Source organism: Amblyomma maculatum, chromosome 6, assembly GCF_055883805.1.
Source record: "Amblyomma maculatum isolate TAMU_Amacu chromosome 6, ASM5588380v1, whole genome shotgun sequence".
Lineage (NCBI taxonomy): Eukaryota > Metazoa > Arthropoda > Arachnida > Ixodida > Ixodidae > Amblyomma > Amblyomma maculatum.
The window spans coordinates 76,229,873-76,301,961 of record NC_139349.1 but is presented as its reverse complement, the minus strand read 5'-3'; the positions used below and the strand labels follow the sequence as shown (position 1 = coordinate 76,301,961).

The 72,089-nt window shown below is 45.4% G+C and overlaps 1 protein-coding gene across 2 annotated transcripts; it reads left to right on the top strand.

Moving 5' to 3' along the window:
* Positions 1-32,146: 32,146 nt before the first annotated feature.
* Positions 32,147-47,572, top strand: LOC146186030 (uncharacterized). 2 transcript variants are annotated; one of them, XM_084606960.1, is made up of 4 exons: positions 32,147-32,465; positions 34,792-34,855; positions 38,550-38,678; positions 47,416-47,546. In XM_084606960.1, the coding sequence occupies exons 1-3, from the start codon at positions 32,202-32,204 to the stop codon at positions 38,621-38,623; spliced, it is 402 nt and encodes a 133-aa protein (XP_084463086.1). In that variant the 5' UTR covers positions 32,147-32,201; the 3' UTR covers positions 38,624-38,678; positions 47,416-47,546. The 2 variants fall into 2 exon arrangements, with proteins under 2 accessions (XP_084463086.1, XP_084463085.1); XM_084606959.1 differs by having other exon boundaries at positions 32,150-32,465; positions 38,550-38,683; positions 47,416-47,572.
* The last annotated feature ends 24,517 nt before the right edge of the window (positions 47,573-72,089 follow it).

Below are 72,089 nucleotides of genomic sequence, written 5' to 3'. Positions count from 1 at the left end.
ACAAAAGAATTCATGGATACGGACCTAGCTCTGATTACCGGCTTTTCATTTCCTGAAGTATATTCCTAAGATTATTTTTATATGACATTAATTGTGAAATAAATAAAATAACATTTTTTCTTCATTCAATTTTTGCAACTTGCTGTGCACGACGCACCTAGCAATTTAGAATAGTCAATCTTCGGCGCCGCGTTTTTTATTTATGTTCATCATCTAACTTTCCTTCCATTCTCTTCTGTGTACGAGTTTGGGTGAGAACATAATGCAGTGAATTGTACCTTATTTAAATCTTGCTCTGAAGAAAAGTTTTTGAGCTCCGTCCCGTTAAGACTAAGCGGGCTTCGGTAACGTAGGCGTATCTGTTCGGTACGTTCCCAGGCTGGTTGGTTGGTTGGTTCATAGGAAGGGAAAGGCGCAGTATCTATCACACTTGCTCTGTGGACACCTGAACCGTGCCGTAAGGGAAGGGATGAAGGTGGGAGTGAAAGTATATAGAGAGAAAGGGGAGCCGTAATGGAGGGCTACGGAATAATTTCGACCACCTGGGGATCCTTAACGTGCGCTGACATCGCATGTTAAAGATCCCCAGGTGGACGAAATTACTCCGCATTTGCGAAAATTCGGTATATCTGCTGTCATCTTTCCCAGCTTAGTACTAGGGTAGGCAAAGCACGGCAATTACTTGCCTAATTAAACAGCTGTGGAGAACACAGGCACCCCGTCTCGCTGGAGCAGTGGTAATACACCCGACTACTGTGCTGGAGTACCCGGGTTCCATCCCGACCGCCGGCGGCTGAATTTCGATGGAGGCGAAACGAAGCGTCTATGTCACGTGCTATGTTAGCAAGGTGCCCAGGTGGCCGAAATTACTCTGTAGCCCTCCACTATGGCTCCTCTTTCTCTCTTTCACTCTGGGCTCCTTTCCTTCCCTTCAGGCGGTTCAAGCCCCCACAGAAACAAGTGTGACAGATACTGCGCCTTTCCCTTCCTCTGAACCAAATATATTATAATACAGGCAGATTGTAAGTAACTCTATAAATATACTGTGTTGTCGCCAAAGAATGTTTACCAAAGGAAGTCAGTAACAAGCATTTTTTTTGTTGTTGTCAAGGGACCATCGGTCGGCACTCCGTTTTATCTCTCAGCGAAATTTCAAATTATTTTGAGACTTTCTTATTGTATTTTGACAAAGGTTGCCTTCTGTCTGCAGGGCTCTGGTGATAAAGCTGCCTGGTTTTATTGGTCTTTTCATATATGGCTACTATTTAACGAAACCTACATTTGTTACTTTATTTTTCGTTATATGAATTACAATAATTTTTGTGGAGCTAGTCCATGCCCGAATCTTTGATATCACAGCTATCGCATTAAACACTTCTATAAAAACTCTTCCCTTTATTGCTCTACTTTACGAGAAAAACGTGAGTAGAGCGCAGCGGTATTTTTTTCCATCTACTTGATATACCATGGACTTTACCAAAGAGAGACGTTACCCATTCATGTATAATTATCAGCCACGTGCTGCGCTAGCGTGAACCCGAGGATGTCTCCCCTACTGTTGGTGAAAGCAGAGGCTCGAATCTTTTCACCAAACAGAACTGCACCCGGCATTACGAGTATTAGGTAGCGCGGGAGAGTGACCTTTGCAAATGGCGGTCTTCTCGCACGTCCGGGGCTGTACCAACTTCGTGCTGATTTTCCACCGCCAGCGGAAGATCGCCACTGCCACCGAAGGTATGCGAGGAGACTCAAGTCAGTGGGCGGAACTTCAAAGGTTAACGCGTGTTTTAATGATTGCACTATGCCAAATTAACTACATTTCCACAACCAGGGAACTGGGGATCGCGAACGCTATTTAAGGCGTAGAATTGTACCCACTAACGGCTCTCATCTCGTCTGAGTTCCTCCTGACTGGACATGTGAAACATTATGCATAAACTTCTGCCTTGCCAACTCTACCATGCTGCTCTCCGTCCTGTCTCCTCCTCTCGTCACGTTACTACGATGTCTAGGCCCCCGAACCCGATCCAATCAGCAGTAATTAAAGAACAATTTGCAATTAATACTCCTTCACTTGAAGGTATTTGAAATAACGCTTAAAGCAAAGACACGAGTATTTTATATATCCCTAAGCCTCACTATAAGGCACCTATGGATGTCCTGTAGCCATGGTGGACGGTATCCTAACGGACAACGGGAACTGAAAATTTACCACTTAAATGAATTTCCGCACTATTTAACAATCCGACAGCAAAGTCCATGTATGCATGCGAACGAAGATCCACATGGGGATCTTCACGGACGGGAGTCATTAACATTGGCGCGTCATACCCTTAAAGGTGGAGCATATGAGAGTCCACCATATTTTTGGAGAACCGTGCAGGAAGCGTAGAGCGCCGGCCCTCTGGGGAAGCGATGGTATTTCTTTCTTTTATTTTACTACGCGTGAAATGTTTTGTTTATTTTGTGCAAAATTCAGCTATTGATGCGTTTATCATGTTTCAAGGTAAAATGTTGCCAAGAAAGAACCTGGTGGTGGCGTCATTGTCAATATTTGAAGGAACTAGAAAATTGCACACTTTGCAATCTTCACCTGCTCTCGTTTGCTTGTTTCTTTTCCTTTTCCTTGAGGTCGGCCTTTTTCACACCACCAAAGGGAATTACTTCCCGGTTAATTTAGCCTCTGAAAACATCACCACTTGCTTCGTGCAGCAAAGCAGCTCTTCGCAGCTAAACCGACTGGGGATCACCTCGCATGTCGGCAGAATATAGGCCACCATTTCCTTCGTTCTTTCTAGTATTGTGCTGGAAAGGAAGCTAATATTTGTGGAGGCGATTAAATAAACTGAAATAATTAAATGGTCCGCAAAAGCAAAGCTGTGAGAGGAGTGAAAGCCTGGGAGTTTAAAAATGAGTGCCTTTTTATTTGACAGCAGCTATTTCAACGAATGACAAAGGTTTTAAATAAATAAATAAATGTAGCTGATCCCTTTCAATTTTTAAGTCACAAACCTTTATCCATGCTCCTGCGAGTCACATGAGTTTTTATTATCTAGAAGGAGGGGGGGGGGAGGGAGCAGGTATGGGACTTTGCAATTTTTATGTTTGTGGTTGTCCTTAATTGTCATTGCCGCTACCATCCATTGATGTCAAAGTTTTAAATAAATTTCCTGAGATTAATTCTATTTTTCGTCTGACCGCTAATTCGATGACGTGATTCTTAGTGCCTTCGTCTTTTCCTTCTTCAAGTATAGTCTTGTGGGATTCATTCTATGGTCACTACATCGCACCCTCCCGGCTTCCTCAACGTTTTGAACGATGACAGTTCGAGAGCCCAATAAGAATTACGTTGCGTGTTTAGACTCAGTATCCCGTCCCGTACTGCACTCCGAACCAGGACTAGCTGTTCCTCTCCTACGATGTTTTTTATCAAAGAGGTGCAGATTGCCTTTGTAGCCGCATGGCCATGCTTAAGTGGGTTCGAATGAGTACTTATTCTCTTAATAAAACCTTCATTGGGATTCCAGGAATACAATTAATTCTTTCTTTCCCTTAATGCCGTCTACGTTTATCATGCCGCTCAATAAACATTACGACTTCTCATTAGGCTTTATTTCGCTTGCTTTATCTAGAGAACTAATGACAGAACAGCGTTATTAGCCGAGCAGCAGAGATGAGCCTATACAGAAGTAAAGAAAGCCAGGATGACCTCCATTAATGCTGCACGTTTTATAGGGGCATTACGGAGGATTTTGAATAAGTCTTCTCCTTTTAAGGGTCGGATTCAAAATAAGAGCCAGCCATCCATTTCCTCTGTTCTTCCTTTTCACGAAAGGTGGTGAAATATGGGCCTTTACGCTCTCTATATAAGGGGTGCGAACTGTATACCCTGGACGGGGACTGGAATATTTAAAAGCCAACATTACGGCTTGTCGCCTCTCATCACCTATATTCACGTCTTTTTTTTTTTTTTCATAAGATGCGATCATTTGTACTTTATGGCTGCCGTATTACTTTATAGGTATGCTGCCTACGTATTTTCGTTTTTTTTTTCTCACGTGTCCGCATTGCTTCGGAGCCTTTAGTGCCTTGAGAATATTACTAATACATACATTGCACGCTCGCTAATGAGTGAACTACACCTCCACAGTCAAAGCGGAGAATCAAGAAAGAATCATCCACTGCCACTACCTGCGATTACCAATTTTTTTTTTTGCACTCTTTTTCCGTCGCAGTCGCAGTGTTGTCACTAATTCTACCGAATTCTCCTTGCTTAAACATAGGTGGCATCGGTACATCATAGATAAACTCGAAGCTTCGTGGCGTGTTCGTACTTAAAATGCGAACTGTAGCCCAATTGAATTAAATTTACACAGCACTTGCTTAAAAACATGCTATGCTATATGCTGAGAAGCATGATGCGTGCAGTGGCAAGAGTGAGTCGTTTTCAAGCCGCTGGTAACACGTATAAGCTATGAAGAAAATACATCAGCCGTGTAATCAATTGTTCAGGTATCGCAGCTATTCGCGGTGCGGTAGAAAGAATGAATATATAAAGCTTTATTAGCTAAACAAGTTCAAACTTGCCTGAAGCCAGCTTCTGCGCATATATGCCAATGACAGCCTGCGCCTGCCGATGCAGGTGAGAGCGCACGCTTACCTTTCCTTATTGCCTTTTTCAGCGCTCTCTTCTCTCCCTATTGCAGCACGCATAGGTCTTGAATAAATGTACTGCTATCAGTGGTGCCGCAGCTCAAGTAAATTGATTAGTAACCAAGCTACATTATATGCCAACAGCAAAAAAGTACTAGTTAGCATTGTAAGAAAATTGGAAGCTGGAGTACCTACCAGAAACTTTTCTGATTTTTTTGCGCCTACTCAGAAACATGCCTCGCCTATTTAAAACGCATATTGACTTAAATCAATAACTCCATTCTGTGGATTATGAATGAGCAAGGTATTGTTTGTCGTTAAGCGCCAGTGCACAGTACACATGATAAAACAAATCAAGACATACATAAAATAACATTAAAGCCTAGTCATTTCTTCAATTTACATAGTATGCAGGCGTTGGGCACTGAATTATGAAATACTTTGCTGCCAGCAGTAATAAAAATAAACTGCTTGTTCTGCTTCCTTCATATAAAGATATGGTCAACGAACTTCGAAGATTCTGCTTTTCTTTATTTGCTTCTCAATAGGATGTATTGTGTTAAATTGGGTCCATTTTACTTTTGCATAAAGTATATTTACTTTGACCTACAAATTTGCATAAGTTCGCAACCTGAACTGAAACCTTTAACCTGAAGGAAAATGCGTTTTTATGGTACATGGTTATCATGTTAGGCTGCACACAAAAAATTAAATCCCCGCAGGGGGCACCTGTTAAAGCAGGTGTTTGTGTGTTTTGTGCGACACCACGGACCCCGAGCACCCACGTTTAGCCGTGCGTGGCATCGTCGTGTCTGGGGAAAAGGGGATCCTGGTGGTTGAGCCGATGCCAAGTGTTTGGACCTTTAAGGCCCCTCGGCGGAGGCAACACACCACTTTGGCCCACGCTTCCCATAGACGGCACCTCCGGCCTGACCCGACCGGGGGAAATCGGCAGTCGCCTTTTCCTGTCCTCCCCTTCATCTTTTGCTTTCCTGTCCTCTTGCTTACAACTTTCCTGTCTCCTCCTCTTTTCTTGGATTTTTTCATTTTCCAGGCGGCAAGGGTTAACCTTGTGTGGCTAATCACCCTGCGTTACGCCATATTTGGTTATAGTCAGGGTGTAAGGCTGGCGTGGGCTGGACTTTCTCGGAAGCTCCCGTCCCGTCCCCTTGTTGGGCTCGGTGGTGGGCGGCTGCCACCCTGGCCGAACATCAACATTATTTTATGGCTTCTTTACTCTCACATGATCGATCCCGAAAAAGGGGTCGCACCGACGAAACCTCTAACTTCTTCCTGAAAAACTCAAACAGGTTCCCACGATTCCATGTATTACATAGTGACAACGCTGAGAAAACGGCTAGACAAATCTCACCTTTCATAGTGACCAAGACACTGACAGAAGTAATAGGTCAGGGTTACAACGTAATGGAACTTCCGAACGGAGACCTTCTGTTGGAAATCTTCTATAATCATCAACATGAAAAACTGTCCACATTAAAGTCTTTTGGAGAATTCCCAGTGACCATCAGTCCACACCGTTCTCTGAACACTGTCTGCGGAGTTATCTCTGACGATGACCTCAGATCCCTAACCGAAGAGGAACTTCTAGAAGGCCTCAAAGACCAAAACGTAACAGATGTTTACAGAATAAAAATGAGGCGTGATGACAAAGAGATTCCGACCAAGCACCTTGTCCTGACATTTGCACAAAGTATCCTCCCCGAATCAGTCGAAATAGGTTATGTGAAACTTCAACTCAGGAAATATATTCCAAATCCTCGCCGCTGTTTCAAGTGCCAACGCTATCCCAGACCTGCCGCGGCCAGCCGAGATGTGCAAAATGTGCTTCCCATGAACACGATTCCCAAAAATGTGAGGTTCAGACACATTTGTGTGCCAACTGTGAGGGTAGTCATCCTGCCTATTCACGCACATGCCCAATATGGAAGCAGGAAAAGGAAATCATTACCATCAAGGTCAAAGAAAACATAACTTTCCGGGAAGCACGAAATCGTGTTCTGTCAAAAAAACCGGCCTATTCTGTTGTGGCACAACAGGGCACTGAGCCACAACAGACTCTGGCACCTGCCCAGGTTTCACACAGTGAACCGGGAGCAGGGCCATCTGTGCCCTTGGTGGCTGCGGCCAGCGCTGCGCCACCACCAGAAAAACAGGCTGCACAGACCCCCAGGTCAGCCGGCCTCAAGGCCTCTCACCATGCGGTGAGGGGAAATACGAACGCACCTGTGCGGTCCGCACGGGCGTCCAGCGTGTCAGAAGACGCGATGGACACAATCCAAGGCAGTCCTGTGCCGTTGACGTCAGACGGACGGCGCAGCTCCTTGGATCGACAAAAACGAGAAAAGCCCCGAATCAGAGGGCCTGAAAACAAAACGTAACTTGCTTTACTCATTTAATACAAAATGGCTTTTTTACAATGGAACTGCAGAGGACTTTTAACTAATATAAATGACATAAAACACTTATTGGCCACTCACTCACCACTAGCCTTGTGTTTGCAAGAGACAAATTTAGGTCCCAAACATAAGAACATACTCAAAAACTATACAGTCTTCCGTCGCGACCGAGAGCAAGCTCTCAGGCTCTCAGGTGGCGTTGCCATAGTAGTAAAAAATGGAGTAGCAGTTCGAGAACACAAACTAAAAACTAAGTTTGAAGCTATAGCGGTAACCTTACAGGCTTTTAAAACTATAACTGTGTGCTGCATATACTTAGAGCCGCACCTTAAATTTAGTAGTTATGAATTAGAAGATCTTTTAAAGCAGCTTCCAGAGCCATTTTTAATAGTAGGAGATTTTGATGCACATTCCATCCTTTGGGGCAGTAGAAAAACAGATACGAGAGGTGAAATCATCGAGGATTGTATATTATGTAATAATATCTGTCTCCTTAACACCGGGAAACCAACCTACTGTTCATCTAGTTCAGGCAAAATGAGCTGTATTGATTTATCCCTCAGCTCACCATCAATTTTTACAGATTTTAAGTGGGACGTTTTAGATAATCCATACGGAAGGGATCACTTACCTATACTAATCAGCTTAACATCTTCACCACAAATCATCCCATCCAAGCCGTGACGCTGGAAGCTGCATTTAGCCGATTGGGCACTGTTCAGAGAAGGCCAGCCTAGAAAAAATTACTCCAGATAAATATAATATAGATGAACTAAACGATGCTTACACAAATTGTATCCTTACTGCAGCACATATAGCAATTCCTCAGTCCTCAGGAGTGGTGAAACAAAATCACAAAACCTGGTATTCAAAAGAATGTAAAAAAGCAAAAAAAGAACAAAACAAAGCATGGGGAATTTTTCGCAGATACCCAACACAGGACAATTTCGTCAAGTTTAAAAAAGCAAGAGTAAAAGCCCGCTACATCCGCCGCCGCGCCGAAAAAGCCTCCTGGCAGAACTATGTAACTTCTATAAACAGCTCAACAATATCAAAACAAATGTGGGAACAGGTTAGAAAGCTAAATGGCAGCTACTCTCCATTTACCATTCCCCTTCTAACAGCCCCCGGAGTACAGACAACTATACAAGAACAGGCCGACATTTTAGGTGAATACTTTTCTGAAGTTTCCAGTTCATCACACTACACTCAAACATTCCTAAAACACAAAAACACAGCAAAGAAACAAAAACTCCCTACAAGTAGTGGTACAAAAGAACCCTATAAAAGCTTAATTACACTACAAGAAATAAAAAATGTCCTAGCTGCCGGTAAACAAACTGCACCTGGTCCTGACCAAATTCACTACAAAATGCTCGCCCACTTATCCGAACCTGCCATAGAGGCACTATTAAATTTTTTTAACAAAATATGGGTCCTAGGAAAATTGCCAGAGGCGTGGAAAAAAGCTGTTGTCGTACCATTTTTAAAACCCGGAAAGGAGCCGACATCTCCTGGTAGTTATAGGCCCATTGCTCTCACCAGCTGTTTAGCGAAATCATTTGAAAGTGTTTTAAACATCAAACTAACTTTTGTTTTAGAATCTCATCAACTTTTAAACATTCATCAGTGCGGTTTTAAAAAAGGATCCTCAACAACTGATCATCTCGTGCGTCTTGAAAACACTATCAGAGAGGCTTTTATACACCGACAGCATTGCCTTGCCGTTTTCTTTGACCTTGAGGAAGCATATGATACAACTTGGAGGTATGGGATATTGCGTGACCTAGCAGATTTAGGCATATGTGGCAGAATGCTAAAGGTTTTAAGTGACTTTTTGTCACATCGGTCGTTTCAAGTACGTCTTGGGACCACTTTATCAAGAACCTTTCTGCAGGAGAATGGTGTGCCCCAAGGGTGCATTTTAAGCACCACACTTTTCGTTGTAAAAATGAATTTGATTAGTAAAGTAATGCCAAATTCCATAATGTATTCACTCTATGTGGATGACCTTCAAATAGCCTACACATCATGCAACATGTCCACATGTGAGAGACAGATCCAATTAACAATAAATAAGCTAACAAAATGGGCCAGTGAAAATGGGTGTAAATTTTCTTCCGCAGAAGACAGTGGCAGTTATGTTCTCGCTCAAACGAGGCATACAGCCCAATCCTACCTTACACCTAAATGAAATCAAATTGCCCATAAACAATAACCATAAATTCTTGGGCATTACTTTTGAAAAAAAACTCACTTTTCTCTCTCACATACAAGCACTAAAGAAGAAAGCCTCCAAATCCCTAAACATCCTAAAAGTCCTTTCACGCAAACATTGGGGATCTGATAGGGCATGCCTTTTGCATATATATCGCTCTGTTGTGCGCTCCTCCTTGGACTATGGAAGCATAGTTTATGGATCAGCTAGGCAATCATATTTAAAGAAATTAGACCCAGTGCATAACTTAAGCCTCCGCCTTGCGTGTGGTGCATACAGAACGTCTCCTGTGCATAGCCTCTACGTTGAAACTAACGAGCCTTCACTGAAAGATAGACGAGCTTTACTTACATGCGCATATGCCCTCAAAATAAGGACACAGAAAAAACACATCTGTTACCCGATTGTCACAACTTGCCCCTCCCGAACAATATTCTCAAATAAGCCTCAGACAACAAGACCATTGATAATGCGATTTGAAGACATTTGCCGTGAGCTCCATATTCTGGACACCTTGCCTGATATCGCTCAAGAAAATAGGCCCCTGGCCCCATGGTACAACTTTCCAATAGTCTGTGACCTCACTCTTGCACAGTTCAAAAAGGGCGAAACTCCTACAGAACATATATTACAAGAATATCGCTCACTAAAAGAGAAATACAGAAAATGCACGGAGTTTTACACGGATGGATCAAAAACTGCCTCCTATGTTGGCAGCGCTGTAGTGGATCCGAACTCCGAAAAAATTATTCGACTTCCTCAATGTGCATCAGTATTTGCAGCCGAGTGTTATGCTGTCCGGGCAGCTGTAGCAAAAATTGTGTACGAGGGCACTGAGGGCAGTGTTATCTATACAGATTCACTAAGTGTGCTCACAGCTCTAAACTCCAGAAATGCAGTCATGCCATTACTCGGTAACATAATACACGATGTAATAAAGATATCAGCCCAAGGACATAACATAATATTCTGTTGGCTCAAGCAGGCAGGAAAGAAATAGAGAAAGTAAACATACCTTATAAGGATTGCATAAAGTTAATTGAACGAAAACAAAAGGATATATGGCAGTCTATATGGAATAACCAAGAAAGTAATAAATTGCACCTCGTAAAGCCTATAATAGAAGAATGGAAAACAAGCACTCATCAGGAACGCTTCATGGAGGTTACAGTATGCCGTCTGCGTATCGGGCACACACATCTCACACATAATTTTTTACTAATGAAACAAGATAAGCCTACGTGTGGAGAATGCGGAGAAGTACTCACAGTCAACCACATCCTGATTACATGCCCAAAACTAGAGACACTACGGAGAAAGCATTTCACTATTTTTTATGATCGTGCCATCCCTTTCCATCCTAAATTACTTTTAGGAGAAAGAGCAATAATAAACTTATCATGTGTTATTAGTTTTTTAAAAGAAGCAGACGTTCTGAATAAACTGTAAACTTTAACGAACCTTCTTCTCTTTTCAAATAAGAACAGATTTTAACCTTGCTCTTGGCGCATGATAGCCTCAGTTAATTGCTTATGCGCCATAAAACCCCAATACAATACAATACAATACAAAAAAAATTAAATATTAACGACAGAAGATTGGACAGCTTGTCCAGTGGCTCCGCCGATAGACAATAATACCAGCAATTTCTGGTCCTCGGCTCTCGATCCTAGCGGCGAAATGTGTATGCTTATTATTGTACTTAGTGATCAATTTTAATTCAGTTCTAAAATTACACCACTATAATTTCTCCTTGATCAAAAACACAAATATTTAAAAATACAACCTTTCCCTTCTGCCTTACTTCGTTTCGGTGACTGCCTTCTTCCTTATATTCCCATATTCCTTATATTCATATTATTATATTGAAATATGTCATACCGAATCCTCAGGTCATAAACAGTTATCGTTGATGGTTAGCATCTACTGACCTTCAAGATGCAGCAGATATTCAAAAAGGGTCCTTTTTATAAGCTGTTCGGAAGAGATTGATTTATACGAAGGGAAAGGCGTGGTAACTGTCTCACTTGTTTTCTGTGGACACCTGAACCGCGCCGTAAGGGAAGGGAGGAAGGTGGGAGTGAAAGTTGTTAGAGAGAAGGAGGAGCCGTAGTGGAGGGCTTCGGAGTAATTTCGACCACCTGGGGATCCTTAACGTGCGCTGACACCGCACAGCACACGGACGCCTCTTCGTTTCGCCTCCATCGAAACGCAGCCGCCGAGATCGGGTTCGAACCCGGGTACTCCGGCACAGTAGTCGGGCGTCTTACCACTGCACCACCCCGGAGAAGCTCCTATTATCACGAAACTACAACAGCAAGTGCGACACATGCAACAAAGCTAGTTGTCTTTGTTAAAAGCTCTACAGTTGGCTAAAGCCCACTGACTGCAACACGCGTGTACTGCAGGGCCAGCACCGATGTTTACTGCACCCGAAACTCGACTGTGAGGTCGCCGTACGTCCCTGCTAGAGATGCTCACACGCCATGGAAGCGCAGAGAGCAACAAGGCAATGCACTTAGCGTCTTGGAATTTCTCGAAGAAACGTTCACCCCGAGGTGATGTTTTGGCAGGGAAGGATAAGCCTCTTGTCTTAAGACGGAAAGTAGTGGCGTCGCAGAGTTCGCGTGAGAGCCGCAGGGCCGTCGAACTGCCTCCCTTCCAAGAGCTTTTCCTAGGACCTAAAGAATGGTCTCTTTGTAAAGCTGCAGCAGCTACGCAAGCACTTCATATGAAGGGAGCGTTTGAAGGAAAAGCACCTCTGCCTATGCCGCATTCAAACTATTAAAGATGCGGTAACATTAAAATCTTCAGTCCAATTGCTGCTCACCGCGGACACTGAGCGTGTGCAGCCGTCAGTCTCTTCCACTGTCGCCGTCTCCGCTTGCGGGGATTTTCCACTACGGCAGAGACACGTGGCGTTGGTTCTGGGTCTATTACAGACGTGTAGTTTTCCATCGCGTCTATACACGATCAAGCGCTACTTGCAAATGATGCCGAACTCGTCATTGCACTCAGCCATGTCACGTGTACAGCACACCTGCCAGACTAGGCCTCCTCAGGAGGCGCCATGAAAGCACCATTCAGTGATTACGTAACAACTCTCTAAGTCAGCTGTGTTTAAGTGACGATGTGACGTCATCAGTGTCCATATCAATTGACTAAACCGGCCTTTTTTTTTTTGCGATGATATTTATATTGCTACCTCATTTATAAACATGGACCTTATGAAGGGAACATTGAGGTGCTTACCCTGCGTCTTTAACGGGAAAGACAGCTTCCGCGGCACTCATTTACGGCTAAAAGGCTCTTAGTCGTCCCCTTTTGTTTTTTTCTGTGTTTGCAACATGATGGCCTTAATTGCCTATGTGAGAAAGCCACAACAGAATTATTTTCTTCTTTCTTAATTCAGCATTTGCTTTCAGACGCGAAGTGCGAATTAGGTGACTATTCGAAATGTCTTAAAGATATGCAGAAGCATATCTTTAAGACATGCCTTTGGTCCTTTATGTCACCTATAGTTTTGATGACAGCAAATGCATAAAAATATGCTAAACTTGGAGGGTACATTTGTGTGACGTCAGGGTGCTATGACGGAGATAAGAATTTTTTTTCCAATTTCAGATGCCTTGTAAAAATAAGCGACGTCTGATCGGTGATCACGTATAGTCTTTTGATAATTATGCTTTGTTGTTTTTGCGCTTTTTGCCTGCCAACACAGCGTACGAACTGAAGCCTCAAATATGAAGCCGAGTTCTTAAACTGCTCTCGAACGCTTTTGGACACGCGAGCTAGAACATCTCACTAATGCGCTTATCCACTCTCGTTTCGCTTGCAGCCTTCCAGCCTCTTTAATCTCACGACAGATGGTCCCTATTCCGTAATACGGAGGACGCAGACCGCTGTTAGTCATCATCAGCATCATAATCCGGACTATATCCACTGCAGGGTGGAGGCCCCTCCCATTTTCCTCCAATTAACACGGTCCTGTGCTAGCTGCATCCACTTGACCCCTGCGAATTTCTTAATCTTATCCACGCACCTAATTTTCGCCTCCCCATTTCTACGCTTACCTTCCCTTGGAATCCAATTGGTTACTCTTAGAGATCATCGATTATCCTCTCTTCAAACTACATGTCCTGCTCATGCCCATTTCGTCTTCTTAATTTCGACTAAATGTAACTTGAGTTATTTCTCTGGCTCACTCTGCACGCTTCCTATCTCTTAATGTTACACCTACCATTTTTATTCCATGGCCCTCTGCGTTGTTAACTTAAGTAGAACCCTTTAGGTTAGCCTCCACGTTTCAGCCCCAGGTGAGTACAGGTAAGATGCAACTGTTGTATATTTTCCTCTCGAGCGATACCGGTAAGCTGCTAGTCAATCTGCGAGTGCTCACCAAATGCGCTCCATCATAATCTTATTCTCTTAGTTAATTCCCTTTCGTGATCCGGATCTGCAATTACTGCCTGTCCTATAAGAAGACATATTCGCTTACCACTTCCAGTGCTTCACTACCTATTTTAAACTGCTGGTCCTTCCCTAGGCTGTTGAATATTATCTTAGACTTCTGCATATTTATTTTGAGGCCTACCTTTCTCTCCTGTCTAGATCATTTATCATTAGTTGCAGTTGCGAATCGTAGGTTACCTAGATTTTCTCCATCGACCCTAATGCCTAACTGATCCCATTACTGTTAGTGCTTTTTTATTTAATTACTTTCTTTTATATGTTCCCAGTGAAGGGAGAGTCATTGCCTTGAAAACTTGGTCAGATGAATTGCTTTACTGCAGCAAAACCCAGTTGGTGAAACATTTGGTGCCTCTAAATCAATGAGACTAGTAGTAAAGCAACAGAGCGCCCGGGGGAGAAACTATAGACTGTCAGACTACAGGTGTCAGGAGTCGGCGTTACTCAAATTAACGTCCCGTATTTCATGTGACAAGCATTGTTCTGCCAAAAAGAAGAGCTTCGCACCGCGCCGTTGATATTGGGTATCGCGCACGTTTAGGTAGATAAATCTAAAGCCATGCAACGAGTCTGTACCAACATTACGTTTACAGTGAAGGAAACATGCGACGATTTTGTATTCTTGTCATGGTACACGTTCATTTCGTATTGGAGGATATAGTTCTCCCGTTCTCGGTGAATTATTGCTCATGCACTGGCAATGGCGCGTACGTTTCTAGAGTTCGTCCTCTCTTGGCGGACCTGCTCATTTCGTATTGTGTAATAACAAGCCGGGACTGGACATCGGAGCACGGTTCTCGCGTTTTGGCTGAATTAATTGCTCTTTTACTCCGGGCCGTGTGTTACCATTGCTTCAATTCATGGGGCTTCTGCGAGGGCAAGACTGACGAAAAACAATGTAAATGAGAATTTGTTGAGAGTGCTAGAGTGCGCGCACGTATGTGGCTCAGAGGCTCTAATTTTTCCTCCTTGCGCAAGAAGAAAAAGATACCTTGCGCAACTATCGGATACTAATGGCCCGTCCGCATCGCGCGCTCACTGCTTTCATTGTAAATACGAGGGCCTCTCCTCCCATTCACACCAAGAGCGCCTAGTGACGCTCTATCGCGTCAAGCTGGGCGCACGACGATTTACGCTCGGCTGCCGTCTTTCGCAACGTCGAAGTTGCCGGGTGAAAATGGGCCCCAATTTCAGGGTAAGCCGTAAATCAGGCTTTCGCAAAGTGGCACCTCCCGCACTTCCACCAAAAGTGGTGTATACTATATGCGACGTTGTTCTTCGTGCTCTGCAGAAAGCACGGCGATCCATATTACCTGGTTTCTTTCTTCTTTTTTTTTTCTTCACACTCTGTATCTCGGTTTCGGACGCCTGATGCCAATGGAGACATCGCCTGCTGCACGGAAAACCCTTGCGCCCAACCAGGAGAAAGCCTACCGTCATATCCAAGCCGATACCACTCAGCCCATCCTATCTTATTTACTCGAGATGCCCTAGGCTCAGAAAATAAGCTCGGCTTTATGACGTGTGGTCGTAGCCCAGGCACTGCACTATAGATAGCCGTTCTCCGGACATATCTCTCACGTCGTCACGTCACGGTGAACGGGCGGTCTCTGTCCCTAATTAATCTAAGTTTGCGAAGGGTGCCTTAGATGTGCGCCCGTCGCGTCGCTCCTTAGGCGTCATTCGGGGAAGCCGACTCGAAGAAGGGCTGAGCCTCCTCGCTATGTTGGCAAATAGATTCGCAATTTCTATTCGATGGCTGCATCTCACTAAAGTAGCGATCGAGCCCATCTCTGCTTTTCTCCTCCTCCTAATTCTCAGTGGTTTGACGGTGTTTGTGGCGAAATTCTGCTTTGCCGTTTTTTTTTGCACAAAGTATCGTGCTTGTGTATGTTGCGCCTAGCTTACACATATGTAGCGTCATATCCTACTACACTGCGAGCTGAATCATTTGGACGCTCTAATTCTCAGGATTTGATTCTGGCCATTCGCTTTCCTGTACCTCCCACACTGACGAGTTGGAAAATATGAAAGCTTACTTCGTTTCATCCTGGAATAAAATTGCAGTTTATTTTTTTAACGAAGCGATACAGTAAGCAAATCAGCAAGAGCAAATTAACTAATGACATCGATTTCACGAGAGTGTTTTGCACTATTATAAGCTGGGATCTCGATGGGTGGCCTCCGTAATGCAAGGCTAGAAGCTTTGCTAGACTAAGCCTGTATTTTCGAAGTCGAAGTTGCTAGTCACGCTTCTGATTCTGTGTCACGGTTCAGAGTCTGTGTCCACAAGTCTTGAAGGCAGGAAGTGTATTTCCCTTCTTAACGCGAGAGCTTTAGTACTACCTTCTGTAGCTTCGGCAAAAGTCGTGTACAATTGACCTTGAAAAAGCAGATCTTCGACGCCAGAGTCATGTGACTCTTACGTCATTCAGCCGCACCTGTGCCGGAGCCTGCTGCACAGCCGCTAGCGGCTTGCCGGGTCTGTCGCGCGATTACTACATAAATTCTTGGCTTGTGGGCTGTTTAACCTATAAGAAAAAAAATCGTCCTCCATCGGAAATCGAACTCCTGCCCCTCTGGTCACCAACCGAGTGCGCTAACCAACTCTCTACTCCACGCCGGGCACGGGAGTAAAATATCTAAAAGGAGTCGTGACATCGAATTTGGATTATACTCTGTTTATTGCATCTTATTACCTTATATCTCAAGCAAGTAAACCTGAAAGTTTAAGCTCCACAGGAGCTGCAGATATTTTTATAACTAATATTTTCATTTCTTCGTGAACAGCTTGTTGATCTGGCCGCTGGCGTAGCTTGTGACGACATAAAGTGACGCCGCGTCATTTGCTGCATGTTCTGTGCACTATCAGCGTCAACCGCGTACCAACAATTAACCGTCGTTGCGCAAAGCCGATGTGGAGAGCTAAACAGCACTCATGCCGCTAACCGCGGTTGCCGCAAACTGCTTTTCGATCTGCGTTAACGTCTTTAACCTAAGCAATAGCGGGGCACGTTTGCGCGGGATTCAGGAGCACGTCGGCGCCCCATGTACGAAAGCCGCATGATCTGGCCCACTCGAACAACACTGTATACTGAAAGCATGTCTCAAAAGCCACACATGAAATGCGCGTAGAGTGCCGTCCAATGGCGCTTTTGTACCAATCTTCGAGTATCACCCGACAGAACAGCAGCATATCTGTATGGTACGGCGCGCTGCATCGAGGCACCCAATACCCCGCCCCGTCTCATTATTTACACTGCTCGTTCCAAGGCCCAAGCCTGGCCCAAGCCGCATTATAAAAGTAGGAGATAAGCTCATGAGGCTTACAGCACAGGATGCCACAAGCTTACAGCAATGGCGCCGCCCGCGAGCGCGGCGGACGACGGGGCTCAGGCCCTCTGCTTCTCCCTAATCGTCGCTAGGCCTACATTGCTTAGCATCGAAGCCGCAGTGGACAGCACTTTGTAAATGATTCGTGAGACGTTTTAGTAAAAGGGCCACCTGATAATGAAATTTTCTTTTAATTCCATTGATTTGTAGTGAAGGAAATTATCATCATCGGCAACGCCTCAGCAGCGGAGCATACCAAGATACTTAGTTGGGCGAGTTGGTAAACATCCATTATTAATTTAAACAGCCTGTGTCTTCTTGTTCGCGCTGTTTATATTATTAATGGATTAGCAGCGGAGCTAGCGTACAAGAACGCGGCCCGGCACCGCACCGGAGGAAGGCTGTAAGCAAAAACTACCATCGTACGGCTCAACATTTAAAAAAAAAGAACATTTATTTTTTAAATTCCCTTTTCTGGGCCCTAAAATTATTACGAGAAAAACAAGTTTTAGCACGCTTTTCCGACATAGGCACAAGGGATCTGCCGTATCGCTGGCGCGGACGGATGCCGAAGGCTCGATGAGCGCGCCGTTGCGGCGGTGTCTACGGCGGTGGGGGCAGGGCTGCCACGGACGATGGTGGCGGTCGCACTGAAGGTGATGTGTGGGCAAGAACTCAATCGCACTTCACTGCAGTTCGTGTTCTGTTTTCAGAAACGTGCTGAGTACACTCATTGGGAGTCATGCTGGTCTTTGAGCAAGCGTGAACACTGCAGTGTATCAGCAGCTTATCGGTGACTCCACAGCAGCAGACGACGCGGAGTCAGTCTGTGACGTCACCAATCGTCTCAACATGGCGATCGCTGTCGGTGGGAGAAGCTTCGTTGTCTCAACTTTAGACACTTCATTTGAAATAGACTAAGTCTAGGGCTCTAAAATTTTGGGAAATAAAATAAAAAGGTCCATTATCATCTGCCAGACTACAAAACTCCCCGTCAGTCATGCCGTCTGTATACTTCTGACCTGAACTGACTGAGGGTAGATTCAGACCAAATAGGAGTGACCTCGCCGTTCAATTACTGTTTTAGGCACTAAGAACAAAAAAGTTAACAAAGGAATGTGACATAAGAAGAATAACTAATTAAGTAATAACAACAAGTTCAGAAAACTTTAAAAAGAAAAAGGGTGAAATTTGATACAAACAATTGTATTTGTAGACGACGGAATAGCAACAAAACAGAGAACGAGCTAATATTGAACTCGGCATAGAACTCGAAACGCTTTCTCCTTTTCGCCCATAGACTAAAGTGACCTCCTGAAAATTTTTATCTGCTTGTTGACTTGAAGATAGATGTTAGGGCGATTAGACATATTCATTATTTGTCTTACTGCTTCGCGGACGTCTTGAAGCGCAAAATGTAAAAACTCACTTTTTTTAATACTCCATTTTTGAAAAGTTAGTCTTTCTCCCCCTCTTTGTTTAGATAACGAAAAGGTTTGTTAGATATACTACAGCGTTTTTGTTTGTGTTCACTTATTAATCTGTGCTCCAATGCATGCATTTCCTGTGATGAAGCAATATCGCAGAAAATCGTGCAGCGTAAACAGAGCTGTTTCATGAAAGAAGCAATATGAGAAAATAAATGACTTGCGAATTAACGGTGTGCGAATATTTGGTGCGGTTGAAATACAAAAAAAAAAGAGACGTTTGGTCCCTTCTGCGTTTATAGAAGAGAATGAAAGTAAGATCATTTAAAGACAAGGGCCGGCTACAAAAGTAAACCCGAAAAGAAAGAAAAAAGAAAATATTCATTAACTCAGGTGTGTGCTTTTATGCCTCGATCGACTGCTCCCCCGCGTATTGGACCGATTTCCCTTTATTGCAAGTAATGTCGCTTTTGCACCCGAGTTTGATTTCACAGTGGTTCGTCCTTCTCACTGGGTCTCCTACTTCGTTTCTTTGCGAGCGGCGGCACCGATTCGCTGATGCGCACGTGAACCGGAAACGCGCGTTGAAAAGAATGCAGTGACCGGAAAGTGGAAAGGTTATTACAATTTCAAGCGAATGTTTTGTTTTTATTAACTCGATAATGAGATGTTGGGACGGAAGTAATAAGTGCTTCGGTACGCATCTGAGTTCAATTTGCTGGTTTTTCTCGTTTTGCTCGGTTACAGAGTGCAACGCTGCATTTCCGCCTCGTATAAAGAAAAACAGCGTATAAATCTGAATAATACGCGTACGTTGAGGGTTTCCGATCAAAACATCACAAGTACGCACGTAGCTTCCCAGGCAGCACAAATCATAGGCCGAATATTGGTACTATGTTAGAATGTCCTGCCCTAGACAGGACTAGTGCATTGCCAACACACCCCGGTATTGAACCGACGGTCCGTGCTGCCTGAGTTCCCACGCACGGAGAATGCATAAGCATGCCAAATTTTATGGCAACCCTACCTAAATCTCGAAGTCGCCATTAAGCTTGTGATGGTCAAGTTAGGCTCGACACTAACTTCGGTTAAATTTGGACGAACTCAAATTTTGGGGTTCCGGCGGCCAAAGTAAATATGGAAGGCAGCACAGAGTTAGTCATAGAAAAATTAGGTTGAACACCAGTTTTGGTGAAATTCAGAAGTAAAATTTGGGCATCGAAAGACAAAACACAGAGATCATCACTTAATTGGCAATATTGGAACTGGGTATACTTCAATCTCGGTCAAATTCTTACTACGTCAAATTTTAATGGTCCAGAAGGCCAAATTTTGAGGGTGGCCAAGCAAATCTGGAAGTCACCAATGATTTGGACATACCGAAATTAGGTTGAACGCCAAATTTACTGAATTTCTGGGTTGCGGAACGGCGTTTAATGAAAATGTATTGAAAAAACATGAAAACATCTAAACACAGTGGAACAACATGGTTCCAGAAAAAGAGCGCACAATGCCAAACATATAAAGCAGTGGCAACAAATATGATGCAGTGGATGTCTGGTCACACGTTATAGATCGAAACTGCTGTTGCAACAGGCGCTCTCGGGAGCTCTGCCCACCTAGCATATTTATACCAGGCAGTCAGTGCTCCTTTGTGCTCACACATATACGTAGTCGAGCTATGGGCTAGCGACTTTCAAGACTGGAACCTTGTTCAAATAACTTGGACGGTATTTGTACATATCGCAATGATATTTTTAAGGCAACAGTGCGATTTCTGAGATGGATGTGCCGTGGCGACCACCTCCGTAGAAAGCTTTAAGAATTAAGAGAACCATGCTCACTGAGATCCACGCTTATTACAGTTCTACTCCATCTTGGAGGATTCCCTTAAATATTCGACCATCACCGTTCCCACGATGAGCTATTAATGAATTCGCTTTCGCTCTATCTGACCTGGTGAGCATCTTTGTTAGCTTAATTGATACTGCGACAGCCCTGGAAAGGCGGTGGTCCTGAGTTTCATTCCAGGACCAGTACGAATTTTCCTTTAACTACAACTTTTAAAGCTTTCTCGCTTTTCCTTTTAGCCGTATGGATGCGCTTTTGTGGATGCTACAAGAATTACTCTTTTATTACAATTCCAAAATATTCCCCTAATATTCAACCGAATTATTAGTAGTCTGAGTTTTTCAGTCAAATAAGAAAGAAGCACCTTCTAATGTATTTACAGTGATGGTTATACTGCTTACAGACATAACAAGCTGAAATGTGTAAACATTACAATTTTGATGTAAAACATGATTTTAGCGGGTTTTGTTTTTAGCAGTTATGGGGCGTGAGCTGCCGGCTTTCTGTCTTTGATTCAGTCACATTGGTCGTAACGTTAAAATGGAAGCTTCTGTATATATATTACATATGGCTTGTGTTTTGTGTCAGATGGTCTCCCTCCCTTATTACTCTTTCTCTCTCTCTCTCTCTCTCTCTCTCTCTCTATATATATATATATATATATATATATATATATATATATATATATATATATATATATATTGTAGGGGTGTGTTTATTCGGTGAACCCAGGTGATTCCAGCCGCTCAGGGGAGACTCGCAGCGAAGCGTCAGGCGTGGCGAAAGAGCAAGGCAGCGAACAACTTCTTCGTCCTTGAGAGCGGCAGCACGCGACGCATGTCAGTGGTTATATCGATGAAGATTACCACACTACAGTTTCCCCCCGGGCAGAGAAGGAGCCATCCTGGCGACTCATGGTGCCGAAAGGACAGACGAATCGTAGTAGGGCTTGATTCGGTCCACATGAACTATTTCGCGTCCACGGCGACGCAAGTCCGCAGATGGCGTAACCGGCTCAACTACGTAGTTCACAGGAGATGTTTTTTGAAGGACTCGGTATGGACCGTGATACCGAGCAAGAAGCTTCTTTGACAGGCCGGCGGTTGTGGCAGGAACCCAGAGCCACACCAGGGAGTTGGGCGCATATGAAGGCGCCTCACCAGTGTCACGATGGTGTTTTTGTTGCCACTGATTTTCCTTTGTAAGCGAACGAGCGAGCTGACGGCATTCTTCTGCGTACTGGGCGGCGTCCGAGAGTGGCGTCGATTCAGAAACATCAGGGCGGTAGGGAAAAAGCGCGTCCATTGTGCAGGTTGGCTCGCGCCCGTAAAGAAGAAAAAAGGGAGAAAATCCGGTGGTGGTCTGTATCGCAGTGTTGTACGCGTAGGTTACGAAGGGAAGAACGTGGTCCCAGTTGGAATGAGCGTCGTTGACGTACATGGCCAGCATGTCACTCAGAGTACGGTTGAAGCGTTCTGTCAGGCCATTCGTCTGAGGGTGGTAAGAAGTAGCGGTGCGATGAATGATGCGACATTCTTTCAGTAGGGCCTCGAGAGCGTCGCACAAGAAAACGCGTCCGCGGTCACTGAGCAGTTCCTTCGGAGTCCCGTGGCGAAGAATCAAGTTGTTGAGAATGAACAAAGCAACGTCTCTTGCAGAGGCAGAGGGTAACGGTGATGTTTCAGTGTAGCGAGTCAGATGGTCTACTGCCACAATAATCCACCGGTTTCCAGCAGGAGTAGTCGGAAGAGGGCCATAGAGATCTATGCCAACGCGGTCAAACGGACGAGCAGGGCAGGGTAACGGCTGCAACGAAACAGAGGACTTCTGAGGAGTTTTTCGGCGTTGACAAGATTCGCAAGCGCGCACGAAATGTCTTACGAAGCGGTACATTCCACGCCAGTAAAATCGCAGACGTAGGCGCGTGTAGGTTTTCAATACGCCACCGTGAGCACATTGTGGGTCACCATGGTACGCAGCACAAATGTCGGCACGGAGATGACGCGGGATGACTAGAAGCCACTTCCGTCCATCAAGCAAATAATTGCGGCGATAGAGAAGACCGTCACGAATGGAGAAGTGGTGGGCTTGGCGGACGAGCGCTTTGGATGAATGACCGGGAGTAGGACTTGAGAGAAAATCCAAAAGTGCATGGATCCAGGGGTCATTCCGCTGCTCGGTAGCCATGTCGATAGTTGTAAGAGTCGACAAATCGTAGGCACAGACGTGGTCAGACGAATTATCTCTAGGCAATGGCGAGCGGGAAAGAGCATCCGCGTCCGTATGCTTTAGGCCTGATCGATAAATGACATGAATGTCAAACTCCTGGAGACGAAGAGCCGAGCGAGCAAGGCGACCGGATGGGTCTTTCAGAGAGGCAAGCCAGCACAAAGCGTGGTGATCGGTCACAACGTAAAACGGTCGACCATACACATAAGGACGAAATTTTCCGATAGCCCAAATAATGGCCAAACATTCCCTTTCTGTGACTGAATAATTAGATTCTGCCTTTGTCAATGTTCGGCTGGCGTATGCCACAACATACTCGCTGTAACCAGGCTTACGTTGGGTAAGGACGGCACCAAGCCCAATACCGCTGGCATCAGTGTGGATCTCCGTAGGCGCAGCCGGATCAAAGTGGCGTAGAATGGGCGGCGAAACCAAAAGGCGGCGTAAAGTGTCGAAGGCTTTATCGCAGGCTGGAGTCCAGGCGGAAAGGTCGGAGCTGCCGGCAAGGAGCTGGGTCAGAGGAGCGATGATAGAGGCGAAGTTCAAGATGAAACGTCGAAAGTAGGAGCAGAGGCTCCTACTCCGAAGCTCCGAAGCTGCTTCAGGGAGGTTGGCTTCGGGAACTCTGCAACTGCGCGAAGTTTGGTGGGGTCGGGAAGAATGCCGTCCTTAGAAACTACGTGGCCTAAAATTGTGAGTTTTCGGGCGGCAAAGTGGCACTTCTTCAAATTCAACTGAAGCCCAGCGCCGGCGAGACACGTGAGGACATCCTTTAGGCGGAGAAGGTGAGAAGAAAAGTCGGCAGAAAAAACTACGATGTCGTCCAGATAACAAAGACAGGTCTGCCACTTGAGTCCACGAAGAACAGTGTCCATCAGGCGCTCGAAAGTAGCCGGGGCATTGCAGAGGCCAAAGGGCATAACGTTGAACTCGTATAATCCATCCGGTGTTATAAAGGCAGTTTTCGAGCGGTCATTATCAGCCATCGGTACTTGCCAGTAGCCGGAGCGCAAATCCAAAGAGGAGAAATACTCGGCTCCTTGTAAACAGTCCAAGGCGTCGTCGATTCGCGGCAAAGGATAGACATCTTTGCGCGTGATTTTGTTAAGCCTACGGTAATCGACGCAAAACCGGATGGAACCATCTTTCTTGGTGACCAAAACAACCGGAGAAGCCCATGGACTGTTAGATGGTTGTATGACGCCCCGGCGAAGCATGTCGTCCACGTTGTCAGCAATGACTTGGCGCTCAGAGGCCGACACGCGATAAGGACGCTGTCGTAAAGGTGCGTTTGTACCAGTGTCGATTGCGTGCGTAACGACAGACGTGCGACCCAGAGCAGTGTGAGGAAGGTCGAAGGCAGAAGTGAAGTTCTGTAGAAGAGCAGCGAGTTGATCGCGTTGTGCGGGTGGGAGATCTGCGTCAATAGCTTGTTGAAGAACATCGGGTGGTGTCGAAGCGGTCGCTGTATCGCAAGAGCTGAGCACATTAACGTCTAATGAAGTAGGCGTTGCAGGAAGAGTATTTACAAGCTCGGGATCAAGTTCTTCAATACGACCGAGACACTCGCCGCGTAGCAGGACGGACGGGCACGAAAATGGATTTGAGACGTACATTGCACTAAGGCCATCTTCGAACTTGAGGACAGCAAATGGAAGCAGGAGGCAGGGATGGCGTGAAGCGGCGTCGGAAGGTGTGAAGAAGACAGTCGAACTAATAACGCTTTCACAGGAGAGTGGAACGAGGGCAGCAGAAAATGGAGGAATGTCTGTGTCACTGGCGACGAGGAGTTTTGCAGGCCGGGTAGGGACGTCACACAAGACGGTATCACAAAGAGGTAAAAAGGAAACTTCCGCGCGGGCGCAGTCAATAACGGCATGATGAGCGGAAAGGAAATCGTAGCCCAGGATGATGTCGTGTGAGCAGTGAGCCAGTACAATAAACTCGATGGTGTATAAGACGTCTTCGATGAGAACACGGGCCGTGCACGCTGCTGAGGGATGAATGCGCTGGGATGAAGCGGTGCGAAGCGAAAAGTCGGGTAGTGCGGTGGTCACCTTGCGAAGACGACGGCAAAGAGATTCACTGATGACGGATACGGCAGCGCCCGTGTCAACAAGAGCGAGTATTGCGACACCGTCGACGAACACTTGTATTACGTTAGCGGGAGAAGACGGAGGACTTGAAGAGTTCGAACCAAGCGCAGTTCTTGCCCCGGGAACTGCGACTGTTAGTTTCCCTCAACAGCGCCGGTAGAACGTCGGGGAAGCGGTGATGGTGAACGGCGACGAGGGGAAGATGATCGGCGAGAGGTATACGTTTGATTGTCCCGAGGAACGAACTCGGAACCGGGTTGAGTTCTCGGCGAGGGCTGGTCGGCGTCGTACGTGTAGTTCCAGGGGTCAGGGCAAGAAGGTGGAAGGCGTTGGCGGCAAAGACGGGCTACATGGCCCGGCAGCCCACAAGAGTAGCAAATTGGCCGGTTGTCTGCGGTGCGCCAAGGGTTCGTAGGGCGTTGGCGTACCCTTGGAATACGGACATGGAACGCCGACCCAGGCGATGGTGAAGGATGCCCTATTGAAACGACTCCGTATGCAGCAGTACAGAAAATGTACGGATTCCGTACGTTTTCCGCATCGCACTTACAGAAAACAAGCGGATTTCATACGTTCGTTACGGAAGTCCTTGCGGAACTTACGGAATTCATGCTGCGGATGCGGATGGTCGTGTGCGGAAAACATATAGACGTCATGCAATCGATACGGATGTCCTAATGGAGTGTACGGAGCATGTACGGCGATTGCGGACGGATGTGTACGGAGCATACGGATTCCTCACTGACATGATGCGGTAATTACGGAGTGCGTACGGTTGATGCGGATACTCCGTTCCGCGTATGCGGAAACCTCGCCGTACAGGCCGGCAAATGCGGAAGAAACGGACTTCACCACAGCTAGTCGAATTGAGCCACGTACGTCCCGAACGCAGTCGTTGCAAATAATTAATGAGGCTGTTTCGCTCAAACCTTTTATATATTTATTGAGAGAATCATACATATATGTATATGCCACGTAAAGAATATGGCTCGCGGTGATAATTAAGACGCACAAAAAAATGGCTCGCGCGGCGGTAATAGAAGTTGCAGACGCAATGCAGTCGATCGGTAGCGTGAACCATCGCCACGCCTTGGCCGCTATCACTTTGCATGTTATCAGCGTTCATTGAACGCACGGATATGTACCGAAAACTATCGCGAACTTCGGAAGAAAAAAAATAGCACGGTCCTATTCATTCTTCTCCGCAGTCCGTTCGCTTAGAAGCGTTTTTTTGGTGACGCTGCGCAATTGTGATGAGTTGCTTGTACCTGAAAAGCTGAGTGACCGAAGGGATTTGAAAACAGTGCTACATGTGTTTTATTAAGAGATTCACAAGAATATCGGCATGCATGTGAGCCTTCTGAAAGGGTTCGTCCTCTGCAATTTAATTTCATTTATTTTCCCCCGAGGGCATTACATAAGGGAGGAGAAAACTCAATATGCAATGCGAACAAGAACGGGAAAACATTGGAACAACAAGAAAACAGAAACTAGAGAAATAGTGCATGGGTTAAACGGAACAATATGAAAAACAAAAATAACAACATACCATATGTAAATGATGCCGAAACTGTTGTACAAATCTATTTTATATGCATGAAGTATTAAACACGCGAAAAAAGGCAAGACAATGTAAGCGCTGTCCCCCCCCCCCCCCCCCCCCCGCGCGCGCCCACAATTCCGCCGACGTCACCATCAATGCCTTCACAAAAGTTGGTCGCTCAGTTTTACCCTGAATGATTTACAATCAGTACATGATACGATGGTGTTTGGCAGGGCGTGCCACATATTGCGTCTTGAAAAATGAATAATTTAGTGCTAATAAGGTGCGACAGTTAATACATGCAATGCTACGATTTGGTAGCAACTTTACTGGATTAAGTGAGTGATGAGCATTTTGCATTTTGGAGGTGCTAAAATTCTTCAAAAACAAAGTCAATCTCATTTTAAATAACACTCTGATGCCCCCCAGGTTCTTTAGCTTTTGCAAGTCAATTCACAGTTTCACCTCACGCTCACAAGTTTTTGAAAAGTTCGTTTGAAGGCAGGTTGTCTCACACTGATACAGTCAGAATGGCTCTGCATGTTATCACAAAACCCAAGTCCGGCTACATAAAACAGGAATCTAACTTTCTTAAGTGAAGGGGGTTCTGAGCACATGCAGAGCATGAACAAACAGCAACTTTAATGATAGATGAAATGCAACTTGAAGCATATTTTGATCGCAAAGCTGGCTTGGCTGCTATTTAGTTGTGAAGCCCTGCGAAAGCAGCCCACATATTCATGCTCCAGGAGTTCTTCAAACAAAGACGTGCACATCCTACCTGTGGCACAAGTTGATGCTAAGGTGCTGCATGACTTCCTTTGGAAGCTAATTATTGACCTGGAGGCATCTGCTTTTTGAATTATAGCATTGGTATCAGACAATAACTTCATAAATAGGAAATCAATGTGAATCTTTGCTATTCCCGCAAGGCAATAGCATTGTATACCAGCATCCTGCCAATCCCTCACGTCCCCTATTTCTTCTAGTAGACCTAATTTACTTGCTTAAGTGTAGTTTTGTTTAGCTAAGTGTATAAGCTTCATTTTGCAGGCACTTCTTCAAAATATCTATGGCATATTTATTGCTGGGTACAACTAAAGAGAAAGCAGCAGCTGGTATTTAGTCACAGTTAGAAACACCCTGTACCCTGTAGAGTATAATGACAATAATGTGATTTACAACATGCTCAAGAAAACAGTAACCAGCTTGAACTTTAGAGTAGTTCAATACACCTTAATACAAAACAGCAAGACACTGAAAATATTCTGTTAGCAGCTAGCAGCAAAGTTTTGCTATCACTGCACTCCCACATGTTTATTAACAGTAACTGCGTCTTAAAAATTGTGGGCCATACTAAGTGACATTTCATCATAATCTAGTCAGAGTGCACTGTACAAAACACATGCTCACTATGGTGGCTCAGTGGTTACGGGGCTTGATATAAACCCAAAGAAGAATTCAATCCTAGCCACGGTGGTTGCTTTTCAATGGAGGTGAAAAGCATGGTGCCTGTCTACTGTACAATTCCACTGCACATTAAAAAAAAAACCACAGGTGATTGAAATTGCCATAACCATCAAGAGGGTTTCTAGTTGGGCTAGTTGGGGACTGACATGTTCAAACATCGTTGCGCTTAAGAACAACTGACGTAAAGAACGACACGAAACACAGAAGTGCAAACTATCAACTGAAATTTTATTGCGATGAACATACATATATAGCATTACACGTAACAACATCACAAAAATCGACAAGTCAGCAAAGTAGCTATTGTCTCAAGGGTGAATGTGATATCTCCTTCACAAAAAAAAAAAAAAAAAAAAATGTTTGTCTTCTTTTCTTTATTTTCGCAACTATACCCTTTCTTCTTTCGATAGGGGGACCGAAGGGTCGCTTACACATGTCCCATTCCCGGATTCGATACAGTGGGCCTCCCACAGTTCCCTTGTTAGCTTGTCTTTAGATTTCAAAAGAACCGCCGTCTCATTGAAAAGTGGTGTGCAATCTTTGCATCTAGCGCAGTGCGGCACCAGATTTCCAGATACACTAATCTGGTTACAGTTGTACCTGTGCTCTCTGAGCCTTTCGTTAAGGCATCTTCCCGTTTGCCCCACGTATGCACGACCGCATGAGAGCGTTCATATTTTTTTTTTTTTTGTGAAGGAGATATCACGTTCACCCTTGAGACAATAGCTATTTTGCTGACTTGTCGATTTTTGTGATGTTGGTATGTGTAATGCTATATATTCATAGCAATAAAATTTCAGTTGATAGTTTGCGCTCTTGTGCTTCGTGTCGTTCTTTACGTCGGTTTTTCTTAAGCGCAACGATGTTTGAACATTGCCATAACCCATCATGGCAGCATCTCTCATAGACTAAGTCGCTTTGGGATGTTAAACCCTATTAGCCAAACTGAGAGTACAAGCAAAGTATTAAATCTTAATCCCGCTCAATAAGATTTGGCAAATCACATACATATATGCTATGTCATCCGCTGAAAATTCAATGAGAAGGCATGATGCTGCAATATCATTCAATTTCAATATTGACGGAGCAGTCACAAGAGACAAAAAGCACTCAGTAATGTGTCCTGGCAGCCTGTGTGTACTATCAATGCACACCAGTTTCTTACAAAAAAAAAATAATACTAGTACCATCAAAACGACGGCCTCTGCTGACAGGCTAGGTGTGCAGTTGGCATGACCAAGAAGACATGCTCCATCAATATGTGTGTAGCTGTAGCAGTCAGTGGATTAGCTAGCATGGCATTAATGAGGTCTTTCACTTATCTCTCAAAGGAATGAAGTGTTGAGCTACAGCTGCTACAGCATTACCAGCTTCTCCACCACCTAATTTGGCACCCATTTTGCACGAGTTATCATTTTAACGAGCCTGCCACTCCCATTCTCAAAAACAAAAACACTATGTCCCCCAGATATCCAAAGTTTCTAATAGCTGTTACGAGGTGAAGCAATTGATTCAGATTGAATATCATCATTTGTCGGTTATAGAGTCTTCATCCAACAAACTCCTGTAGCAAGTGACCTGCACCACAGAAAAAAACAAAAAAAGCATGTATTAGCACTGGCAAAACATTCTGTACAATAAGCAAAACAATTGCAAAGGCAGGAAAGTTTGGTTTGTTCAGCCTGTTGTGATAGGATCTGCTGAATTTGACTGGGTGCCCATTTTATTTTCCTGGGGAATATTATTAATTTTAGCTATATGCTAAAATATGACTATAAAGCATACATCGGCATCTTCATGCACAATCTCACACATGGATTCTGGTTAGTTCAATTGTCCAACAGATATCAAATTTGATACTCTGCATGGCTTAACAAATTTTTTATCCCTATTAAAGTGAAATGATACCTTGTTAACTGACATCACGCTTTGTAAAATGCACTGCATTATTTAATGCGCAATATCCACAATAGTCGACGTATACCAGTTAACAGCTCCGGGTCATTTCAACCCCCTGGGGTTCTTCAAAGCGCACTGGCATCATGCAGTACATGGGTGCCTTGGTTTTCATCTCCAATGAAAAGCAGCAGTCATGTCCTGTGTTTGAACTTGCACCCTTGGGCACAGCAATCAAGTGCCCTAACCAATGATCCTTTGCAGAGGGGCAAATCCACCAGCTGTTACTTAGTATTTGAACAGCTACTATTATTATGCTGTGACATATTATGTTGTGACTATTATTATATTGTTACTATTACGTTGTGACATCCAGCAACTGCTTTGTCTGAGGAATGTGTAAATGACAATACTTACAACTCTCACTTAGTTTAATTGAAACCAGCGATTGCAATCCCTGTACATTTTGAAATATGTAGTATGTATCTTTCTTATTATTTACTTTTATGACATGCATAATTGTTAGAAAAGTGTGAACTATTAAAATATTGAAACAACATAACTGAATAAAAGTTTTCAACTTACCAGTATGCTGTAGCTGTTCTTCACTCAACTCTTCTAAAAGTAGTATGAATACTGCATCAACAAACAGCATGAAATATGGTTTAAATTCAGTTAGGGAAGGATGCCTGAACAGCACAGCACAGTGTAAAATAGGAGCCACATCTCACCACCGGTTGGCAGTGGCATGTACATCTCAGGTCAATAATGTGTCAGAGCATATACTACAATGATAACAGAGTTGTATAAAACAGTGTTGTTTACATATATGTATATGAACTTCAACTTGTATTATTTGCTCCCTTGCCTTGTTTCAGACAGATGTGAAAATATTGCAAGAGAAAATTTCACACCAAAAGTTGAGAAATAAATTATTGTAAATTTGACAATTTTTGACCATGCCCCCCCCCCCCCCCCCCCCCCATCATGGCCTGCATTTCACAAGTAGGAAGATGGTCACCCAGAAGTGCACTCACTTTTTTTTTCTTATTATTCAAAGGCTTGCCATGTGGCATAGAATGAGGCTGTCTTCTTAAAGGAAGTCATGCAGTCTATTTTCTTCAAGAAACCGGAACAAGCTCCGGCTCTTAATATTGTCCATTGTCCACAAGTGTAAATGTTTCTCCCTTGTAGCCGACTGTCCAACTTCTTGTAGTTGTCTTATTTTTGACGGCTGCATTCTTGGGCACGTCCATAAAAGGGGGCGAAGATCCACCTCGGCAGTTGGCCTTGTAAACTTAGGGCATGTGCTTTGCACTGCATCCTCTTCAGAGCCCCGTCGGCACGTCACCGACGGGGCAAGGGCCCTAATCTTTGTAAGGGACACCTCTCTCGTTATGTTATGAGGGAGGGATTAAGTATAGTAACAGCATGCTTTGTTTTCCTGAGTTAATGCTGAATGCAATGAGACAAAATTGAAGTACGAGCATTTAAGGTGATGGTCATTATAATTGCAGAGGAAACCTATGGTAAAAAATGTGTGCTAATATCATCGGGCATACAGGGCTTGATATGGCTTCAAACTTTCATTTTTGTGCAGCTGTATGAATCAAGTCATATATCAAGTGGCAGTCTGCAAGTCGGACTTGAACATAGCAGCATTGCATGCAAATAAAGCTATACATTAAAGGCGTGAAACGCGGCAACACTTCGTCTCCAGGCCTCGTTACAGCTTGCGCCATTCTGAAGACCATGCTGGGGACCAACCCTTCGATTTTAGCTGTGATGGTATTGGACTGTACATTTAATGCAGGGATACTGAACTTGACATATGCTGGGGCACTTAGATTTACTGCAAAATTACGCTGGTATCGACTTTGGATCGACGTACTGTGCTACAAAAATTAAACAGTAGTATGTGGTTATTTATCATTAGATATCAATAAGGAAGGAAAAGATGTTTGCTATCCTTGCAGCACCTAGCTGAGGCGGCGAAAATAAAAGGATAGTGAGGAAGCGGTAGAGGAAATCAAAGAAGAGCGACAGAGAGAAAGGACAGTGCAGGCAAAAATAAGAAAATAGAGATATATACACTATATATGGTATAATATACAGTAGAATCGCGACCGCGCCTTTCGCAGTAATGTGGTGGTCAAAAAAAAAAAAATCTCTAATAGCACAAAATTTGCATCACGTGAAATAATAATACCGCGGTAGTATGTATGCTGCAATGAGCAACACGCCCTCCACCAAAGCGCATAGAAAATGGGGTAATGTGAACGCGCGGTCATGTTAACCTCCTTGATTATGAGAGTGTATATTTGTTTCCTTTGGCCATATCACCACGGTGGACATCAGTAATAAAATGATAATTTTCTTTACTTTAAATAGCAGCAAGAGCTTCTTATCTATTAAAACTACATGACAAATCTCTGACCTAACCGGTTTTCCTGTCTGAAGACGATAATTTACTAGCAGACGATATCCCGTCGCAAAACGAACGAAGCCAGAGCCATCCAAAGTTTTAGGCATTCCTGTAGCCAAGAGAGTCTGGGAGGCTGCGTTAATGGCGGTGTTTGTGCGCGGTCATGGTGTGCGATGCTCTTGTTGTACGCAAGTATTCATTGTTTCATATCTGCCAGTCGCTGCCTGCAGACAGTTTATCGCGTGGCATGGAAGCTCCACAATAGCCTATGCTGTATGCGACGACGGGGGAAAGCTTTCGTGAACGTATCGCTTGTGAAAGCATACAAGCCACAGACTACAAAGAATGCTGCGAAAGGCAGGCTTACTGGTGTTGGCATGCCAGGAGATGACCGCAAGAGAAGAAATTTTATCATGGGAATGGTGAAGAATTGGCAGGTAAGTGCTGTAACTATGTTTACACGGGCGAACCTTTTCCCTATTCCTGTTTCTTATTGCAATGGCAGTAGGGCTAGCAGTAGCAGTATCAGCAGTTGCGCGTCACTAGAGAGAGAAACAAAACTTTATTGTCGGAAGCTGAGTTACTGGGTCCCCTAGTGAAAGAGCCAAGTAGCCGTCAGCTGGTGGCTCGCTGTTTACGGCGCCTAGTTGTATGTATCGGGACGCACGTTACGTAGCACTGGGGGGCAAGTGGCTGTCAGTTGGTGGCTTGCGGCGACTTTTTCAGAGCGGTGCGCACGGCGCCCAGTTGTATGTAAGTACATACCTATCGGGGTTTGTGTTAAGGCAACAGGAGGGGGGGGGGGGGGGGGAGGATGGAGTCTCAAACAATCTACAGTGAGGAGCCCACGGCATCATCAGATGTGCCACCAGCTTTGCATTTGATGCGGCCATCTTCAGTGAATAGAGGCTTTGTCTGTGTACACTCATCTTTCATGGCTGTAATATTTAAATTGCCTGCACACCTCAAAGGGCAGTGAAACATTTCCAGTAATACTGAGGATGACGCTTAAATCAGTTGCGCAAATTCAAGCAAGGTATCAAACTATTGCAAAGATGCATTCAAAAGACATATTACTTCATTGCTTCAAATTGAATACAGCCTGGTTCACTCCTGTGAATGCGTTCCGAATTTGCGTCCTGCGACGGAAAATCAAAAGGTTCACATTCCAAAAAAAAAAAAAAAAAAAAGCACCCAGCAGGCAGGTGATAAATTCCCATTTTAGTTTTTGATCAATTCCATTTGGCATGCATGGGTTCAAGTTATTGAAAAAAAACAACAGCAGGATTGGCTGAAAATACATTTTATCCATGTTGTGTCAACAGACGCTTTGGCAAGAAAAAAAGAAATGCGTGTCCCATAGATGTAAATACGTCAGTATTTTTTCCTAGTGACAATGAAGCAAAGAAAAAAAAAAAGGAATGGTGCACTTGCGGTAAATTTCGCTGACCTTCCTGCGCTCAACTGTAGCCTGGCGCTGTCAATCCACGCAGCCGATGGTAACGCAATATTATAAATAATCCAAAGGGATGTAAGCTCTCAACAAGTGTGCTCACGCGCGTTAATCTGACTGAAAACTAAGCAGACAGGCGAGAGCACAGTGAGCTGCTGCCAGGGACATTACTCATGATGGTGAGTCTTTGAGAAAAGAACAGCAGTGAAAACATTGCAAACTCTATTATGTATGAATATCGATAGCTCTGATCGGAACGAGCTTTCACTGCTCAGCCAATGCACACGATAGTTACTTTTTTCAATCGATGTTTTGCATAAGTGCCTGCCACCGCCAGCACCGTGTCGCATCGTTGCCGCCGTTGCTTGTAGCCAGCGAATGCCGAATCTTTGGTGAACCTTCAAAGGAGTTTCGAGGGCGTGCTCGAGTGAAATGTGCCGAGCACACCCGCCGCTTCAGTTGCTTGTGAATGCCAAGAGCTTCCATCCATATTTTTTTCGCTCATTCTGAGAGGGAAATATATAAAAAAAAAACATTCTTCCACTGCCTTCGCTGCTCGAGTAGCATGGTGCTGCCTAGTTTTCGTCCTCGTGGCAGCACAGAATTCGAGACATTACCTATGAGAAATCAGCTGTTTAGGCAAGAGTTTGCATGTGCATAGAGGGTAGCTATACTTGCCAAAGCCATTTATGTAGAGAGACGCAAAGTTCCCCGAGGCAGAACAATAGCCAGAGCCTGTAGCAATGTTTATTTTTTTTAATACTTGGAGTACTTTGACGAAAGCAAACATGCTGGTTTTGTAGATACTATAGAAAACACAAACATATGACAGAACATATATTTACTTATGAGCCCTTTTAGCTATGAATTTATTGTTCGTCCAATCATCGAACCCCACTCTAGTGATAACACATCCGCTGCCAAAAACGGCCATTGTGTGCCAGCACCCGCAGTAGCCCGAACTCATTTTTCGCGAGCAACTTAAAGCATTAAATGCTTGGTAATACACAAAACAACCACCAGTTATAGTGTCACTATCTACGTAACCAAGAGGCAGAACAATGTGCTTAACAAGCATTTTGAAGCTCTATTAAGGCTTTCTCTTTGCTGTAAACATTGTTTTTCATTGTAGCTTGCACGCAAGGAGTTGTCAAATGTGGGTCACTTGTAAAAAGTGTTTGGCATTGATGCATGCATTACTCTGTTTGTGCAGTGCATGAAGTAAGCTTGCAAACATCAGATTCTTGTTAATTACCTATAACGAGGTTGCAAACTCTACTTGACTTGTTTCTGTTTGCATGTGTTTGCAGAGAATATTGAAATGGAATTGGATACCCATCTTGCACATGGCGGAAGGGCAGGGAGAAGCAAGAGGTAAGTGCACTGAGGATTGAAACCCCTGTGTTTATCTCTGAATATTGCCTTCTTTTGCTGTTACGTAAGAAGTGGTACCTGCAGCAGTCCCAAAGATGAGCTGCTTGGCAGCTGGCTAAGCCATGATGTTGTGCAGCTGGAATACCTCTTTTGAAGGGCTTTTGGGGCCCCAGTGTTGAGTTTTACCTGTCTCTAAAGATTAGAAAAACATTGTTACAGGATGGGAAGCTAGTGAAGAAAGAGCATGACCGATGGTGATGGGATGGGATGGTTTTTAATAATGGGAGCAGGCCTGGAGCAAGTGCTCATGCCTGTGCCACTGCTCGCTTCATCTTCATTGTCCTTAGCAATATTCTGTGTCTAAAAGAAATTGAAGATGTTGGTTACTTTCCTAAACTTGTCTAGCTGCTCATTAATTAGATGTCTGCACATACTCTAACAGTGAGACGCCTTGTGACAAGGCCAATGTTGGGAGCATGCCCAATCCTTCCCTTTAAGCATGCCAATTTTCATGCTTCGGGTTGCTTCTTATTGGTCCTCAAGAATGTGCTTCTAGGTTCTTGTTGCACTACTGGCACCCTGCTGACTAATTGGCATGGTCAGGCGCGTCTCATGCACTTACCCCGGAGCTTTTATGCAATTATGATTATGCTTGCCTTCAGCACTTTTAAACGCATTTTAATAAACGGCCATATTAGGAAAATAAAACAACAAATGCAGTGCTGTAAACAGCGCATTTCTAAAATCGTAATTTACTGTCTCCTTACATTTGAAGGGCCAGGTAAGAACTGTGGTCTCGATATAGTACTTGGGATCTATATACAAGCAGAAACCATAAGTTGGTGTAACGTTGAGGAAAATCGAGAAATTCTCTGAACATTGCACCCACATTTCTTTCCGCGCTCTCCCCTTCCGGTTGGTCTGTTTTGTCTGTTGTATTCTGTTGTATAACACCACCGAAAAATATTTCTGGCTATGCCACTGGTACCAAGAATACTGTCACCAACTTGCCCAAGCTGCCTTATCTGCTAATTTGATTCAAATGTCGCAAAAAGCAGTTGTGCCTCTATGAGCCACCACACTCCATGCGTATCAATATGAATGGACACTGCCACAGTTCTAAATAGAGCTCAATAGAGAGTTTGCAATAGAGCTACATATTAAATGATCTACCAACAAGGAAAATGGTTGGTACTTTTATTGCATCAGTTAAGGGGTCGTCACCAAACATACAGCACCTTAGAGAATTCGGCACCAGGTGTTTGCATAAGTGATAACTCATGGACAGATGCAATTGATACCTTGAGCAAGTATGAGCAATACCCACACAGCTAGTTTTTTATATTTTGTTTTTACCTACAATATTACCCTGATTCATTGGTATTGTGTATAGGTGCTCCCCAGTGCATGCTCAAGTTTGCAACATTTTTCTGCCTGTGCAAATATAAAGAAGCAGCGACGTGCAGACTGGAACTTTTTGTAATGAATGCGTTGCATGCGGCAGTGTATTTATGCTAATACACAGTACCGAAGATGTACATTATCACAATGGTGTGCAAGGGAACAAGAGGCACCTGCTCGCGCTGGTGAGTCAGCAGAATGCCACTGCTGCAACAGTGCCTTGCAGCACGCCCCTGGCAATCAATAAGCAGCACTTAGTGACAGAAAAATAGCATGCTTGTTGGTAACGAACGACACGCATTGTCCTAGAGCCAGTCTCGTCACCTGGTGTGTTACCATGAGTGTGCATGATATGCTGCTGTGGAGTGGTCCAGTAAATTTTGTCTTTGATGGCAGCCTTTTGTCCATAACACTTAAGAAGCCAGAAGGTAGACATGGACAGTATCTTTGTACATAGTGTAGGCACATGAAGTAAACATTCCACTGCATGATATTTTGTGTGCAGTCTGCTACACATAAGCATAGGGCTTTTCCTTCACTTTCTTTTATTACCTGTTTATATAGCTTGTGGTCATGGAAGTAAAAATATCATTACCAAGAGTATTTTCTTTTGCATTGCACGGCCAAATGAATCGGCAGAAATAGGAAATGAGAGCTTCACTTCTTAATTCATTGTTGTAAATAGCGGCTAGTGATTCTATTTGCTAAAAATGCATTGCTTAGTGTGTCATTTGAGTGGCTGATTGGTGGGGTGCTCAGCTCTTGATCTGAAGTTTTTCTAACTGCATTCAACTTTCTGGTTGGTTGTTAACTATTTGTATAACAATGTTCAAGTAACTGTGTTCTATTTGCTTCTTTTCGCACTCCAGGTTTTTATGTAACCCACCTCGTGAGGTATGTGAGTAAAAAAAATACAGTAAACTCTCGTTAACACGAACTCGCATATCTCGAAAAATCGGTTAAGCTGAAAATTTTCTATGTCGCGCTTTCACCTCCCATAGGTAGTATGTATTAACTCCCGTTTATCTCGAAGCATTTTTCGGGCATAATGCGGATATGTCGAAATTTTGACCACAAAGATCGAAGGCAAAGGTCATTACCGAAAAGTGATAGGGGCTCCAAGCGAGCGCTTTGTTCTTATATTAAGTGCTGAATGCAGTGCTGAGCGATTACAAAATTCCCGGAGACGCAGTCGTTTTTCACCTTGGGAGCAGTCACGTGAGCACCGATCGCATGCGAGGGCTGATGGATCTTATTGGGCGTGGTTCAGTCAGCTGCCCTCTGCACGTGCATACCGGCAAGAGCAATTTAGTGATTGTATGGTTCTGTTTTGTCGCGCCATATTCACGAAGCATTGACTGATTTTTGTTGTGTATGTGGTGTTCGCAAAATAGTTGAATGCAGCGGCGGCGACCAACGGCTTATGCGATGCGTTTAGCAGCTAGAGGACGCTTTTGTCGGGCCGAATGCCAACGCGAAGCGGGCAAGCATTACCCAGTTCTTCCTTCAAAAATTATAAAGTTGAGTTTTTCCTGAGAATTCTTTTCCGTTTATTACAAAAGCTCCCTTAGTGCAGTGGAGCGTTGACGGACGTGACAGGCCGAGGGCCGCCAAAGCATTCCGCTCGGCGCTGTCGCGCTCAGGTTCTGGGTTTGTAGAAAATTTCACGTATCACCCAGAAGCAGCTCGCTAGGCAGCCAATCGCAGAAGGCTTTGGGCTACTCAATTTCCGTCCTGGTTCTTTTTTTTTTTTTTTTTTTTTTCGTGAGCGAAGTTGGTTTTCCTAGTCCGATTTTAGCGAAGAACCTGCAGACACTCACTTCGTCTGATCCATGCATATATGAGCGCATCGAGACAATTCAGTAAAAGCTTGGTAGGGAGGGTAGTAAAGGAAAATAAAAATGCTAGTGTGGCTAGATATTAATTTTCTAAAGGAGCAAGAGGAAGTCATTGCTTGCATCGCAGTGTAGTAGTGCACCGCTGAGCTGTGACTTTTTTTTTTTTTTTACACGCGATACGTTACAAAACCATTCATCACTGTTTACCGTACGTCATGCTGTTTAGTGTTAAAAGCTAGATATAGCATAATTTTACTCCCCCTGACTGGCCCAATTGACCTTCATTTCCCCAGCTAGGGAACTGGATTGCGGACGCTTTATTAATGTGTGGAGCTATCCACGGTAGCTAAGTAGCAGTTCGGTAGCTAAGGAGTTCAGCTCGGCTCTGCTCTCCTCGTCTGAGTTTCTCTTCCTGTTTTGACATGTAAATAATGTATATAAAACTTCTTTGCCAGCTCTACCTGCTGCTCCCCGTCCGATGTCTTGTCCGCCTGATCACGCTACCCAGAAGCCTTGGCCCCGAACCTGATCGCATCAAGTGGATGGCTGCGGTGTAATGGTCTGCGCCCCCAGTCCTGACTCTGGTACGGTAAGTACACGGTCCTTCTCTTGGAACATTGCCAGGTTTTACAACTTGTAGATATTTGTAAACTTCGGCAAATGAAGGGTGGTTTTAGAGGCAGATTGGTTTTCTCTAACCACATAGTGCAGGGACTTGCCATTGCTGCAGTAGTCATGGACTGAAAAAAGTTGCACAAACCGGAGCTGGTTTTAATCTTTGGGGAATTGGGCATTGACTGTGGGCCCATCCGCAGAAAACCAGAACTGATTAGGGCAATTGAGGACATCGGTGCGGACGCGGAGGGGATAGCAGAATGTTGGGAGCTTATTCAAGAAGAGTTAAAGAAGGCTGAGGAACAGGAGAAGCTCAAAAAGGATCTTGAAGACGAATAGAATTAAAGAAAAAAACGGCTCGATCTGCAGTTAGCACAGGCAGAACACACTGGGAGACACACACCAAACTTCGTTGTGAGTCAGGAAGCATCAAGTGTTAAAATAAAAAACCTCTTGCTACCGTACAAACTAGGAGAAGATATAAGGCTTTTTCTCGTAAAGTTCGAGTGGGCATGTGAAAATGTTGAGTTATCGTCTGAGTTTTGGCCCCAGAAACTGCTGACCGTCCTCCCATGTGAGGCAGCCCAAGTGCTTGCTCGGCTGACAAAAGAAGAAGCGGCCGACTATACTAAAGCAAAGGCAGCACTTCTCAAAAAGTACCGCCTATCCCTCAGATGCGTTTTGCCGCCGTTTCAGGGAAACCAGGTAACAACGTAATCAGTTGTTTCCGCATTTCGCTCACAATCTGAAGGAAGACCTGACAGAATGGTAAAAGAGGAGAACAGGCTTTCGGAACTGATGACAAAGTAATAGAAGTGATCTGCCTGGAACAATTTTATAGCTGTCTAGGAGCAGAAACGCGTGTGTGGGTGCAAGACAGGCCGAGAAATAAAAGCTTAGAACGTGCAGCAGAGCTGGCCGAAGAATTTCATGCTAGGTGCGAAACAGAGTGATCGCGTTCTCGGGGAAACCCTAAAGCAAACGAAAAGTTCCGCGAACCCAGACTGCAAACCTAGCAAGCGGCACCTTGGAGCAAGACGAAAGCCACAGGGCAGAGTCGAGTAACTACCCTAAAGTGACAGCCGACAACAGGAAGGAAACCGAGATAAAAATCGGTCTGTTTCCGATGCAACGAGCCCGGCCACTTTGCCAACACATGCAGGAAGTTGAAGGTTTTTTTGTCTTTGGCGGATTCAGATGAAAAAAACATGCGCCTGCTAGAACCATACCTAAAAGAGATGCAGGTTAATGGGAAGCATTGTCGGGTTCTTAAAGATTCCGCGGCCACCATGAACGTAATCCACTCCACATACGTGAAGGCAGCTGACTTAATGAGGGATTGTGCGTGTATTAAACAGGTTGCCGTAAAGAATAACGCATGTCTGCCGGTCGCACGTGCCAGAATAGGCCCATTTAGCATTCTGGAAATAGAGGCAGCAGTATCACGGAACCGGCCGGAGCAGTTTCCGTACCTCTTTTCGAACAGGTCAGAGCAGATGCTGCAGGAGGAAGGTCGTAGCTTCAGTGACCGAGCCGTCCAAGCGCTCACTTCATTGAAAGCCCGCGAAATTGCAGCTGAACTAAGCCGAAAGAAGAATGAGCTTTCTCGCGCGATGGGCCAGGCAGTGGCAAACCAAGGTAGCGTCAGATTCTGGCGGAGTGGCTCAGGTCAGCGACAGAGAGGACTTTGAAGGCAGGGAATCGGGCACTATGTCCCCGGATGAATCAAGGGAGATAGCGTCTATTGTAGTGCAGCCACGCGTGGAACCCTTGTTAGCTCTGGCAAAAGTTGATAGATGATAGCAGCCGAGCCGTAAAAGACATGGTAGAAATGAAGATAAATACAAAAAACATTTGTGGCGAACATCCTCCCAAGCTAGTGTGGCTGCAGAAAAAAATAAAAGAAAGCTGCGGGGAATTGAGCGGCCGAGAAGGATGGAACGAGTATGGAAGAAGAATAGGAATTAATGAAACTGGAGTCGAAGAAGATAAAAAAGCCCCCCCCCCCCCCCCCCCACCCCCAAAAAAAAGCGACAAGCCTGGAAACTCGAGAACGAGATTACCGGGGCCTGAAAATGCTGCAGGCACTGATATTAAGCAGATGGCTTTTGAAGAGCTTAAGTTGTTTTTTGGTGAGGCGGTTGCCACTTTTCTCGACGATAAAGGAAAGGATGACAGATGGCACGCTGTCGCTGATACAGTGACACAGCTATGAGAATGAAAACTACCTTACAGCACGGCACAGCAAGCGATCTAGAGTTTCTAATACACATGCATGTCTGACTCTGCCACTTGTCAGAATTGTAGCAAGTCTAATTTTCTCTTTCGTTGAAAGAACGTCCTGCCTCAAATCCCGACTTGAATGCTAGTTTTCTTTCGTTTTTTTTAACGATCCTTATTTGCCTCTTTAACAGTACTTTCAAGTCCTCTGTCACAAAATTGAAATTAAGTTTTGACGGGAGGTAACAGGTGGCAGCCAGCCGCTCGACAACTTGCTTGGAGCAGGATGGCGGGTATAATGAATGCTACCTTGGCACTGAAAGTGTTGGAATTGGTCGAATATTAAAAAATTCTGAAACCATTATGGACCCAAGCAAAGTTGCTGATATTATGAACAATTATTTCCACTCTGTGTTCTCTCCCAGAGATGAGACAGGTAACATATTATTGCCATCCACTTCAGACCCAGACTTTATTACGTTTGAAGGAGTCTTGTCACTCGTACTAAACCTGAAAGAAAAATTGGCTTCAGGTCTAGATAATATTCCCAATTCCTTCCCTCGCCGCTATGCTGAACCAGTGTCGCATATATTAGTGTCCATTTTTAGCCTCTCGTTACGCACTGCTATTTTACCGGATGACTGGCGTATTGCTCGCGTTATCGCGGTTCACAAGAAAGGTGATCGTCTCTTAATGGAAAACTACCGTCCTATATCCTTAATCTCCACGTGCTGTAAATTATTAGAGCATATGGTGTCTCATTTTCTTACAAATTTTCTAGAAAGTAACCATTTGCTGTCTCCATTCCAACATGGATTTCGTAAAGTATTATCTACGTGTTTCCAACTAGTAACAACAGTCCATCACATTGCTAAAGTTCTTGACTCAGCTGGCCAAGTCGATCTCATTTTTCTTGACTTTAGCAAGGCTTTTGATCAGGTTCCTAATAGAAAACTTTTGACTAAACTTAAACATTTCGGTATTCCTTCCTTCATAATAAATTGGATCAATGCGTACCTCTCAAATCGTACCCAGTTTGTCGACATCAGAGGGCACTGTTCCAATACTTTACCGGTTTCATCGGGATTTCCACAGGGAAGCGTTTTAGGGCCTATACTTTTCCTAATCTACGTTAACGACATAATTACTCACATTCATCCCGATATTAACATCCGCCTCTTTGCAGATGATTGCCTTCTCTATAAACAAATAACATGTGAACAAGACCAAAGAAATTTACTTGACAGTCTAACGAATATCAGCGATGGTGTGCGGTATCTGGCATGACACTGAACTCCCAAAAAACAGTACTGCTCTGCGTCACAAATAAAAAGCATCCCTGTGTATTTTCTTATGTTATCGATGGTCACCCTTTAAAGCAAGTAGATGAATACAAATACCTGGGAATTACAACTACTAACACTCTTTCGTGGTTTAAACATATAACAAACATTTGCGCATCTGCTACACGTAAACTCGGCTTTTTAAGACACAAGCTAAAACAGGCACCTTCCAACCTAAAACTTCAAGCCTACAAAGCATTTATCTTGCCGAAACTCTAGTATGCTTCAGTGGTTTGGGATCCCTTCTACGTAAAAGACAAACAAAAGCTGGAATTGGTCCAAAGATGTGCAGTTCGCTTCATATTTAATAAATATAGAGCTACTGATTCTATATCAAAGGTTCTGTCAGATAATAACATCCCAACACTGGAAACTAGGCGGAACATTGCACGACCTAAATTTTTATTTGCAATTTACAAAAAGTATCTGAACATCAACTCACAAAATTATATTCAGCCATTTTTATAGCGCTCATCAAGACACAGGCATGCCCATAATTTGCTCCCTTATACTGCGCGCACTAATTTGTTTGAATACTCCATTTTTCCACGAACAATAATAGAGTGGAACAAACTGCCTGCAGCCATTTTTTCTTTGGAAAGTTTTGATTATGGTGTAACAAACGCATTACAGTTGTGATGTTTTTTTTACTTTTCTGCTGTTTTTACCCTTATTTACATGTCCTATTGTTGTGTAATGTTATATTTTGTGCTCTTGTACGGCATTCATTTACTGGTCTGGATTTGCTGCTGTGTGATCCCTTTATTTTTTCTTCTGTTAAATCAAGCGCCCATTTCAAGTATGTTTTTTTTTTTTAAAGCTGACCTGCTTTGTTTCTGTATATTCCCACCTGCTTGGTCTTCTGAGACTGCAGTATTTTCAAATAAATAAATAAATAAATAAAAGATTGCTCAAAGCATCTACAAATAAGTAAAAAAAAAAACTAACGTTTGTTGTTTTTTTTTTTTACTTACCTTTTACTATAGTCTCGATTGAGCAGTATGGCATGATAAACAGCTCATCATTCGTGGTTCAAAATTTCAGTAGAGATTGAAATGTCATTAACACAACTAAAGGAATAAAGCATATGGAATCAGACAGGGGCTTTATGAATCACATCTACAGAGGAGGGCGAAGCGGAGAGCTAGTACTTCACTTCGATGTCAGATAGGGAAGTTTTTTTAGATACTTTCGTTTGGTTTGCATTACATTCCAGGAAGACAAGGGGTTCATCTACATAGCTGAAAGTTTTAGCGAATACTTGAGTAAATGATTAAAGCGGGTCACACATCGGCCAATCGTCTAATGTAGGTTGTCAAGGCTTTCGGCAGCTTCCCGTGTTTAGTATGTTGCGTAACGTGTCTTCATGAAATTAAGTTTCATTTCAGCTTATTTTAACTTCTTTTCCTAACAGTTCGTTATTCTCACATTCTTTAGAGCCCTTTCGTGAGGCTGGGGGATAGACAAAAGAAACCGCCCAAGAGAAGGAAAGTAGCGGCATAAGCGTGAAAGGAAAGGGTGTGGAAGGAAAAAAAAAGGAACGAGCTGAGAGGCAGGAAAAAATACTGAAAGCAAGCAAGCAAAAAAATAAATTTGCCAAGCCAAATTCACGAAACTAAGCTCAAGACATTGTAAATGCGCAATTAAAACGCTTCATTCCCGTTGATTGCTCTGCATTGTACTGGTGCTTATGCAAGCTATCGTAGACTGAAATATAGACCACAGGACAGCTTAAATAAAAATTATGCAATGAACGACTGCACCCACGAGCGCGGGCCGCTGGGCGCGCACGGCGGTCCCAGTAGACGTTCATTCCATTTATCGGGCATGCTAATTGGCACCATGCAGATAGCGCTAATGCCTATGAGTCGCCCAATTTCTTTAAACATTTTTTTTTTTTTTACGGGTTGAGAAAGGATGCTAATGCAGGGGCAGGTAGTGTGTCCTCTTTCGGGAAGAATGCTTCGCGGAAAATCTGGACGCGGCAAACTGGCATGATTGCGAGCTCACTGCTCGTTATACGGCAGCGATCCAAACTTAGCTTCGCTTCATAAAGCTTATTCGAGAATGTGAAAAATATTTTATCAGGCCTGTGATAAATGTGTGCAGCAGCAGCAACCCAGGGAGTGCACCCTAGAAATTCATTTGTGACCATAGAATGCCGCGAATCAAAAGAACGGCTAATGCGCCTCGCACACAGCAGATCCTACGCATCTCCGTTGCACGGCCAGCGCACGGGTCACTACGAAACTGTTATTCCCACCGCGAGGGGCGCACGCGTCGCGCCGCACCACGAGTTACTTCTGCACGGTGCCCATAGAGTCTCTCCGCAGCAGAAGGGATTTTTAGCTTCTGAAATAAACCAAATGCTGGAGCTGGGGAGTGCAGGTACCGGGCAAGGACCTGAGACCTTGCATTGACTACAGCAGCTTCCTTTTATAACCTTGCGTGAAATGATCACAGTGCTTGAAAAAAGTTATTTTCTTTCTTTGTGTCTATGTTGAGATGTGCCTCATTGCTCTAATGAGAAGTAGTCTTTTCTTAATATTCAGAATAGCACCTTTTGCTGAAAAAAAAAATCGGCCAGTTCCGGTTGAGCAGGTTTCCAGATTCGTGCTATAAGCAAGGGCTATGTCACACCCAAAATTGCACTCTTGTTGCTCAACTTAAAAGCCTGGTGGTGTTCTTTGGTTGGCCATGTACTGCCTTGGCGGAGGTGGGGGCTAGGACCTGATCGCTAATGCTCCACTGAGGACTCGCAAGCTATACAGGTCATCAGGGTTTGACTATGAGCCAGACTGCAACTGTGACACCCATTTGTGGTGAATCAATCAGCTGCGACCTCTTCGTGGCGTCTTCTTGGCGGTGGACAAGCTGTTACGACTGGGATCTCAGCCGAAGTTCATGTGGCGCGCTTCCAGCAGATCGAGGCAGAATCAAAGGGGTTGCCTGTGAGCAGTGGCCATCAAGGACGGCGACGACAACAGGCATTCCATTCCCACATGCTGGGCGGTCAGTTACCCTGCCGGGCCGGAACGGGTGAAGCGACCCTCGTCATGCCTTTATTCTCCCATAGGAAGATGACTCTTGTGAGGCGTTCATATCTGCTTGACAAGAGCGTCAACCAACCTTCTTGATAGAGGGAGCCGAGAAAAGAACGAAGCCGATTCCTGGAACGGGAGATGCACGCTGCTTAGCCCCAGTAGCGGAATGACCGGTCAAGAGCTTTGACATTCCCGAGAGCATGGGGCGTGACACCTCAGCCGAGGGCGTTTTCTGCGGGTGCCGAACTTGCACCAATAACCAGGCACAACATCGACATTGCCACCAGCAGTGCTGACCCTCACCACTCCTCTGAAAAGCTGCGAGGAGGTTCCAGTGATGCCTCTGGCAGTGGGCCGGGCCTCTGTTGACCGCACGTGCCCACTGATTGGACTGGCCCAATTGAACTTCATTTCTCCACCTAGGGAACTGGGGATTCCAGACGCTTTATTAATGCGCGGAACTGTATCCACGGTAGCTAAGTAGCTCGGTAGCTAAGGAGTTTAGCTCCGCTCTTCTCGTCCGAGTTCCTCTTCCTGTTTTGACATGTAAATAGTGTATATAAGACTTCTTCTTTGCCAAATCTACCTGCTGACCCCGTCTGATGTCTTGTCTGCTGATCACACTACCCAGAAGCCTTGGCCCCCGAAACCGATCGCATCAGCATAAAGAAAACTCTTTGCAGATTGCGAGCAATAGTGGTGTGGTGGTCTTTTTCTTGTAGGCAGCGGCTGTGCACAGTTCATGCTGCCACAGTAAATATAGAAGTTTTGGCTTGGGTCTCTGAATAAATAAAGCCAGAAGAAATTGCATGTAAAAGGGCTATTAATGATCTTGCATTAAAGGACTACGATGGCAAACCGATGGCGCCGAGGGAAAATGGTGGTAGTGCCACGCGATTAGTTTGCGTTGGCTGTGGAGGCATAGCTAGAACACTTGGCGACGACTTGCAGATGTCTTGGCACGCACCTCTAGACTCATTTCATGCTTTCTGTCGCTGTATGTGTGTATGTTTATTCTAGGACTCATTCACACTGTGTGAAAGTGCTCCTCACTCCACCCCACCCCCCTTCCTCCTCCTCTGAAAGTCGGAACATTGAACATGCCCCCCTCCCTCTCGTGCAAGTAAAAAAAAATCTTCAAATTTTTGATATCAGAAGGTTGGCAGGTATGTAGATGTTAACATTAGTGCTGGATCTGCGTGTTGTACAGCCTACTTAGTTCGAAAATACTGCTGTCTTGTCATATAGGTGGTGTGTATGTGGAGGCACAATAGGGAGGTCTAAAGGTGAATACAGACAGGAAAGCGTGGCGTGACATGGTCCATAGGGTCACGAAGAGTCGGACACGACTGAACGCCTGAACTGAACTGAAGGTGAATACAGGCGTTAACGTGGAAATAACAAGTAGGCCACTGGAATTTGAATTCACCAGCAGTGCAAGGGAATAACTATGTATGTCCTTTCAATGGGCAGTATGGCTTTTATGGCAAGGGCCATTTTGTGAAACAACTTGAGACGAGCATCAGTGTAACCAGATGGCGCAGCATTCTTTATGCTTGAACTAAGCAAAAGCAGATGGCTGACACAAGAGAGATCTGAGAATTTGATGCCTTCGGCTAGATCTAGCGGTACACAACAGCTTTTTCCCAGCTGCCGTGAAGCTTTAGGTAAGGAAAATAGAGCAGGTGCTTAAATTGGCCTGACACAAGAGCCACATACCAGACGGCTAAGGTCACAGATATGGTATGGTACAATATATTGTAAGGCTGTGATGTTAGAGTTAAGAACCAGCCGCTCGTGACTTGCACATAGCAGCGTGAAAGACATTGCTGCAGAGCAGACCTTATACACACTGCTGAGCAGAAAGTTGATTTTTGCCACAAATTGAGCATATGAGAAGAGGCATAAGCTCATTTCTTTTTTAAGCTATCTTTTGCAACATTTGACAACCATAGAATAAGCCAAGCTTCACTGAGTTAGTACTTAGGGTAGTGCAAATACTGTTCAGCTCTGCATAGCTTGAAAGATGTCATTTGAACTCTGATTGCCTGAAAACACTTTGCACTTGAAATCAAAAGCTTCTTTTTTTTTTTTTTCAGATGCAGTTGAGCAGCACACCCTGAAGTTCCTGGAGAGCACACCAAATTCGAAGCGGCGCAGCTCTGTCAACCGCTGTCTCGCAGACATGTTGAAAGTTAAGAAATGAGGGCCAAGTAAAAAAAAATTTTTTACTGTTGACGCTGCTGCTTCTGTGCTTCCTGCACCTTTGTTTTGAGGTCTCCGACCTTGAAGCCGAGGTGTGGCTTTCTTAACCATAGGGCCTGTAGACCAATCTTTTTCAAAGGGAGGTCTGCAAAACCCACGCCCACAAAAAAAGGTCACACAATAGCTCTTGCCTGGCTAACAGTTTTGTAGGGTTAAAAGCATGAAGGCTCAAAGCTGCATTTAGTTTCTGCAAGCAAAAGAAATGCGAGAAGTGTGCGGAAATGAAGAGCGCGCGAAAGGAAAGGAGAGCATCTGCAACATTTGTTGCTGGCATCTAAAACTCGCTCTAGCTGTACTGCTCAATGGGGCAGCAAATGCAAAACATCTCGGGTGCCTGATGAGCGAGCGGCGCAGTGTTGGGAGCAGTCGAATCCCTGTCACTAGAGTGTCATGCTGCAAAACATGTAGAACCATATTTCTATCTACGCGCAGTCGTATAAACTCCGTATCATACGAAGTCCGTACCATTTCTGTATCGTACGAAATCTGTATGATTTCTGTATCAACGGAGTTCCGTACGATTTCTGTACCATGCGGAATTCCGTACGATTTCTGTATCATACAGAGTTCCGTATTCCAATAATTGCGTATGAACGGAAAATACGGATTCCATATATGCGGATTTTTTCAGTAGGGTGGTTGGAAGGGGCGGCCTGGTAGGAAACAGGTGCGGTTGGCATTAGCGGCCTGGCCGCAACTTGGGCGTACGTTAGTGGTGCCGTTACTTGCGGTGGCACGGGGCTGGTCGGAAGCACTGGGCTGGGCGAGAGCACGGAACTGGGCGAAAGGACATCGGCGATATGGTCTTGCACGGCACGCCGTATGGTAGGGGCCAAAGACGGAGCCATGTCAGGAACAAGGCGACCAGTGTCTTGTAATTGAGGGACCAGGGATAGCTGGCGGGCGACCTCTTCGCGAACGAAGGCTTTTATCTGTTGAATCAAAGGGCTGTCCTCAGATGAAGTAGAACCACCCAGTGCTAGTGTAGAAATGGTGTCGTCTCTAAAACCGGACCGCCGGGTAGAAGCGCGCTGCTTTCGAAGCTCGTCGTAGCTCTGGCAGAGTTTAATCACTTCACTGACGGAGGCAGGATTTTTCAGCCAGAGCATCTGACACGCGTCCTCGGAGATACCTTTCAAGATGTGTCCGATCTTAGCCGCTTCGGACATTACTGGGTCGACACGTTTGCACAGGTCAACGATGTCCTCTATATAACTTGTGAATGACTCTTCGGCATGCTGTGTGCGCTCACGCAAGCGTTGTTCTGCTCGGAGTTTGCGAACTGCAGGACGGCCAAACACTTCCGAAAAATTCTTCTTAAATGCAGACCAAGATGGCAGGTCTGCCTCATGGTTGCGAAACCAGAGGTTCGCCACGTCGGTCCGGTAAAAGATTACGTTACCTAGCTTAATAGTGTCGTCCCATCTGTTATAACTGCTGACACGTTCATACGCCGACAACCAGTCGTCGACGTCTTGGTCAGCCGTACCACTGAAGAGGCATGGATCACGCTGCCGTAGAACGCCAGAACACAGTACCGTGGTTGGTAGGGGCGCCGATGTCGAGGTGGTCTCGTCTGGCATGGTGGAAGCAGTGGTCAACGTGCGGCTTCTAAGTTCCAGGGTGGATGGGAACGTACCCAGCAGCACCTGCACCAATTGTAGGGGTGTGTTTATTCGGTGAACCCAGGTGATTCCAGCCGCTCAGGGGAGACTCGCAGCGAAGCGTCAGGCGTGGCGAAAGAGCAAGGCAGCGAACAACTTCTTCGTCCTTGAGAGCGGCAGCACGCGACGCATGTCAGTGGTTATATCGATGAAGATTACCACACTACAATATATATATAAGCAGATCAATTAAGGGGAAATTAGGGTGCTCGTTATAATACATGAAGGAAAGAAGCCAACAGTCGGCGGGGCCAAGGAAAGCGTTGGGGATGGTGCTTTATGTATTTTTTTTTAATGTTTACTTGAATAATCGCCGAAATTAGTAATCTGCTTAAGGGAAAGATAATTAAACACAAAGTAGAAGAAAAAACAACGTTCCGATGGTGGGAACCGAACCTACGACCTCCGAACATCGCGTCCGGTACTCTTCCAACTGAGCCACGTCGGCCGCTGTCCCCCCTGCTACTTGCTTGGGTATTTATGTTGTCTGTATACGAACCTTGAGAGTGTTCACCAGCGCCACCCTCAACCAATGCGGCGGACATGGAACGTCCTTTGTTACCGCCAGCGTCACGTAGAACGTGATCAAGAGCGAGGGCGAAAGCTGTGCTAGAACCCTCTTACGCTACCTATGGCTTCAAGTGATGCTGGCGCTATATATATATATATATATATATATATATATATATATATATATAAGCAGATAAATGAAGGGGAATAAGGGTGCTCGTTATAATACATGAAGGAAAGAAGCCAACAGTCAGTTGGAAGAGCACCGGACGCGATATTCGGAGGTCGTGGGTTCGGTTCCCACCATCGGCACGTTGTTTTTTCTTCTACTTTGTGTTTAATTCTCTTTCCCCTAAACAGATTACATTACTAATTTCTGTGATTATTCAAGTAATAATTAAAAAAACGGCAAAAAGTACAATCCCCAATGCTTTCCTTGGCCTCGCCGACTGTTGGCTTCTTTCCTTCATATGTATACCGGGTGTCCCAGCTAACTTGAACCAAGGGTTACAAAATAATATATTTGAGGTAGGTCAGTGAAACCAATTGCATACAACTGCCAGCCTGTTTGCGCACTACAGGCAATTTTTTGTTTTGCATTTACTTAATTAGCTAATTATGTTAATTTCTATAATTTATTAAATATCGACTTTAGACCAAACATGTGAATTGGAAAGTTGTGGAGCACCTTTAGAAACCCCCATTCCATTAACTGCGATAAAGAAAATCACGTGTATTTTTCCGGGCTCAGAAGAAAGCCCTCGAAATACAAATAATACCATGTGACTAGCGCATTTGTGCGCCGCGATTGTGGTGCTCTCAGTCGTGGTTTGAGCGAACGACATAAGCTGCGGCCGTGACCCGATGGTCCCGTTGCAGCGGCAGGTAGAAATGTTGGCGATGGTTCGAGCGAGCTCGAGCTCGCCCGAGTCACATGATGTCATCTCACCCCTTTACCCAAGCCTGTATGCGCAGATTCAGTGGCTGATACCTTATCGCTCATTCGTTTGTCGTGACGTTTGCTAATGGGAGAGAAGGAGGCCTTGTTAGAATGTCGGCGGTGTCGGCTCGCCGCTCTCGCTGCTCTTGCACCGTCAGGTGGGCCGGCTGTCTGACGCGGGCGAAGAAACCATCGCAGGCATATCGGCCTGCCGCTTTAACGGGGCCAAGAAGACACGGCCGCCGCTGATTTCGTTCGCTAAAACCACGACTGAGAGCACCACAATCGCGGCGCACAAATGCACTAGTCACGTGGTATTATTTGTATTTCGCGGGCTTTCTTCTGAGCCCGGAAAAAAAGATACACGTGAGATTTTCTTTATCGCAGTTAATGGGATGGTGGTTTCTGAAGGTGCTCTACAACTTTCCAATTCACATGTTTGGTCTAAAGTCGATATTTAATAAATTAGATAAATTAACATAATTAGCTAATTAAGTAATTGCAAGAGAAAAAATTGCCAGTAGTGCGCAAGGAGGCTGGCAGTTGAATGCAATTGGTTTCACTGACCTACCTCAAATATATTATTTTGTACCCCTTGGTTCAAGTTAGCTGGGACACCCGGTATATATATATATATATATATATATATATATATATATATATATATATATATATATATATATATATATATATATATACTTTCTCTTGTATCCTGTTTCAGCATGAAATGGGAGCCAGCGGTATGTCAAAACGAGTAATGTATAGTATACATCGAAAATTTGCGCGGAATGAGTTGTGCAGCTGTAGATGAACTAAACCGATAGGCAGTCTGAAGGTATGTCTCACGTTGTTTCCATTAGCCTCATTTATTATGTGTTCCGTCGTTCCCTCACATGATAAGAGAAATGTAGTCCATTCAATGTTTCGATTACATCCCAAAGAATACAAAAGCAGGCCGTCGAGCTTTAATTTAAAACCTACATGCTGGAATAGCTCTATCATTGATGGATGAAAGACACTTAGCCCTAGAAGAACGTATCCGTACTACTCCAGCTTTGTTAATTAAACCAGTCGTACGAGGTACAACCGACAAAATGGCGAGAAAGATGTAAGCAAGAAGAACGCGTAAGCTTTTATTAGAGGAGCGAGCTAGGAGACACTGAAAGTAAACCACACATAAAGAGGGTAGCGCATATGTTTCACCTTCTACAGACAGTCCTCCCCGGATTGATGTATGTTTCAGCTAACTTCCAAGCCCTGTTTGAAATGCGTCAGAACTTCGTATATATGCTAAATTTGGCCACCTTAATCAAAGAAGAGTTGGAAATCAGCCACTGAAACATTTTTGCTCTGAATATGAGCGTAAATAAGGCCACCCGGGTCAATTGGGAGTCACATATTACGCAGATAGCACAATTACTCTCATCTCGTCTGTTGGTTCTTCATAGCGTAGGCGACGTTACTTGTCTGTACCCGGGCGGTGACCACACTAATGACCGGTGCCATTAAGGCCTACTCGCTAAGCTTAACTTGTCTCCGAGGTCTGACATTTGGCATTTCTACTGAATCCCGTTGCGGAGCTCTTTAAGCCAAGCCAACCCAAGCTGAGCCAACTCACGGCGCGCAATAGGATCGCGAGGAGCCAGGGAAAGTCTGCATCCGCCCTGCGCTCTCCTTCCTCTTGGAATCCTATAAAGTATGGTGAGGCAGCCTCCCCCGAATTCTCTACCGCGCCCCGGCGACGGCTCCAACACTAATCAACTTGGTGGGTGTCACGAAGGGCATCCCCTTTACCCGCGTTTGCACCTTGCCCCAACTCGTCTTTACGAATCCCGACTTAGCGACGAGTCACGGGCGCCTTGCCTAGCGTGCCTAGTGAACCATTAACGCCTCACACGTCGCTTCGCTCGTAACGGTTTAATTGAAGCTTGTGACACTCCGCCCCTCTCGCTCCATTCCAGCTGCGTCTGCACTCAGCGAAGAACGCGTCTTGAAGCGGGGGCTCGTTTACAGTGCTGTGGTGAAAGGGTTCTGAAAAATACAAATAAGCGTACCATGCGCATATTTTCTTTTAATAAAGTGACGAAAAACAACGCCTCAAATAAACTAGAGGAATTAGCACATAAAAATGCAAGAGTCCCTTTTTGGTTACCGGTCCGTCGTGTGAAGCAGAAATATGAAAAAAAACATAAAGTCTTCGCTGGCTTCTATTACGGCGCTTGCATTACGTGGCTCATTTTCGAAAGAGCCATATAATGTGCAAGTCAGCTCCGTGGACCAAGAGGATCGCTCAAATGGGAAGGAGAAAACCTGGTGTTCGTGAGTTTTGGCTTGAAGCATGGTCTGTGCCAGTTTCAGTTTTGAGAGAAGAGCCCATCGCCAGACTGTGAGAGCATCAGAGCATGCGCCAAAAAAAAAAAAATAACAGTCACTCCTCTTTAATCATAATGCGAATTCATAATGAGCTGAGCTCCCCCCCCCCCCCCCTTTTTTTTCCCTTCTTGGGCAGCACTGGGAGGTAGCTCCCTTATTCAATGTGGCGCGGTTCCGAACTATAAAAGGAAGGTGGGGCAGTTAGGTTGCTTCTGTTCCCATGGGTGCGCGGAAACCCACATTCGTATAAGGCGTCTCAGATAAAACTGGTGAAGCTCGCTTTCCTATAAACACTGCACTCCATATTGAAGGCTATATTTGGCCTCACGTACCACATTGCTCAGCGTTTGTTCTGAAATGCGTGTATCGGGGAAGATGGATGAAGCTTAACTAAATAACCAGGGGGGCTTCGTTCTCTGTGCTTGATCCCTCTCGGCATACTATAGCACACTGTTGAGCAACGTACGATAGTATAGTATAGTATAGTATAGTGTAGTATAGTGTAGTGTAGTGTAGTGTAGTGTAGTATAGTATAGTATAGTATAGTATAGTATAGTATAGTATAGTATAGTATAGTATAGTATAGTAAAGTATAGTATAGTGTAGTGTAGTGTAGTGTAGTGTAGTATAGTGTAGTATAGTGTAGTATAGTATAGTATAGTGTAGTGTAGTATAGTGTAGTGTAGTGTAGTGTAGTATAGTATAGTATACTATAGTATAGTATAGTATAGTATAGTGTAGTGTAGTGTAGTGTAGTGTAGTGTAGTGTAGTGTAGTGTAGTGTAGTATGGTATAGTATAGTATAGTATAGTATAGTATAGTATAGTATAGCATAGTATAGCATAGCATAGCATAGCATAGCATAGCATAGCATAGCATAGCATAGCATAGCATAGCATAGCATAGCATAGTATAGTATAGTATAGTATAGTATAGCATAGTATAGCATAGTATAGCATAGCATAGCATAGCATAGCATAGCATAGCATAGCATAGCATAGCATAGCATAGCTGTTCCTCGGAATGTTTAACTTGGGGCATCCTCGAGACGGGGGACCATATATTATTGGTGTGCCCATTGTATGCACGTGAAAGAAATGTGCTAGCCGTTTCCTTGAAGCGTTCGGACAAGAGGCTTCTGTCGGAGGAACTGCTGCTGTACACTTGGCGGGATAAGTGGAAGAGTGTCCAGGCAGTGCAGGTTTTTTGCCGCTTTTGTGCGCCACCGGACTTGATGCGCGATTGTAAAGCAAACTGCCGTGCCTGTATACATTTTCATATGCCTTCTCACACATCGTCACCCATTATGATCCTCTTTCTTCTACCCTTCCTCTTCCCTAGTGCAGAGTAGCAGGCCACATTTTGATCATTCGGGCCAACCTCTCTGCTTTTCCTTTCAATAAATCCATCTATCTATCTATATTCGTTTATACTATTGTTTTGGTTCTCCTTTGTTAATTTTTCATGGTCACATTGCCACTTTCCTTTGAGCGAGGCAACAGCAGGTATGCTCTTAGTCTCCGTTTAGCCCGCAGCACCCGTACGGCATTCAAGGCAAGAGTTAGCGCCAAGTAAGCTCCTGACCGTCACAAACCTAAGAAGACAGCAAAGCGTTGTCATGAAAATATGCATTATATTACGTGACTTTTAACGTCTTTATTAACTCCTAGACATCCTTGCGAGTGTTCTTGTGTCTGCATGTTTTTACACCAACCGTTCCTAAATCATCCATCCAGACCTCGTAACGCACGTTCACTGCCCACGTTCAAACTCTTTCAACCCTCTTCCGCCATTCTTGGCCTCTTATTTTGCCTTCCAGGAAAGTCCTCGTTGTTCATATCGCAACGCTACCGAGTCAACTCCGCACCGCTTTCGACATACAATGGAAACAACGAAGGAAAGCTCCTTTTTCGCTTGGTCTGCATTGCAAATGAAGCCCCAGCTGCGCGAGGCGCCTGCATCGCCATCGCTGGTGCGCTTGAGATGAATGCCATCTCTGAAACGGCTGCGGCCCATTATTAGACAGTTAGACGGGCTGCTGTTGCGTTTTCTCTATTTCATATGAACTTACTCTCTATTTCTGGCATTTCTCAAAAACACAATATGTATAGCGGGCTCTTTGAAATATGTGGCGCGGCCAAGAATCCCTCAGATTCAACTGCTGCGGCGAAGGCTCAGAATTCCCTTTGGCAACCAATCTGTAGTTAGTCGAACCTTGCCGCTACTCGTGGCTCTGCAAACGAAAACTCTGTTGGGAAGGTGGCGCTATCGTTCTCAGTTTTAACTTTTGGACGTCTGTTAACTACTTTCAGTGCGTTTTTAGCGAACATGTCACCCAGCCCACTCAAACGATATCACGGTAGGATTTCTGTACTCAAGTGGAGGCCTTATTAAACCTTTATGCAATTTTTCCAAAAAACCGTTTAAATGTAGTTTACTTAAGTGTAGCTTAGTAACTTTTGTTCAATGAGTGTATTCGAAGAAATAAAACACGTAGTGGCTAAGTGAAAGCAGTCCCGCACGGCGGCCTCATTTTTGTGTCTTTCAATTGTTCCGCGGCACTGTCGCGTTACTCTGCCCATCTGTGATGAGACATTTTCTTGCTTCACACACTCCTTGCAGAATACACTCCTTTAACCCCAGCCGTGGCCTAGGGGGTACCCACCAGTAAACATGGGTCCATGCATCCCCCAGCCTGGCGCCCGGCATTCCACAGGGGTGTGCGCTTTGGAGAAAATTCATAAACCCCGCTACGCCAGTCGCAGCCCAAGCCTAATGTCAAACGACCTCGAAGCTTCATCCCTGATTATCATTTCTCAAAATCCCCTCAGATTTATTCCTTTTTGTGACAGGGATACAGCTGTAGAGACCGGTATGTAATTTGAGGTGGCAAATATTATCTTTATGAGGGATACAAATGAACTCCAGGCCAAGCTGTCAGCTGAGGTTGCTCTAATTTTTTAACAAACACTTCAAAGGCCAGCCCAGATTGAAAGTACGTGCACACTGTCTTCGCAAACTGTGTCAATGGCACGAAAGCGATTATTCAAACATGATGTCCAACGTTGTGTGAACTCGCGGTCGGTGCTTAGGTTAGAGACTCTTCGCCAGCAGCCCTGGCTATACACCAATGCAACATAACTAGGTTTTAATGTAGAAAACATAGTTAAGGTTTGGGTAGTCGCCACACTACTAGTCTGCTACATCCTCTATATTTTCTGCAATTGCTTCGCCGTGGTTGCCATTCAGGTGCCCGAACAGCCGCTCCTTGTCTGTCCGTCTGCTCTTCCTCATTATCATGCCTCTGGCAGGTGATATTTGGCAGGCTGCATGACCGAGCAGTGGTCATGGTTGTCATTCAGATAGATGTCACGTTTGTGGAACTACATAACGTCGGACAATTCTCTGGCAGGTGGGGCTTGGCCAGTAACTGGTTTGTGGGCACAAGCTGTTACAGCATTATAGGCAATCCTAGTTTTCCCGTTTGTAATACCACTTTTATCTTTTTATAAATAAGTGGGTTTGCACTACCACCTCATAGTTTGTTCACATTTCCGGCTTTTTGGCTTTTTGTGCATTACAGAGCTATCAGGCTCACACTCGCTGCGAAGTTTTTAAGCGCATATTTATGAGCATTCCGCTTCATGCGCCCCGAAGGTCACCCACGAAGGTAACCACTTTGACCGGGCTTGGTTCTTTGTTCTTTTCTTTGCACCGAACATACTTTCCTGCTATAACCCGTCAAGCAAAGCGTGATGTGCCAAGCGAGGGCAATACAATCAAGCACACATAGCTCTTTTTCGGTTTTCAATTTTCGACTGCCTCACTCCTCGGGTGGTCATTTCCTGTACTTCCATTCTGGTCGAACCCGAGGAAGGCATCATATGGTGGTTTTGGTTGGCACTGCATATCGCTACCAACCGTTTGGCTGGTATGCACTTGCGCATGTGTGCGAGCGGCGAACGGCCCGTTCTAGCCTACCCCCTTCGTCGCTGGTCGCTTTAGCGCCAAGTGAAAAAAGCAGAGCGGGTGCACGGCAAAATTCACGTGCGTGAGCTGGCAAGCTGTTAGACTTCGTTCGTAGCTCGAAATGTTGGAGGGCGCCAGAGTGGTTTCCCTTCTCCTACACTTCCTCCGAAAAGTTTGCCTAAAGAATTCTCGCTGCAAGCGACAGTGATGTGGAAAGGTTTTTGTTTCTTTTCAAAAGGCCTGACATTTATTTGGAAGTCCCCGGATGAAGCGACGCTGTGCATGTTTCAGAATCCCTGTGCGATAAAACAGTCACCACAACTTCGCGTTATCTGAACTTTTATGCTAATAGCGGCCATAAAACAGGCAAGGAGCTGCCTGGTTTACGGCCGCCTTGGGACCTCGTGCGCATAAAGCTAACTCCTCTTAGTTCTGCTCTCGACGAAACGGCTAAATATGCAAAGCATTTTGTTGTGTTCTTGTGAGTAACGATCGGAAATATCTACATTCCTTTAACACACGCAACGCAAGCGATACTTGAGACAATGCGTGGAATTGTATTTTACTGCTAGTTATCACATGTGGGGGGAGGGGTTGGGAGGCGTTCTTATGTTTGTCATTTCCAAGAGTAGAACATAATTAAGGAATAATTAAGGAATAACGTAACAGAAGCTCATTAGAAAACATTAGGCGACTTTATCGCCCTTCGCACAAGTGCCCCGTCAGTTTCTCATGCCTCCGAACAAAATCATGCTTAACTCTCATATTTGTTTGTCCTAATAGGTCCTATTTATTATTTTGCCCGCCGCGGTGGCGCTGTGGTTAGGGCGCTCGACTGCTGTGCTCAAGCATGCGGGGTGTCGTGACGCTGGGGCTATGGCGACCCGGCCTTCACTTGGTAGCGTGCAGAGACTCCGGGTTGAAGAAGGACTGAATATTCGAAGTTGGTAAAATATGTACAAGCAGGTTTACTGGCACTTTGAGAAAACGTATTTACAAGAATATTTACATGAAGAAGAAGGGTACATCAGCAAAATGACAAGCGTTAAGAGTTCATAGCGAGAAGCGACTGGATGAGCCGTTTACCCAGGGCCCAGAGCGACATTTCGTGCTCTGCAGCGTCCTTAAAACCCCCCTATGTCCAGCCCCTCTCTGAAGATGTTGACCAACCAAATCCAGGGCACGCCCCTCAGGTATCGGCATCCAATCGAACACATCACTGCACTGATGGTCTGAAGCACTGACTGGTCCGGCATTCATTCGTTGGGCGTGATCACTTGTTGGCGGGAAAAGCTTGGGAACGGCGAGGAGAGGAGGTACATTTCTATTCTTCAGCAAAGAAACCACAGGCTGGTTCTGACAAGGGGTTTTACTTCTCAGAAACCCGAGTGCACGTGGCGCCGCATAGGGCTCCCAACATTGTCCCTTTTCGACAATTGCAAATCTTTCCTGCATTCCCGGGAAATCACTTAATGGCCGTATGAGTCATGCTCCTTTCTTGTCCTGCACGTCAGCGGACATGTCACTCTGTCGTCTCCTTTGGAAAGTAGGCATTCCTCACTGGACGATAGGGCTTATCGACTGGAAGGGTGAACAAAAGAAAGAAAGCACTTCCTGCATTTCCCGCAGGGGGACGTTTCTTTGTGTTTTTCCAGACGTTCTCTTGACAGGGTCAATTTGGCATTTGCAGGTTGTCCACAAAGCAAAACAGGCTTACAAAACAGGATTCCTGGAAACAGGCTCACTTAGAGCCATTGGACCATCACCACATTTTCACAATACTTTTCCATGCCCACAGGCGAACAATAGAGCGCGCAAATGCGGATGCTTGGTCGTAACAGCCTCCTCCCCCGCCAGAAGAGTCTCGGAGGGCAGCAGTCCCAGCTGCTGCATGAAGAGACGACTTAATGGCCTGCACGTGAACGCTTGAAGCTCGCTGTTGCTTGTCGCGTTGTCTTGATTGTTGTAGGCCAAATTGCTCGAGCTGTCTGAAACTCAACCACATGTCGAAGCAAGCACTCGGCTCCCGTCTGAAGAGACCAGGTTAAAAGAAAACTGCCATTGTTGTTCGAGAAAAGCCCACTCTCAAGCCGTTCAGGACCCACGTATTCCTAGAAAACCAAACGTGCTGCTTTACATAGCCACACATATACAAGCGCACGAAAAAAAAAAAAAACCTGATTATCAATTTGGATACATGGTGAGGAACATCTCGGACCGCTTAGAAAGAGCGGCTAAGCGCGTCCGCATTCCCATTTAACTTCCCCTTTTTGTATCTTATTTCAAAATTGTACTGCTGTAAAATCAAGCTCCACCTAAGAAGGCGACTGTTCTTCGATGTCGCAGTTTGCAGCCAAGCCAGGGGACAATGGTCCGTCTCTACGGTGAATTTGGCCCCTCCAAGATAGCACTGCAATTTTTGAATGGCCCATACAATGCAAGCGCATTCTTTCTCTGACGCGCAATAAGCCCTCTCTCTAGTACTCAGTTTTCTGCTCAAGTAGAGCACGGGGTGCTCATTACCGTCGTCATCTCTCTGGCAGAGAACAGCACCTAACCCTCGATCACTGGCATCACACTGGACCGTGAATTCTCGGTCATAGTCTGGAGCTCGCAATACCGGACGGCTAATCAGCACAGCCTTCAGGTTTACGAAGGAGGCTTCCTTTTGTTCGTCCCAGACTACATTTGTCGGTTCTGTCTTGCGGAGAGCGTCGGTCAGAGGGCTAGCCAAAGCTGAATAGTTAGGGATGTAGTGATTGTAGTATCCCGTCAGACCTAGGAATGCTCGAATTTCCGTCTTCGTGCTCGGCCGCGGATAGTCTGCTACCGCAGAAATCTTAATCTCGCTGGGTTTCCTGAAACCTTGACCTACATTGTGACCCAAGTAGTCCACGGTCGCCCTTGCCAGGCAACATTTCTCGGCCTTTACGGTTAGTCCAGCTTGACGCAAAAGGCTCAGTACAGCTCTTAGATGTACCATATGGTCCGCCCATGAGTCGGAAAAAACCGCAATGTCATCTAAATAAGGCACCGCGAATGTTTCACACCCATTTAAAACCCTATCCATGAGTCGGGAAAAACAAAATGGAGCATTTTTGAGCCCGAAACTCATCATTGTTGGCTGGTAGCTGCCCGTCGGAGTGACGAAAGCCGCGTATCTGCTGGCGCGTTCAGTGAGCGGTACTTGCCAGTATCCTCGAGTAAGTTCCAGCGTAGTCACATATGCCGCTCTACTGACCTGTTCTACTCTCTCCTCAATATTCGGAATAGGATACACTTGATCCCTGGTGAGAGAATTTAGCTTTCGGTAGTCTACCACAGGCCTAGGGTCTTTACCTGGAGCTTCTACTAAGATCATAGGCGAAGCATAATCGCTTTCCGAGGGTTTTATTACTCCCAATTCCAGCATGCGAGTTACTTCCCTATCCAGAATTTCTCTTTGCCTTGGAGAAAATCGGTAGCACCTTGATCGCACTGGCACGTCTGAAGTCAGCTCAATATCGTGCTCAGTCAAATCAGTTCTGCCTGGCCTGTCCACGAAGCAGGCCTCAAACTCTGTTATTATCTCGCCGAGATCGGACAGCTGGGATTTCTTTAGTTCTCCTCTCTGCTCCGTCTTTTTGAGAAGCTCCTGAGCGTTGCTTCCTTTTCCGCTGAGGCAAATCAAGTTGTCCCCCATCTCCTCGGGAAGGTTTAACGTTAGATTTACCACGGCTTCCCTCTGCACATAAGGCTTCATAAGATTGCAATGATAAATGCGCACTTCTTTACGCCTACCGGGAATTTTCACTGCGTAGTTAGTGTTAGAAAGCTTTGCAACGACTTCAGCCGGTCCTTCCCACTGTACTTCGAGCTTATTCTTGGGATCATTGGCTTGCTCCATAGCTAAGTCCTCTCGGGTTCCACTTAAAAGTCTCGTGAGATTACTAGACACTGGCGGCAAGAGGTTACTCTCAAGAACGTCCTCATTCCGCGTCTCATCAAGCTCACTTTCAAGTTGACATATCTGAGATGCCTCGCTCTCAAAGTTTTCTGACCTGCTATCTTCCGCATTTACCACTGTTTTAACTGCCGTTTCCTCCGCTGTGGAATTTTCTGGTATGAGCAGTGTAGCTAGTTCTCGCGCCTTTGAACGTGTTAAGGCCTGCACATCTCTGTCTCCGAAAATCAGAAGGCAAGCTTTGACCTTCTCGTAGTTGTCCGCGTCCTCCTTGTTTAGCCGCGCGACAACCTCCGCTGCCTCGCAGGGCAGAACCGTCAATAATCTCTGAGACCACGTGTCTCGCTGGAAGGACAGTTCTTCGCAAGTTCGCTCAAAGTTACCCAGATACAGACCGATATCCCCTGATATCACATATGGCTGCATGTACTTTGACATCTTGAAATCTGCCTCCTTGTTGAGAAGAGGTACCGCTAGCTGGGGACAATTGCCCGACCTCTTGCTCAACTCTACTTCTAATTTCCGGAGCTCAATTTCTAGCTCCCGCTTTTTTGCTTCTCTCTCACGCTTCTTTTCCTCTTTTTCCCACTCACGTTCGCGCTCACGCCTCTTTTCTTCTTTTTCCCGCTCTTTCTGCTGTCCGAGCTGCTCCTCCTTTTTTTGGGCGATGAGGTTCCATGCTTCACTGAGCTCCTCATCATCGGCTCCCAAATCTGTGATTGCCTTTATAATCAAAGGTTTTCGTGCCAAACCACTTGTATCAATTCCCAATTCCTCACACAACAGCAACAGGTCCGGTTTCTGCAGCTTTTGTAGGTCCATGATCGCTCCGAGTGTCGGCTACTTCCAAAACAACTGTGCAAACTACCAACCTAAAGGCGTTTCCACACTCTCTTTACCAGTTCTAAAATCTAACCCTGTTCTAGAACCTGGTCCACATCAGAAGAAAAGCCAAGCACTCACCCACACATGCGATCGATGTTCCGAGCTGCCCTCTTGGCCGATTGTTGCTCCTGCTTGTTGCTTGAGATGCCACCTCCGATCACAAGGTGTTGTGGCTTGTAGCTTCAGATCCACCTCCAATCACCAGATGTTGTGGCTTGTAGATTCAGATCCACCTCCAATCACCAGATGTTGTGGCTTGCAGATTCAGATCCCAACGCTGGTCACCAGTGTTGGGGCTTGTAGATTCAGATCCCACCGCTGCCACCAGTTGTCGTGACGCTGGGGCTATGGCGACCCGGCCTTCACTTGGTAGCGTGCAGAGACTCCGGGTTGAAGAAGGACTGAATATTCGAAGTTGGTAAAATATGTACAAGCAGGTTTACTGGCACTTTGAGAAAACGTATTTACAAGAATATTTACATGAAGAAGAAGGGTACATCAGCAAAATGACAAGCGTTAAGAGTTCATAGCGAGAAGCGACTGGATGAGCCGTTTACCCAGGGCCCAGAGCGACATTTCGTGCTCTGCAGCGTCCTTAAAACCCCCCTATGTCCAGCCCCTCTCTGAAGATGTTGACCAACCAAATCCAGGGCACGCCCCTCAGGTATCGGCATCCAATCGAACACATCACTGCACTGATGGTCTGAAGCACTGACTGGTCCGGCATTCATTCGTTGGGCGTGATCACTTGTTGGCGGGAAAAGCTTGGGAACGGCGAGGAGAGGAGGTACATTTCTATTCTTCAGCAAAGAAACCACAGGCTGGTTCTGACAAGGGGTTTTACTTCTCAGAAACCCGAGTGCACGTGGCGCCGCATAGGGCTCCCAACATTGTCCCTTTTCGACAATTGCAAATCTTTCCTGCATTCCCGGGAAATCACTTAATGGCCGTATGAGTCATGCTCCTTTCTTGTCCTGCACGTCAGCGGACATGTCACTCTGTCGTCTCCTTTGGAAAGTAGGCATTCCTCACTGGACGATAGGGCTTATCGACTGGAAGGGTGAACAAAAGAAAGAAAGCACTTCCTGCATTTCCCGCAGGGGGACGTTTCTTTGTGTTTTTCCAGACGTTCTCTTGACAGGGTCAATTTGGCATTTGCAGGTTGTCCACAAAGCAAAACAGGCTTACAAAACAGGATTCCTGGAAACAGGCTCACTTAGAGCCATTGGACCATCACCACATTTTCACAATACTTTTCCATGCCCACAGGCGAACAATAGAGCGCGCAAATGCGGATGCTTGGTCGTAACAGGGGTCAAATCCCGGCCGCGGCGGCCGCTTTTCGATGGAGCAAGAAAGCAAGGCATTCGAGTGCTGTGGTCGAAATTTCGAGTTGGTCAAACTTTCCGGAGCCCTCCACTATGCGACACTCATAGCCTGAGCGGCCTTGTGGCATTAAACCCCATAAACAAATCCAAACTTATTTTTTATTTTTATTTGAAATGCTTTCCGGCCTCAAACGTATACGCTGCCCTCGGGCCAATTAACTATTTTTTCCAGCAGAGAACATCAGTGCTGCATATTTAATGCGCACTCGCAAACATCCTTACAAATTGCCAGAATATATGCAAAGCCATTATTATAATACAGCTATTCGCGACTAACACCATAAGGACCATAAAATAATTTTCCTTTCCGGGTAATCAGATAATCCTATAAAGTTAGAACAGAATTCATAACAGGACTGACGGCACAATATGTGTGCAAGAAAAGACGGAAGGCTCGCAACGTTGCTTATACTTCTGAAAAATATATCAGCTCCAATGGCTGGTTGGCAAAAAGATATTCCCTTATTTACAAATAGGAGTGTGCTCCATCATCTGAAAGAAAGAACTTAAGGTCGCTTATACTTCGCCCTAATAGTAGACGCGATAGCCCCTTTTATTCCAACAATAATGCTACGACTAGTTATTTTCTATCTTGAATAATTTAAGCATTTTAAATGTTTATCATTGCTGTAATGTCAGTACACATTCCAGACATACGTTAGTAAGTCGTACGCTCCACATTGCGTTCTCTAGACCCTCTAACAGGCTTGGTACCTACAACCCTTCGTGTAATACAATAACGACATAAAACAAATAACCTTCGTAGACTATGCATTGAGTACCTGCCTGCCAAAGCACAAAGCTCGCCTTGGTTTGAGCCCCAGTGACGACAAATTAATATTTTGAATTTTGTTTTTGTTTTTTTTTTTTGTCACGTTTCTAGGTCATGGTTTTCACTTCTGGGCTAGACAAAAGCTAAGCGAGCTCTATATAAAATCGCGTAATATTATATGCAGCACTTTTTGAAAGAAAGCAGCGAGTACACAATATGTTAAATATGTGCTATATGTCCCTCAGTCCCACGAACGAAAAGAAAGCTAGTAAGGTCATCAGGTCATATGAAACCGATATTGTTTCGTTGATGTGATCATTTCATTAGACTTAAACTGAGTCGCAAACTATAAACATTGATTGTAATTCTTTTTTTTTTCAGTCCACTGGCTCTACTGGACTCTGAAGCTCAGCACAGCACCATGTCGAGGTATGAAAAGTAGATGGAGTCATATTTTTCGCAAGTTTTACCTCCATCCACAATACTGGTGCCGCACACTCGTGGAGTGAGCTTCCACGCACCCAAGCATGTCATTTCTAGACGGCCGCCCTCCTTCCTCACCTGGAGTGCTTATTCGATGCGATTATATTAACATCTCAAACAACCCAGTCCTACACTTCCATCACATTACCGTATTACTTAGAGCCGTCTAAATTTACAGCAATAAGTATGTCCTAATAAATGCTTCTCGTAAACACTTAAGGTTTCAGTGGAGTGCTTCCGGTAGGAAATTTTTTAACTGCGGCCAGTGCATTTCATTTTGAGCAAGCGCAGTCTGGCATAGACTATTGCTAGTGCTGGCATTGAAAAGATAGTTCTGTAGCGCTTAAGCGCTTAAGTCCGTGAAATACACTTCACGGGCTTCGTCCAGTAATGTTGCTACAGTGGACCAATGCGCTTGGCACCATGGGGAGGAAAATTTCATGTGTGAATAAGATAATAATAATAATAATAAAAGTACTGTCCTTGCTTCCATGTCATACTCGCTTTCCTTCTTGAGGGTTCCTATATAGTTTATCTTCGCAGCAAAGGGTGGAAGTGTGGTTGACGAAAGTCTCTTAGAAGCCTCCAATAATATCCTCCTTTTATGGCCAGGTTGCCTATATTAACCTGACTTTACTTTCTTGCTTGTGGTGCCAGCATTGGCTTGAGGTGAAAATAGGTATTGGTCGAAAAGGTTATGTTACCAGACGTGAAAAGACAGAATCGAAAAGCAAATGAATGGCGCTGGAAAGAAAGCTTAAGAAGAGTGAGACGGCAATCGAACCCTTAATTGAGTAAGACACGCTGCACTCCGTCAATGCGAGCAAGTGCATTCGTATGAGTTAGTTAAAGCGGGGTTTATTTTCTTGCTCTGTGTTGTGATCTTCCACACAAAGTGACAGCTTATTAATATATGGTATATGGGGAGACTGGCTATAGTTAACTGAGTAACTTATCGCAGATAATTTGAACGAAGAATTTAAATTATCATTACTGCTTTTTGATGCACCACCTGACAAGCAAGCAGAAAATTACGAAATGGAGGGAGATTTGAACCAACAGCCTAAATTATCATCAATGTGCGTGGAAGTGCAATCTTAATGCATGTCGGCAAGGGCTGATCGTACATGAAAGAGTATTACCAAGTGGATCCGCGGAGGGGCCGTTAACGCCGTTCCGTCATGCCTTCAATGCGGAGCTCAAATTTCCCCCAATGTTCTTTTTTTTTTTTTTTTTTTTTCGAATGAGCAGGAGTTGATAAAGGAGCTGCAGGAATGCATTGGACAAAAATGTTGGCGTTTCAGAAATGACTTTTAACACTCCTTGCAGCCGCTTCAGGCAACGCCCCTCGAATTTGAGAAGACGCCTTTGAAGAATGAAGGGGAGAAAGTGATATTGTGGGCTGGTTTTCCAGAAACGAGAAAGTCGGGGGTCAGTACAGTTAAGCACGCATCCTGCGTAAGAGAGATGTAAATAAAATAGGCAATGCCTACTCATGCTTCCGTATAACGCTCTCACGCTAAAAGAGCTCCCATCATTTCACCCGTTTGGTAATACCGAGTCCATGATTGCTGAAACCACCACTGTTTCTTTTCGCGAAACCTGAAGCGCTGACATGGGAGACACACAAAACAAAACGCTTTGTACTGTCTCTCTCAAGTCCCTGTCTTTCCTGAGCTACAGTCTTTACCAAAGTGAGCAAACTCCGCCAACTAGCCCCCCCCCAAAAAACAGTCTTGCTGCACCTGTGCTGATTCTCTTGTACCGCCCAGTGCCAACAGTGGTAGTATCACACATTCTTAAGCGTCAAGATACTAGGGGGCCTTTTTTAAAATAAAAAGAGATGACTGCGAGCAGATATGACAAATTTGTGTCATGTTTACGACAAAGCAACAGCTCTCTATCCTTGCTTCTTCTCACAAAAATGTTAATACGTCCCCAAAGAAGATCTCTTTTTGAGACGCTTGACGGTGTTTCGTGTATTTCTTTACTGTGCCTCACTGTTTGTTGCCAATTAATACTCGCATTTATTTATTTGCATTTTCATGCACCACTTCCAACTTCCTGACATTTCTTGCATAGCCCTACTCACAACGTGTATTATCACCCAAAGTCCCTAAACGTTTTTCCTGCCTGCGTAGTTTTGCCACAGACGAAAAGGGCAGGTACTCATTCTCTCTCTTGAGTATCTTGGTACGAATTATTTCGTGCGTAGCGTTATTGACTCTTCTTCTTTATTTTTTGGTATTGCAAACAACATTATCGCTTCAGGATTCCTGCTCGTTTTTTTTTTTTTTTTTCATTGTAAGTTGTTTCAGTCATTTCTTGCCATAATTATGCGTGCGCGCTGCTTTTTAAAAAAAGAATTATTTGAACCTGACTGAAAGGCACAGCCAAGAACGGCGGGTGCTTGGAAAGTGTAATGGAAGAGGTTCGAACGTGAGCCGCTTGCCAGACCAATTCTTCCTAGTCGATACCATTGTTCGCGTGTCAAAATGAACCGCACGTCGGCGGCTATTCGGCTGTTTGTATAAACGCCTCAATATAAGTGTATATATATATATATATATAGCACCGGACGCGATATTCGGAGGTCGTGGGTTCGGTCCCCACCATCGCCACGTTGTTTTTTCTTCTACTTTGTGTTTAATTATCTTTCCCCTACACAGATTACATTACTAATTTCTGTGATTATCCAAGTAAACATTAAAAAAAAAGACATAAAGTGCCATCCCCAACGCTTTCCTTGGCCTCGCCGACTGTTGGCTTCTTTCCTTCATATATATATATATATATATTGTAACAGCACGGAAGACGATGAGGTTTAGAAGACAGGTGAAGGAGAAAGACGTTGAAAAAGGACTCTCGTGCCGGACGCGCTGCCGTTAACCAGCTGAGCTCCCTACCCTACCGTCTTGTAGTTCAGCGCTCCGACGTCTTACCCCTTCGTAACAAATTGGTGGTCTGGTGCTGGGTACGACTACCCTCAAGACGCATCCTCAATCGCTGGAGCTTCGTCGGAGCCGTCGCCTCGCTGGTCTCCCACCCTTTTCAACAAGAATGCAGCAGACTACCGAGCAGCCCCGAACATCAACACGGGACCCTCTACCCTCGTCTCGCGATGCGCCGCCGACCACCACGAATGCGACGCTACCATTTCGCGAGCCTCGTTCCTTTGCCGGCCAAGCAGGGGAAGATGTTGATGACTGGCTCACTCATTATGAACGTGTGAGCCACTATAACCGCTGGGATTCAGTGGCTAAACTAGCCAATGTAGTCTTTTTTTTTTGACGCAAACCGCCTTGATGTGGTATGAGAACCACGAGGACTCCCTGACAACTTGGGAAAGCTTTGTCGAAGCCATCAAGGAATGTTTCGGTGACCTAGCTGCAAAGAAGAAACAGGCAGAGCAGACACTTGCTCAGAGGGCCCAGGCAGCCGGAGAAACCTGCACCACCTACATAGAGGCCATACTGAAGTTGTGCAAGACCGTCGACAGCAGGATGACTGAAGATGATAAGGTAGGCCATCTGCTCAAGGGCATTGCGGAAGATGTCTACCACTTCCTAATTGCCAAAGAAAACTTGAGTTTGGTCTCTGACGTTATCCGGCACTGCCGAACATTCGAGGCCCTAAAGACTCGCCGCATTACACCGAAATTTGGACGGCTCGCAAATGTGACTACAGTGGCTAGCATTGAAGAGTCGCCATCTCAAAGCCTCCTGTGCGCCATCCGTGAAATTGTTCGAGATGAGATGTCACGACGTGAGCAGCTTGTCCGCCCAATGGCTTCAGAGGGGACGTATATGCTCGTCCAACTTGTGGGGGTGCGTGCCCGCCGATGTCCGCGAATGTCACCGATTTTGTCTGCCGCGAAGACCTATACACTCCGCGACCAAGGCCTGAAGAGAATTTCCAACAATTCTCTTGCCATCAGCGTACAGATCCTCGCTCTTACTCCAGTCGTACATCGCGCCGACCGCCGGACAACTACATCGTTCCGGAACCACCATCCGGATATTCGTCGCGGCCTACCACGCAGGAACCAGCTGACACGCCACTTTTTCAGCGACCTCTTCCGGTGTGCTACCGGTGTGGTGCCGCGGGTCACATTTCCCGCTACTGTAATCGGCGCATATCGTTTCGGAATCCCCCGACGGCACCGAACCGACGCATCGTCCAGCCCTACATCGACAACTATCGGCCAGAACATCCTTCCCGGAGGGGCCGTTTTCAAAACGAAGGGCACCGCAGCCATTCGCCAGCGTCTGACCGTAGTGTGACACCACCTCCGTCATTTCGTGTGCGCCGCTCCCCGTCTCCACGGCGCCGATCTCCACCACCAACGCAGGAAAACTAGCCAGCGCGGCCAATGGAGGTGAGGTCGCTGGACAATGTGCGCTGCTACCTATTATTCCTCCATCTGTGTTCATGGTAAAGAACAAGGTCAATGTGATTGTTGATGGTTTGCCAACGATGGCGTTGGTAGACACTGGTGCTACAGTTTCAGTAATGAGTTTAAATTTTAAGAACCTTTTGAAGAACAAAGTTATGTTTGTTTGGGACAAAACTTCAAATTTTTATGGAGTAAGTGGAGAGTTATTGTATCCGGTTGGGGTATGCAGCGTTAAAGTTTCCTTGGGGGGGCACAGTGTTTCCGGCGGAGTTTGCAGTACTGCCCCGATCTACACACGACGTAATCTTGGGAATTGACTTCCTGCGTATGTGCGGCGCTACAGTTGACTGTCGAACGGGAGAGCTAAGTGCTAGTGGTTCTCTTCCTCGTGAACTTTTGGAAGAGTCATCAAATTATGAAGACGTTTTGTGTGTGTGTGATGAAGTCGTCATACCGCCACATTCAGCAGTGTGTGTCCAGGTGTCCTGCTCCCGTGCTATTAACGACTCTTTTGAGGCTACTGTGGCGCCTCTTAATTTACAGTGCGTAAAGAAAAATGCGTTAGTGCCGCATTGTTTGGTTCGCGTGAAAGAGGGCCGTACCGGACTGTGGACTATAAATTGCTCATCGGAACCAGTTGTTTTTCCAGCGGGTTCCAAACTAGCTTCATGTAGCGCAACTCTCCCGAATTGTGTAGCTGTCGTTACTCCTTCTCTAGACAACCCCGCTACTAACTCACCTGCTGACGAAAAGCTTCTTCCGATGATCAGCGCATCGCTGAACACCTCACAACGACAGATATTGAAGAACCTTTTGTCCCAGCACCTATCCGTCTTTGATTTCACGCAGTCCAACGGCTCGCAACGTTTTCCGCTGTCGCGCGCACGCCACAGGATTGACACGGGATCTGCCCATCCGATCCGTCAAAAGCCGTACCGCGTGTCACCATCAGAGCGTAAGATCATCACCGAGCAAGTCCAAGACATGTTGAACAAGGGCGTAATACAGGAATCCTCCAGTCCTTGGGCTGCTCCCGTGATATGGGTGAAGAAAAAAGACGGAACATGGAGGTTCTGCATTGACTGTCGTCGCCTAAACTCCATCACTAAAAAGGATGTGTATCCTCTACCACGCATCGACGATGCCATAGATTGCCTTTTTTCCGCGTCTTATTTCTCATCAGTTGATTTGCGATCGGGTTATTGGCAGATTCCGATGGATCCTTCTGACAAGGAAAAAACTGCATTTGTTACCCCGGACGGCCTATTTGAATTTAACGTGATGCCCTTCGGCCTATGTAATGCGCCGGCCACATTTGAAAGATTTATGGACACAATACTTCGTGGCCTCAGCCCCGCCGGGGTGGCGCAGTGGTTACGGCGCTCGACTACTGTTCCCAAGGACGCGGGATCGAATCCCGGCCTCGGCGGCCGCTTTTCGATGGAGGCGAAAAGCAAGGCGCCCGTGTGCTGTGCGATGTCAGTGCACGTTAAAGAACCCCAGGTGGTCGAAATTTCCGGAGTCCTCCACTACGGCGTCTCTCATAGCCTGAGTCGCTTTGGGACGTTAAACCCCACAAACCAACCAACCAACTTCGTGGCCTCAAGTGGGAAATCTGCATGTGCTATTTAGACGATGTTGTTATTTTTGGCCGGACTTTTACTGAACATAACACGCGACTCGCTATTGTGTTAGATTGCCTACAGAAGGCTGGCCTTGTTCTGAATTCTAAAAAGTGCCGTTTTGGTGAACGTCAAGCGCTGGTACTCGGGCATCTCGTCGACCGCGATGGAGTTCGGCCAGATCCACAGAAGACTGCAGCAGTTGCAGCATTCCAACGACCACAGACTCAAAAGGAGCTCCGCAGTTTTCTGGGCCTGTGTTCCTACTTTCGATGATTCATTCCAAGGTTTGCCGACGTCGCCTACCCTCTGACATCCCTTCTACAAAAGGACGTCCCTTTCGACTGGACCTCAGATTGCGACGCGTCTTTCCGCCAACTAAAGTTTCTGCTAACGCCACATCCCATACTACGGCACTTCAACCCCTCCGCTCCGACTGAAGTCCACACTGATGCAAGTGGGATTGGTGTTGACGCTGTGCTTGTGCAACGTTCGACAACAGGCGAGCATGTAATTGCGTATGCAAGCCGTTCCCTCAGCAAACCTGAGCGTAACTACACTGTTACGGAGCAGGAGTGTCTCGCTGTAGTTTTCGCTGTTCAGCGGTTTCGGTGCTACCTATATGGACGCCATTTCACGGTTGTGACGGACCATCACGCCCTGTGTTGGCTTGTCAACCTTCGTGATCCATCTGGTCGTCTGGCACGCTGGGCCCTTCGTCTGCAAGAGTACGACTTCACTGTTTCGTACAAGAGTGGCCGCAAACACGCCGATGCAGACTGCCTTTCACGTCTTCCTCTTCCTACGACCGAATGTGACTCTGGTGATTTCGATCATTACATCGCCTCCGTCGTGCCTGAGTTTCCCGACGCCTCGGCTCTGCGGACTGCGCAAGAGACCGACATAAGCCTCGAGCCCCTGCTTGCGGAGGCGCGGGATTCCACTGCTTCCAGCCCATTTTGTCTCCGTGATGGCCTTTTGTACAAAAAGGGTTGTTCAAGCACCGGTACGAATTTTCTGCTTGTGGTTCCCGAGAGCTACCGCTCGTGCATTTTACGCGCCATGCACGACGACCCCACTTCCGGTCACCTGGGCTCTGCAAGAACGCTCCATCGTGCCCGCGACCGGTTTTATTGGCCAAAGATGCGCCAGACAACTGAGCGATATGTGGCGAGCTGCACTGAGTGCCAACGACACAAACGCCCTACGTCCACGCCACAGGGCCTGCTGCATCCTGTGACTCCACCACGTGGCGCATTTGAGAAAATCGGAATCGACCTTATGGGTCCCTTCCCGAAGTCATCCGACGGAAATCGTTGGATCGTGGTTTGTGCCGACTACCTCACCCGCTACTGCGAAACGGCAGCTCTTCCTTCAGCCACCGCTCACCACGTGTCCCTGTTCTTGCTCCGTTCTGTGATCCTCCGCCATGGACCTCCGCGAGTGATCATCAGTGACCGAGGTCGCCAGTTTATGGCAGATGTTGTGGAAGAGCTTCTTCGTTTGTTTGCGTCGCATTTTAGGCATTCCACACCATATCACCCTCAAACCAACGGCTTGACG

Bases quoted from the DNA above. Each gene is read 5' to 3' on its own strand.
- LOC146186030 (XM_084606959.1), top strand. From the start codon at position 32,202: ATGCTCTTGTTGTACGCAAGTATTCATTGTTTCATATCTGCCAGTCGC. The intron at 32,466-34,791 runs GTAAGTGCTGTA...ATGTGTTTGCAG, and splicing joins GAATGGTGAAGAATTGGCAG to AGAATATTGAAATGGAATTG. The intron at 34,856-38,549 runs GTAAGTGCACTG...CTTCTTTGCCAG, and splicing joins AGGGCAGGGAGAAGCAAGAG to CTCTACCTGCTGCTCCCCGT.